The sequence below is a fragment of the Salvelinus fontinalis genome, chromosome 1 (genome assembly GCF_029448725.1).
Source record: "Salvelinus fontinalis isolate EN_2023a chromosome 1, ASM2944872v1, whole genome shotgun sequence".
In the NCBI taxonomy this organism is placed as follows: Eukaryota; Metazoa; Chordata; class Actinopteri; order Salmoniformes; family Salmonidae; genus Salvelinus; species Salvelinus fontinalis.
In genome coordinates this window covers 50,586,070-50,658,158 of record NC_074665.1, presented here as the reverse complement: position 1 = coordinate 50,658,158, position 72,089 = coordinate 50,586,070, and the positions used below count along the sequence as shown (strand labels likewise).

The 72,089-nt window shown below is 42.6% G+C and overlaps 1 protein-coding gene and 1 pseudogene across 10 annotated transcripts; both read left to right on the top strand.

Annotated features, from left to right (window-relative positions):
* Nucleotides 1-43,702: 43,702 nt before the first annotated feature.
* LOC129857274 (zinc finger protein 32-like) lies at nucleotides 43,703-61,778 on the top strand. 10 transcript variants are annotated; one of them, XM_055925346.1, is made up of 6 exons: nucleotides 43,703-44,433; nucleotides 52,830-52,956; nucleotides 53,971-56,383; nucleotides 56,467-56,614; nucleotides 56,759-58,048; nucleotides 58,176-61,778. In XM_055925346.1, exon 6 carries the CDS (start codon nucleotides 59,642-59,644, stop codon nucleotides 61,331-61,333), a length of 1,692 nt encoding a protein of 563 aa, XP_055781321.1. In that variant the 5' UTR covers nucleotides 43,703-44,433; nucleotides 52,830-52,956; nucleotides 53,971-56,383; nucleotides 56,467-56,614; nucleotides 56,759-58,048; nucleotides 58,176-59,641; the 3' UTR covers nucleotides 61,334-61,778. The 10 variants fall into 10 exon arrangements, with proteins under 10 accessions (XP_055781321.1, XP_055781350.1, XP_055781332.1 ...); XM_055925375.1 differs by having other exon boundaries at nucleotides 52,830-52,849; nucleotides 53,971-56,614; XM_055925357.1 differs by having other exon boundaries at nucleotides 53,971-56,614; nucleotides 58,179-61,778.
* Nucleotides 61,779-65,313: 3,535 nt separating this feature from the next.
* Nucleotides 65,314-69,115, top strand: LOC129857312 (zinc finger protein 239-like; annotated as a pseudogene).
* Nucleotides 69,116-72,089: the final 2,974 nt, after the last annotated feature.

The following is a 72,089-nucleotide window of genomic DNA, read 5'->3' as shown; positions in this document are numbered from 1 at the left end:
TTGGATCACACAGACTAATAATCCAAAGCTGTTTATGGTCCAATAACATATTTAAAATACTGTTCCTGGATGGTTGGGAGAAGTTGCTCTCGGAGGATGTGTTGGTACCATTCTTTATTCATGGCTGTGTTCTTAGGCAAAATTGTGAGTGAGCCCACTCCCTTGGCTGAGAAGCAATCCCACACATGAATGTTCTCAGGATGCTTTACTGTTGGCATGACACAGGACTGATGGTTGCGCTCACCTTGTCTTCTCCGGACAAGCTTTTTTCCGGATATCCCAAACAATCGGAAAGGGGATTCATCAGAGGAAATGACTTTACCCCAGTCCTCAGCAGTCTAATCCCTGTACCTTTTGCAGAATATCAGTCTGTCCCTGATGTTTTTCCTGGAGAGAAGTGGCTTCTTTGTTGCCCTTCTTGACACCAGGCCATCCTCCAAAAGTGTTCTCCTCACTGTGCGTGCAGATGCACTCACACCTGCCTGCTGCCATTCCTGAGCAATGTGATGCGAGTACTAGGTAGTCATTTAGGCAGGTTACCTTAGTGTTCTTGGGCACAGGCACTATGGTGGTCTGCTTAAAACATGTTGGTACAGTATTACAGGCTCGGACAGGGAGATGTTGAAAATGTCAGTGAAGACACTTGCTAGTTGGTCAGTGCATGCTCGCAGTACACATCCTGGTAATCCGTCTGGCCCTGCGGCCTTGTGAATGTGACCTGTTTAAAGGTCTCACCCACATCGGCTGCGGAGAGCGTGATCGCACAGTCTTCCAGAAGAGCTGGTGCTCTCATGCATGTTTCAGTGTTATTTGCCTCGAAGAGAGCGTAGAAGTAGTTTAACTGGTCTGGTAGGCTCGTGTAAATTGGCAGCTCTCGGCTGTGCTTCCCTTTGCAGTCTGTAATGGTTTGCAAGCCTTGCCACATCCCACAAGAATCAGAGCCGGTGTAGTACGATTCAGTCTTAGTCCAGTATTGACGCTTTGCCTGTTTGATGGTTCGTCGGAGGGCATAGCGTGATTTCTTACAAGCTTCTGGGTTAGAGTCCCGCTCCTTGAAAGTGGCAGCTCTACCCTTTAGCTCAGTGCGGATGTTGCCTGTAATCCATGGCTTCTGCTTTGGGTATGTACGTACGGTCACTTTGGGAACGACGTCATCAATGCACTTATTGATGAAGTCATTGACTGATATGGTGTACTTCTCAATGACATCCGAGGAATCCCGGAACATATTCCAGTCTGTGCTAGCCAAACCGTCCTGTAGCTTAGCATCTGCTTCATCTGACCACTTTTTTATTGATCTAGTCGCTGGTGCTTCCTACTCATTACAAGCTTTGAGAAAGTCCTTGTATATTATGCTCACCCACCCGGGGGCTTTGGTTTTGTTGTACCAACCCTGTCAGGCGGGCTCAGACTCTTGAGGGGGCGGTGCTGCTTTAGTGGGTCTCTGACTGCATTTATCTTTCTGTTTTGGCTGCGTATAGGCCACTTGCAGTGGGCCTATAAAGCAAATAAGGACTTCTCCTTAGTGAGTGAGTCGCTCCGGTGGGTGTCTATGGTATAGGGATAGGGACCGTTCCATCATGATAGAGCAATAAATATACTATATATGCAATCTATTTTGCAATGTGTATCCCATATCTGCACAAAATTGAAAACTCTCTCTGTCACAACTCCTGCTTGCAGACAACACATGGGCTTTAGCATTTGCAACCATTTTCCTTTTTCACTCTCTTAAAACCTCTCTGGGATATGTGGGACGCTAGCGTCCCAACTGGCCAACATCCAGTGAAAATGCAGAGCGCCAAATTCAAATAAATTACTATAAAAATTGAACTTTGATGAAATCACACATTCAACATACCAAATTAAAGCTACACTTGTTGTGAATCCAGCCAACGTGTCAGATTTAAAAAATGCTTTACGGCGAAAGCAAACAATGCTATTATCTGAGGATAGCACCAAAGCAAACAAAAACAGATCATCATATTTCGACGCTCCAGGCGCGACACAAAACGCCGAAATAAAGATATAATTCATGCCTTACCTTTGACTTCTGTTGGCACTCCAATATGTCCGATAAACATCACAACTGGTCCTTTTGTTCGATTAATTCCGTCGATATATATCCAAAATGTCCATTTATTTGGCGCGTTTGATCCAGAAAAACACCGGTTCCAACTTGCGCAACGTGACTACATAATATCTACAAAGTTACCTGTAAGCTTTGTCCAAATATTTCAAACTACTTTTGTAATACAACTTTAGGTATTTTTTTACGTAAATAATCGATAAAATTGAAGACGGGATATACTGTGTACAATACCGGAGGAAAACAAAGTGTAGCTAGCTTTCAGGTCACGCGCCTCTAACAAAGAGTACACTTCCCTCTCCCCTCATTCTGAACTGTGTTACTTCTTCATTTCTCAAAGGAAAAACCTCAACCAATTTCTAAAGACTGTTGACATCCAGTGGAAGAGATAGGAACTGCAAGGTCCCTTAGAAATTTGGATTCCCAATGAAAACCCATTGAAAAGAGAGTGACCTCAAAAAAAAAAAATCTGAATGGTTTGTCCTCGGGATTTCGCCTGTCAAATAAGTTATGTTATACTCAGACATGATTCAAACAGTTTTAGAAACTTCAGATTGGTTTCTATCCAAATCTACTAATAGGTTCTGGGCCTGAGTAGCAGGTAGTTTACTTTGGACACGCTTTTCATCCGGACGTGAAAATACTGCCACCTATCCCAGAGAAGTTAACTCACCACACTTTTCCAATCACAAAAACACAAACCCCATCTTCCATCACAACCAGACTCTCCCCATATATGCACCCGCACAGACGCACATCTGCCTTCTATGCAGTCTGTTTGCTGTTTTTATCTCTACCATGTTGATTCATACCTAATTTCGGGCTTTTGAGTACTTTTGTGTTCCAGTTTCTTACATTTGAAGATGTATTATTTCAATAATTGCCCTTTCTTCTAATGCTGTCTTTAATCATCAAATCAAGTTTATTTTATATAGCCCTTCGTACATCAGCTAATATCTCTAAGTGCTGTACAGAAACCCAGCCTAAAACCCCAAACAGCAAGCAATGCAGGTGTAGAAGCACGGTGGCTAGGAAAAACTCTCTAGAAAGGCCAAAACCTAGGAAGAAACCTCGAGAGGAACCAGGCTATGAGGGGTGGCCAGTCCTCTTCTGGCTGTGCAGGGTGGAGATTATAACAGAACATGGCCAAGATGTTCAAAATGTTCATAAATGACAAGCATGGTCAAACAATAATCAGGAATAAATGTCAGTTGGCTTTTCATAGCCGATCATTAAGAGTTGAAAACAGCAGGTCTGGGACAGGTAGGGGTTCCATAACCACAGGCAGAACAGTTGAAACTGGAACAGCAGCAAGGCCAGGTGGACTGGGGACAGCAAGGAGTTTAATCTAATTATAAATACTATAAATAGAAAGTGAATAAAAATTATTTTACAACATTCCCTATCTTGAATGGTATTGTGTATTTGTAGTTAATTACTTTATCACTTGTTGTATTTTATTATTTTCCTTTTTTTATTACAATCCCTACAATAGATAGTGTTAGGTGTTCCATTATTCGACTTCTCTATGTGAACTTTGTATTATTTAGAATAGCCATAGAGTAGTCTTGGTGTCTCGGAACAGTTGGTTATCAATGTACAGTTTATCGATTATGAGAGCAACATGTTTTCCTTTTAGTCTATTCACTTTGCGGGGTGGGTACAGAACTTTGCACTGTTCTGCAATTTCCTTCGAGAACTGATCATTCATGCCTATTTTCGTGCCAGCAAGTCTTTTGCCCAGGCTTTTAACCTTTAGTTTATCCTTAAAGAATGCAAACGTGGCAATGATTGGGTGCTCGTATCGCTGTCCTCTCTGTCCGAAACGATGTACACGTTTGAGTTTGATTTTGTCAACAGTATCATCTGGGATTTGTAGCGCGTTACCCAGGAAATCTTTCACCACACTCTCTGGATCTTCACCTTCATTCTCTTTAATAGCGGGAAGTAACAGATTTTCTCGCATAGTCTGTATTTCAAGTAAGGCTTCTCTCAGAAACATGTTCTCTTTTTCAAGTTCTTTAACGTCCGTTTCAATGGTTTCAATGGTATTGACTACCTTTTCAGCTTGTTTGTTTCTTTCTCCATTGTCATGGCTGGAGCTGTCACCACTTTCTTTTCACACACGCCTTGAAAGCTCTTGCGTTATTTAAAAAATAATAATTTAACTAGGCACGTCAGGTTAGGAACAAATTCTTATTTACAATGACGGCCTACGCCGGCCAAACGCAGACGATGCTGGGCCAATCGTGCGTCACCCTATGGGACTCACAATCACGGCTAGATGTGATGCAGCCTGGATTCGAACCAGGGACTGCAGTGACACCTCTTGCACTGAGATGCAGTTTCTTAGACCGCTGCGCCACTCGGGAGCCCAAAAAAGCTACCAAGGCGGCAAAGCTCAAAGCCGCCAAGCCCAAGACAGCCAAGGTCTATAAGGCAGCCCCCAAGAAAGAGTAAACATATTACAAACAGTGTTCTACTCGACACGTTACTGTAGGTTTGTGTGTGTGTGCACCTGTGTTTTTTTTCAATGGCAAGATGTCCCCTGGCTTTCTCAGATTCTACATGGACTCATTGTGGGTTTACCCTTCAGACACCACCCTCTGTCCATCGGTCTGTGGGTGTGATGGAAATGAGAGACAGAAGGTGCACTAACAGAAGAGGCTCTTAGCCTCCACTGGTCACTGTCTCTCTGTGACTCGGGGCCTACCTGACCAGGTCACGGGCTAGCACTGGATGGTAGCAAACACTATAACTATAAGCTCTCCAATGTACACTGAGTGTGCAAAACATTAGGAACTCCAACCTAATATTGAGTTGCATTTTGGCCTTAGAACATATTTAATTTGTCGGGGCATGGACTGTCGAAAGCGTTCCACAGGGATGCTGGCCCCTGTTGATTCTAATGCTTTCCACAGGTATGTCAAGTTGGCTGGATGTACTTTGGGTGGTGGACCATTCTTGATACAAAGGGAAATGTTGAGCATGAAAAACCCAGCAGCATTGCAGTTCTTGACACGCTGAAACCGGTGCGCCTGGCACCTACTACCATACCCCTTTCAAAAGGCAGATAAACATTTTGTCTTGCCCATTCACGCTCTGAATGGCACACATACACAATCCATGTCTCAGTTGTCTCAAGACTTAAACATCCTTATTTAACCTGTCTCCTCCCTTTCATCTGCACTGAATGAAATGGATTGAACAAGTGACATCAATAAGAGATCATAGCTTTCACCTGGATTCACCTGGTCAGTCTGGTCATGTCATAGAAAGAGGATGTTTTGTACACTCAGTGTATATAGTGGCTTTATAAAAAACATTAGGAATATTTGCTCTTTCTATGACAGACTCACCAGGTGAATACAGGTGAAAGCTATGATCCCTTATTGATTTCAACAAATTGTAAAGCATACCCCGACGAATTGAGGCTGTTCTGAGGGCAAAACAGAGTGCAACTCAATATTACAAAAGTGATCCTAATGTTTTGTACACTCAGTGTATATTACTTTGCACTTTTTGCTCTTCTTCCTATTGAACACCACTGTAAATGTTTTACCTATCAAACAAAGGTATTTTGGCTATGGTTTTCAAATTACTTATATTGTTACATTTCAGTCTGTGTAGAGGATTCTTACCAATCTCCCAGTCTGCAAATGTTAGGCCTTTCATATTGTCTCCTCGATTTACATTTTTAAGTGTCTATTGACGCACCCGTGTGTCAATCTAAATAACATAATAGCTATCTGTTTTTCATTTTGCATGGGCTGCGTCTCAATCCACCACATCCGCCTAAGTCAGACTTCCGCGCTGTTTGTCCGAACAGGAGACATCCCGAAAAGCCAATGGTTTGGCCTACTAACTAATATGACCCCACTATGGAAATATGAGACTGAATGGAAGTATGGAGGTAGTTTTGTGCCAACAAAAAAAGGGGTTAAATATGTGTCCAAAAAACAAAAATATTTTTTTGAGCTTTCTTTTTTCTCTTAAATATAGGACAGACAATTCAAAAACTTATTCCATATTATTTATTTTTTTTACACATTTTTTTAACCATTTATGAATGTGTTATTCACTGCTTTTCTATGGTCTATAGTAGTAAAGGCCAAATTTAATATTTTATCAAATAATAATAGCTAAATGATCCATGGTATGACCATCTTAAGAAATGCCATATGTTAAGGTAGTAGAACCCCGCCCCCTAAAGGCTTAGACTTTTGGAGTTAATTTAATAGACCCTGCATTGTCCAGAAATACAAGCAAAAAGAAAAGAAACCGACAATGAACTGTATTGGGTACATTCAGTCAAATTTTTGTTTGTGCAGACACAGTATAATCTATCCAATATTCCATTTAAAGATGCATCCTCCCCTTGTGGACACAAACACAGAGGGATATAATGTCACTTCAAATAAACCATACATTATCCATTAGGAGGCCAATAAACTAAGGGCTGGGTTGTGTCTGGAGATGTTGAATAAGGATCCCATTGCTCACTCCCTGGCTGAGATGGGGAAGGATACACAAGCCAATCAATACAAGGACCATTAGGCTTAACAAACCCAGCTCCCACAAACCGCCATGCAAAAGACTCTGTAAATGAACATCAGATTACCCAGGGACACAAGGTTTACTCATACAGCTGGAACATGAAGAGCTTGGTGCTGTAACATTGTAACATAGGATTCTATAGGGCACTTTAACACCTAGATTGTTGGAGGTGTTTTAGCATAGTTTGCAGGTATTATTCAGTTCATTTGGAAGCCTACGTGAAAGATGTAGTGATGACGTAACATGCGTTATGGGGCAGATCAAAACACACTAATCATTGTCTAGACGTTCCGTGTGCGCTGTCTTGTATTGTATTTGTTGTGCCTGTTTGTCAGTGCAAGCCTAGCTTTCACCCAGGATGTGACATTAGACAACTTAGTGAGATGAGGGCAAGTTTCTCCTAATGAGTAGCTGTACTGGACCTCAGTATTATCAGCAGCAGCCTGGCAACAAGCTCTCTGTATGACAGAGACATGAGGCTAATGGAACATATTAATTGATTTTGATGAAAAATGCACTTAAAATAAACCACCCTGGCTTCTGTTTAGGACTCCTATACTGTACATCACGTTCCATGGTTCAGAGGAGTAGTAATTGTGTACCAGCTAATGTAATTATGGATTCTATAGAAAGAACACATGCAGGGTGCAACCATGTTTAAATAAGAATGTAGTCAGTTCAGACTTTTTACAATTAAAATATCCATTGGAAGAACCACAGCATTGGATTTGAATGTTAATTGAATTTAGTATTTATTTAGCCCTTATTTTAACAGGTAAGTTGACTGAGAACACATTTTAATTTACAGCCACACCATGGTGGGTAGGTACAGGGGAGAGGAGGGGGATGAATGAGCCAATTGGAAGCTGGGGAGGATTAGGTGCCATGTTGGTATGCCAGATTGGGAATTTAGACAGAGCATTGGGCTTAACTACATATTATATAATGAGCCTAAGTTATGGTGCACTATACTGACCATACAGGCTACACTAACTCTACAAGTAGGCTGGGAAATGAAATATAAGTCACAGCTACATAAGCACACACATTGGCACACACACGAGCACCTACACACACCACACTCAATCTTTCTTTCCCTCACAGACAGAGGCATAGTCACATGCACAATTTTGTTTCACCTCATAATTGCCTTAATTAGCATCACTGCTTTTGCAATGGATAAATGGTTGTCATGACAAACACTAGGCCTACACTGAGCCGAGACACAGAGCGCTGCAAAACCACAGTGGCCATAAAGGAACCAAAATACCACTGGAGTGACAGGGCCAATTTCTGATGGAAACATGCCATGTCCCCACAGCTAAGTGGATGGAAATAATGAACTATTTCTTTGTGCTCTCCCGTCTCCCCGGTAATCTGTAAATCCATTCAAGGGGAGGCATGGCGAAAATGAAGGGTAAAACCAAAGCACTACCATAGCCTTTCCGCTCTGCACGCAATGAAACAATCCTTGACTAACAGCCATATCTCTTGACATTAAGACTCGATTAAGACTAGATTCAGCGGGAGAGGAGAATCCTCACACTAGAGAAACTTCCACCTGATGTTTAGGGAAATGTCAATGCTGTCATGCATATTGATGGGAAATTATGCCACTTGAGATATAACTCCTAAATTGAACTCCATTTTGGGTTCAGTGAGATGTCAGGGTATTGGTGTGAAAAGAAATGCCTGGTGGATCATTAAACTTCTTAGTGCATTGTATCTTGAATTGAACCGTATATCTCAAACCTGCCCATGAAAATGACATGTTGTGACATCAATTTGCTTAGATACTGTACATCAGCTCTATTTATCTCAGGGCTCCCGAGTGGGGCAGCTGTCTAAGGAACTGCATTTCAGTGCTGGAGGCGTCACTACAGACCCTGGTTCCATTCCAGGCTGTATCACAACCGGCCGTGATTGGGAGTCCCATAAGTCGGCGCACAATTGGCCCAGCGTTGTCCGGGTTAGGGTTTGGCCAGGATAGGCCGTCATTGTAAATAAGAATTTGTTCTTAACTAACTTGACTTGTTAAATAAAAGTTAAATAAATTAAATAAAACTTTCTCACATTCCTATCAAGGATCTGGAAGGATTCTTTATGGAGAAATGTTCTAAGATCCCTCCCAACATGTTTTCCAATTCATAAAAGATTTTTTTAAAGGCTCAGTGCTGTTTTCCTCGCAAGGTAAGGTATTAAAGGGTATTGAAAACAGGGGTGTCAATAATTTTGACCTCTACCTTTTTGAGAAACAAAAATATTACTTGTATTAGTATAAAATAATATAATTTTTTTTTGTACTACTTTTTTTGAGCATACAATATAGCTCAGTATTTGAATTATTAATGTTATACAGTCACATCAAATCAAAGTTTATTTGTCACGTGCACTGAATACAACAGTGAAATGCTTACTTACTGGCTCTAACCAATAGTGCAAAAAAAGGTATTAGGTGAACAATAGGTAGGTAAAGAAATAAAACAACAGTAAAAAGACAGGCTATATACAGTAGTGAGACTATAAAAGTAGTGAGGCTACATAGAGACACCGGTTAGTCAGGCTGATTGAGGTAGTATGTACATGTGGATATGGTTAAAGTGACTATGCATATATGATAAACAGAGAGTAGCAGCAGCACAAAAAGAGGGGGTGGTGGGTGGGACACAATTCAGATAGCCATTTGATTACCTGTTCAGGAGTCTTATGGCTTGGGGGTAAAAACTGTTGAGAAGCCTTTTTGTCCTAGACTTGGCACTCCGGTACCGCTTGCCATGCGGTAGTAGAGAGAACAGTCTATGACTGGGGTGGCTGGGGTCTTTGACAATTTTAGGGCCTTCCACTGACACCGCCTGTTGTGAAGGTCCTGGATGGCAGGCAGCTTAGCCCCAGTGATATACTGGGCCTTATGCATTACCCTCTGTAGTGCCTTACGGTCAGAGGCCGAGCAATTGCCGTACCAGGCAATGAAGGGTACTTTTGCTCATCTTTATCAACCAATATTCAATATTCTGAGTGGACTGTCCCACTGGGCACAATCTGGTTGAATCAACTTTGAATTGACATCTGTGCCCAGTGGGTGTGTCACATGCTGACCAAACCGCTCGTGCGCTTAAGACTGTGTGCGCCATCACATACATGTTGATTTTGTAACTCCACACCAGACACGATCAGGACACGCAGGTTGAAATATCAAAACAAACTCTGAACCAATAATATTAATTTGGGGAAAGGTCTAAAAGCATTAAACATTTATGGCAATTTAGCAAGCTAACTTGCTGTTGGTAGCTAATTTGTCCTGGGATATAAAATTTGGGTTGTTATTTTACCTGAAAAGCACAAGGTCCTCTGACAATTAATCCACAGATAAAATGGTAAACCAAATTAGTTTCTCGTCATCTCTCCTCCTTCCTTCAGGCTTCTTTATCTTCTTTGGACTTTATATGGTGGTTGGCAACCAACTTTAAGGTGCATTACTACAACCGACTGGAGTGTGGACGTCAGTTCATCTTTCAATCACTCTATGCGTAGCTATATGCTCCTAAAAACCAATGAGGAGATTTGAGAGGCAGGACTTGCAGCGCGTTAAGCGTAATAAAGAGAATCAAGTTCTATTTTAGCGCCTGGCCACACAGACGCTCGCTGTTGATCGCAAGTAGAGTGGGTGCAATGATTGAATAACATATATGTGTACATTTATTTTGCAACACTCGCGTACATGACGTGTCCAGTCTGGTCAAGGTTGTGAGATGGTACCTGTTGTGCTGTCGGCTTCGGTGCGTGATGTGTGTGTTACCTTGAGAGGACAGCACCACGCTCCTTCGCTCCTGGAACACACTCCTTATTGACAGACAGGTGCAGTAATTTGCAGTAATTTGCAGTAATTTGCAGTAATCCTCACCTGTCTCACACACACACTGTCCTTCAGGAGAGAGAAGACCGATTACAACAGATCATGATTACCTCAAACAGCCAAAGCGCTGAGACTGATGCCAGTTCTATTTACCTCTTTATACAGTGCCTTGCAGTATTCATCCCTCTTGACGATTTTCCTATTTTGTTGCATTACAACTTGTAATTTAAATTGATTTTTATTTGGATTTAATGTAATCGACATACACAAAAGTTTAAATTGGTGAAGTGAAATGGAAAAAAATAACTTACTTCAAAAAATAATAAAATGTAAAAATAAAAAGTGATATGTATTCACCCGGTTTGCTATGAAGCCCCTAAATAAGATATGGTGCAACCAATTACCTTCAGAAGTCACATAATTCATTAAATAAATTCCACCTGTGTGAAATCTAAGTGTCACATGATCTGCCACATGATCTCAGTGTATATATACACCTGTTCTGAAAGGCCCCAGTCTGCAACACCACTAAGCAAGGGGCACCAACGAGCTCTCCAAACAGGTCAGGGACAAAGTTGTGGAGAAGTACAGATCAGGATTGGGTTATTTAAAAAGAATCCTGAAACTTTGAACAACCCACAGAGCACCATTAAATCCATTATTTAAAAAATGAACGAGTATTGTGCCACAAAAAACCTGCCAAGAGAGGGCCACCCACCAAAACTCACAGACCAGGCAAGGAGGGCATTAATCAGAGAGGCAACAAAGAGACCAAAGATAACCCTGAAGGAGCTGCAAAGCTCCACAGCGAAGATTGGAGTAACTGTCCATAGGACCACGTTAAACCATACACTCAACAGATCTAGGCTTTACAGAAGAGTGGCCTGAAAAAAGCCATTGCTTAAAGAAAAAAATAAGTAAACATGTTTGGTGTTCATGTGGGAGACTCCATAAACATATGGAAGAAGGTACTCTGGTCAGATGAGACTAAAATGTAAGCTTTTTGGCCATCAAGGAAAACGTTACTTTTGGTATAAACCCAACACCTCTCATCACCCCGAGAACACCATCTCCACAATGAAGTATGGTGGTGGCAGCATCATGCCTTGGGGATGTTTTTCATTGGCAAGGACTGGGAAACTGGTCAGAATTGAAGGAATGATGGATGGCGCTAAATACAGGGAGCTTCTTAAGGGGAAACCTGTTTCAGTCTTCCAGAGATTTGAGACTGGGATGGAGGTTCACCTTCCAGCAGGACAATGACCCTAAGTATACTGCTAAAGCAACACTTGAATGGTTTAAGGGTAAACATTTAAACGTCTTGCAATGGCCTTGTCAAAGCCCAGGCCTAAATCCAATTGAGAATCTGTGGTATGACTTAAAGATTGCTGTACGTCAGTGGAACCCATCCAACTTGAAGGAGCTGAAGCAGTTTGCCTTGAAGAATGGGCAAAAATCCCAGTGGCAAGATGTGCCAAGCTTATAGAGACATACCCCAAGAGACTTGCAGCTGTAATTGCTGCAAAAGGTGGCTCTACAAAGTATTGACTTTGGGGTTTGCTGAATAGTTATGCACGCTCAAGTTTTCAGTTTTTTTGTCTTATTTCTTGTTTTTTTCACAATTAAAAATATTTAGCATCTTCAAAGTGGTAGGCATGTTGTGTAAATGAAATTATACAAACCCCCCCAAAATTTGAATTCCAGGTTATAAGGCAACAAAATAGGAAAATTCCAAGGGGGTGAATACTTTCGCAAGTCACTGTAGCTTTTCTGATTGATGTGCTGTTATACAGCAGAACTTTACATGATTTTATGAAATGCTTTTTCATGTCTTATCTCTATAAAATGTATTTATTCTCTATGGTTTCCCATTGAATGCGCTATTCCATTGCTCCAGGCAAAGGTGTGGCCCAATAGCCTCTCGTTTTCATTACATTGTCCTTAACATCTTATATTTCCAGCACGTGACTTTTAACCTTTGACTCTTGGTGACCTCATTACCACAGGCAAAGAGGACTGTTTCTGCGTCTCTGAGTTAAAGACTGAATGGTCAGCATTGTTAATGGCTGTAAATGGAAAGCAAAAGAGCCTTCCATTATTGGTCTCTGACCCATTTCCTTTCCACAAAGCACTCACCTTAAACCCCACCCCCTGCTGCCAATGCCTTGAAACATTATGGTAACCATGGGGATGATTCATAACAGAAAGACGTGGTTGGGAGCCAGGGTTCATGTATGATGCAGTTTCATCAGGTGTGATATAGTTTACTGTTCATCATGGAAACCCATTTGATGGATAAGTAAGACAAATGGCCACTACAAATTTAAACCCGTACACTGACATATGGTCACACACTCACGCAATCACCTCATAGATGCACTCTAAGCTCTTAGAGTTTGTGGTAACTCGAGGAACACCGGAGTTCCTCAAGGAACCATTGCTAGTCATACAGTTGAAGTCGGAAGTTTACATACACTTAGGTTGGAGTCATTAAAACTTGTTTTTCAACCACTCCACAAATTTCTTGTAAACAAAGTATAGTTTTGGCAAGTCGGTTAGGACATCTACTTTGTGCATGAAAAAAGTAATTTTTCCAACAATTGTTTACAGACAGATTATTTCACTTATAATTCACTGTATCACAATACCAGTGGATCAGAAGTTTACATACACTAAGTTGACTGTGCCTCTAAACAGCTTGGAAAATTCCAGAAAATGATGTCATGGCTTTAGAAGCTTCTGATAGGCTAATTGACATCATTTGAGTCAATCCGAGGTGTACTTGTGGATGTACACTGCTCAAAAAAATAAAGGGAACACTTAAACAACACAATGTGACTCCAAGTCAATCACACTTCTGTGAAATCAAACTGTCCACTTAGGAAGCAACACTGATTGACAATACATTTCACATGCTGTTGTGCAAATGGAATAGACAAAAGGTGGAAATTATAGGCAATTAGCAAGACACCCCCAATAAAGGAGTGATTCTGCAGGTGGTGACCACAGACCACTTCTCAGTTCCTATGCTTCCTGGCTGATGTTTTGGTCACTTTTGAATGCTGGCGGTGCTCTCCCTCTAGTGGTAGCATGAGACGGAGTCTACAACCCACACAAGTGGCTCAGGTAGTGCAGCTCATCCAGGATGGCACATCAATGCGAGCTGTGGCAAGAAGGTTTGCTGTGTCTGTCAGCGTAGTGTCCAGAGCATGGAGGCGCTACCAGGAGACAGGCCAGTACATCAGGAGACGTGGAGGAGGCCGTAGGAGGTCAACAACCCAGCAGCAGGACCGCTACCTCCGCCTTTGAGCAGGAGGAGCACTGCCAGAGCCCTGCAAAATGACCTCCAGCAGGCCACAAATGTGCATGTGTCAGCATATGGTCTCACAAGGGCTCTGAGGATCTCATCTCGGTACCTAGCTATTAACTGTTGAGCTAGCTGTGCACATTTTCTTACGTCAGCTAGCGCGACGAATACGCCTGCCGGGTGATGGAAGGGAGTGACGCCACATGCAGGAAGACAATGAGCTGCACCATGGAAGAAGAGGCGACGAAAGAGGCTTGACTCCGCCCCAAAATCTGTTGCACGAACATACAGCGTTGAAGATGCGTTAAGGTTTTGTATAATTTGGCCAGTAGTTTGGAAATTAGCGCTCACGAGTCAAAACTGGTCCCCCAAAATTGTGCACAATTGTGTACAACGTCATCCATTTCATATAACATGTTACATCCTGCTCCCCAAAATTAATAATAATAAACTGGAATTCGTATAATATGTTACGAATTCCAATTTGTACAATATGTTGTGAATTTGTAAGTAAATGCTGCATATGTCGGCTCAAACGGAAACTACCTTTACATTTCGATAGCGCAATAGCTATGAACTTTCATGGTACGGATTGAATCGAAACCCTTGGCTATTTCCCAGCAAACTGGGAACATTCCCAGGACATTAGCTAACATTCCCATTAAGTCAGGGTTTGAGCTAACATGAAGATGAGAACATCCCACTGTAATAATGGAGCTGGGGTTCAGGAAGCAGGTGCAGGTGAAACGTTTAATAAAACAACAAAACCAGTAACGAGACATTTACATAAGGCTACACGCCGGTACAAAAGAACACTACTAACTGGTGAGAAAACATAAGGGAGTGACATATGAAGGGGAGGAAATGATGAAGGTAATGAAGTCCAGGTGTGAATCATAATGATTAACAGGTGCCAGAATACTAACCACCGATCATGGGATTTATCATTATGCACACCTGTCACTCATCATAATGATAAATCCCATGATCGGTGGTTAGTATTCTGGCGACGTCGTACACCGGAGGGGAGGAGCAGGAGAAGACGTGACAGTACCCCCCCCTCTGACGCGCGGCACCAGCCGCAGGATGAAACCGACCAGAGGGACGACCCCGAGGACCACGAGCGGGTCGGCCCGGGTGGCGAAGTTGGAAATCACAGATGATGTTGGGGTCCAGAATGTCTTCCACTGCAACCCAACACCGCTCCTCTGGGCCATACCCCTACCAGTCCACCAGATACTAGAGCCGGCCCCCACAACATCGGGAGTCTAGTAGGGATCTGACAGCGTACGCCGGACCCCCTCGATGTCCAGGGGGGTGGGGGTGTGTCGTGGGGGACAGTATCAGCTAGGGGACCAGGAACCACCAGCCTGAGAAGGGAGACATGAAAAGAGGGTGAGATGCGATAGTGACTGGGTAGTTGTAACCTATATGGCACCTCGTTGACCCTCCGGAGAACCATGAACGGTCCCATAAACCGGGGGCTGAGTTTCTTGCAGGGCAGGCGGATTGGGAGATTCCTGGTAGAGAGCCAGACGCGGTCCCCAGGATGGAACACAGGGGTCTCTGGTTCCTTCTGACAATGGACAGCGCGCTAGAGTCTCACGTGCACGTCTCTCCACAGCTCCTCCTCGCGCCGGAACCGCTCATCTACCGCAGGTGCCACGGTCTGGCCCGGGGTCTACGGGCCAGGGCCCCTCCCACATTCTCTGACATTTCACATTCTTAAAATAAAGTGGTGATCCTAACTGACCTAAGACAGGGAATTTTAACAAGGATTAAATGTCAGGAATTGTGAAAAACTGAGTTTAAATGTATTTGGTTAAGGTTTATGTAAACTTCTGACTTCAACTGTATATATATGTTTATAGATATGTTTTGTGTATTTGTTGTATTGAAGCATTGCTCACGCCCTTCTAAAATAAAGGTTAAATAAGTTTAATAGTAAACTTGAGTTTTAACCATTTAAAAAAAAAATCCTCAATAATGTTAGAGAGTAAGATGACCTGTGGGTGCCGACTTCAAAGACACCACATTTTAGTCCTCCGTCTCCCACTCATTCAAATGTAGGAACTGGCTTCTCCAGTCTGTTGCTGTTTCTGGCTCCACACCTACCCCCGCCAGGCTATTTAGAGGTGTGAAGGTTAGCACCTTTTATGTAGGGAAGAAATGATCCATCATGTATGACATTCCTGGGAGTGTGTAAACTTACATTTTTTATTATCATAGCATTTTTGTAGGTTCTCTGTAGTTATGTACTTTGGCCACTTGGGTACATTTAGGCAAACTCGTGAGGGACACCTGGGAAACATGATACAACATTTTATGTAGAGCTTTGGACACACACTGCTGTCCTCTTGTGGACATCTAAATTACGCCCAGCTTCCTAAGTCAATGTATGGCCTTTCCTTTGGATTTCAAAGACAATGCAAAAAAAAAAAAAAATAATACACGTTTTTTTGTTTGTTTTATCTTTTACCAGATCTAATGTGTTATATTCTCCTACATGAATTTCACATTTACACAAACTTCAAATTGTTTCCTTTTAAATAGTGTCACGAATATGCTTCAGGTCCTGATCTACAGGCAGTTAGATTTGGGTATGGCATTTTACGCGGAAATTGAGATGAAGGTTCCGATCCTGAAGAGGTTGATATATACCCACAGATTTTTGAAGAATACAACTTGTGAATGCCTCATGAGCTTAATGCAGCTGTCGTACCCCATCAGAACCCAAAAGCTTTTTTTTCTCCATTGTTTTTAAACAATGTAATTGTAATTATAGAATAGGTGGATCTAATCCTGATTGCTGATTGGTTAAAACCGCATTCCAGCTGGTGTCTATTTCACAAGTTTCCACTGACTAAATCTATGACGTTGAAATGCCTATTTACTCTGCTCCATCACACTGTCTCATCAACCCTGCCAGGAAATGTATAAACTTGATCTCCACTATAAAAATAATCTAGACATTATCTCCTATTTCTCTTAGACTAGCATTTGGTTTTCAACAGCAGAGATTAGTATAAAACCAGCTGTCTGTCTCTCCGACCTTTTCAATATTGTTTCAGTATTGAATTGCGATCTCCACCGTCCCACATAAAGTATAAATTATAAAATATAAAGTGAATGTGTTGGTTGTCATAGCAACATACTAAACTTATTTTCAGTTGACTGGATAAATCGCTACTTTGTTGCGAAAACTCAAATGGATGAGTGGAACATTTCTTTTGATATTTTTGGCGGCATGACTATGAATAAATTGACAATTTAGATGACAATAATACACATGCGTGCAGATTTGGGGGATACGGCATTGAATGACCTAGAGAAAAACAGCAACAACAAAAAGCACAGTTAATAATACAAACTGGGCTATGCGTTGCATCGGGGGCTGGCTAGTAGAGAAGAAAAAAGTTGTTGACTTCAAAACTGTCCCTTAAGAAGAGTTTGACATCTTTCTCTGACTGTTTTATGGAAATGTACGAAATGGGAAAAGGGAGCAGTACAGTATAAGTAGCTACCTGGCATTCCGCTCAACCGGTTTCTAAATGACCCACCCATCGGTCGCAGCTGGTGCCTTATGAAGGACACTAACTTTACCAACTCAAATCATGTATTTCTAGGCAACATCAAACAGCTAAGAAGGCAAGGAAAAGATATCACAAACAGCCACCCTCCCATCAACGATAAGGACATGGTTCAGCTCCAAAAACTCCCAGGTTCTGAATCCTGGTACACCAAGTGGTCTGGTCCAGAAAGTGTTCTTCAACCTGCAGTTATATCTGGGTCAAAGAGGAAAAGAGGGGAATAGGCAACTAAAGCCCAACTCATTCCTCGTAAAAACAAATGAGAACAGTCTAAGGTATGATGTTCATAGCTTGTTTGTGTTATTTCTAAGTTACACTCGTAATTAGGCTACTGGAAAACAATATTATAACATCGCATTCTCTCTCAGATACGCCACTCTCGCACTTCTACCCAAGATCTGCAGGGAAGCGGGAACAACTACATACAGAAATCACAGCATCAGGACCACGACAGTCCAGAAACTGGCCAATGCTGGTTTAGAAGCGAGGCAGATTATGTCAGTGAGTGGGCATCGGTGTGAAGGTTCGCTCCATAGCTACTGGCGTCACTCACTGACAGACAGAAAACGCTGGAGCAACATCCTGGCTGAAAACAAAGAGAACACTGCAGCACCATCAACACCCACAAGGCTGAAGCAAGGCAGCAGAAGTAGTAACCCAGACACTAAATGTGACATACAGTAAGTAGTTACCGCTATGTCAGTTGTGGTGGATAACAAGGATAATGTTTCATTATTAAAATCAGCTCAAGTGAATGTATTGGATTGTCATTCTTTTGTCTGAACAGTGTCCTGACGAGAGAGCACATTTTCTCTACCAGGCAAAGTTGCACATCATAAGATCACTCTTATGGATGTATCCAAATAAATTTAACATCGAAAACAACTTTAACAAATGCAGCTCCTTTTCTGTTATTCTGGCTGCAATTTTTGAGGTGACCGTAAGTTAGCCGTAGTTGGCTAGCTAGCAAGCAAGGGATGGGAACGTTGCCAGCCAGAATGGCACTGGAACATTTAGAATGAACGACTGGGTTGCGTCTATAGATACAGAACAAAATGACTGAACGACTGGGTGGCGCCCATAGATACAGAACAAAAAGACTGAACGACAGGGTCGCTTCTCTAGCAACCCTAGATTTGTGTCAGGACTATGTCTTGTGGAAGGATGAAATAGTATGAATAAATTCATAAAAATAAAGTTTTTAAGGAATATATTTCAATCATTATTTGAATAAGTTGGTAACTGTTGCATAAAAGTGATAATGCCCTCGAAGCCGGTGTTTGAAAGATTCCTGTGCCAATGTATCCTACAAACACTGGCTTCTCGGGCATTATCACCTAACAAACACTGCATAGCCTCAAAACATGGTTAAAACTATAATTTCTATCATATGGGTGGTCATTCCTAGCATCCATAGCTCTGCCTATGAATTTGAGAGTGGTTACATTTTTCAAGCCCCATCCATCAGCTGAGCTGTTTACCAAATTAGTGTCGGGGTGGCCATTTTGTTACTGTTTGATTCGCAGATTGGCCTTTTAAATGTATGAATGATTTATTGCAGGTTAGGGAAGCTCCTTTAAGGATGCCCGTGCTCATTCTTGGAGAGCTGCTTGTCTTGATAACAGGATGTTACTATAGCTCTGCCATATACTCAGATGTGTGTTTATGGGCATTTTGCCTTAGTCCTTTGCCTTAGACATTTTGTTATTGGCCAAGTTACTTTATTGGTTTTCATGTACATTTTTTGCACATATATTTAGTAAATAATACAAATTCTTGCTAAATCCAGTCTTCTCATCACCTGCACGGTAAAATAAATATCACCTATTTTTGCACCTGATCCTCTGACTCTGTTTCTGCTCCACACCAACTAAAAACAACAACACATCTGCCACGCTGATCCCCAACACTGGGGCCCCTCAGTGGTGTGTTCTTAGTCTCCTCCTGTACTCCCTGTTCTCCCACGACTGCGTGGCCAAGCTCGACTCGAACACCATCATTAAGTTTGCTGACAACAGAACAGCGGTAGGCCTGATCCCCGACAATGACTAGACAGCCGATAGGGAGGTCAGAGACCTGGCAGTGTGGTGCCAGGACAACAAACTCTCCCTCAATATGAACAGGACAAAATTGCTGATTGTGGACTATAGGAAAAGTAGGGCCAAACAGGCCCCTATTGACATCGACAGGGCTGAAGTGGAGCGGATCGAGAGTTTCAAGTTCCTTGGTGTGCACATCACCAACGAACAATCATGGTCCAAACAAACCAAGACAGTTGTGAAGGGAGCACGACAACACCTTTTCCCCCTTCAGGACACTGAAAAGATTTGGCCTGGGTCCCCAGATCCTCAAAAGGTTCTACAGCTGCACCATCGAGAGCATCCTGACTGGTTGCATCATCGCCTGGTATGGCAACTGCTCGGCATCTGGCATCTGTTCTCTCTGCTACCAAACGGCAAGCGGTACCGGAGCACCAAGTCTAGGACCAAAAGGCTCCTTAACAGCTTCTACCCCCAAGCCATAAGACTGCTGAACATCTAATCAAATGGCCACCAGGACTATTTACATTGACCCCCCGCTTTGTTTTTACACTGCTGCTACTCGCTGTTTATTATCACTTTACAAATGACCTCGACTAACCTGTACTAACCTGTCAATATAATGGGATTTGATTTGGGCTCATGGTAGTGGCCGGAGCAAAAGAGAGAGAGAGAGAGAGAGAGAGAGAGAGAGAGAGAGAGAGAGAGAGAGAGAGAGAGAGAGAGAGAGAGAGAGAGAGAGAGAGAGAGAGAGAGAGAGAGAGAGAGAGAGAGAGAGAGAGAGAGAGAGAGAGAGAGAGAGAGAGAGAGAGAGAGAGAGAGAGAGAGAGAGAGAGAGAGAGAGAGAGAGAGAGAGAGAGAGAGAGAGAGAGAGAGAGAGAGAGAGGAGTAAGAAACAAAACACACACTTACAGTACTTAGCAATCAATCTATCAGCAGTGTACCAACTGTGAACCAACAAAAGGAGTCTCTCCCTGCCATTGTCCTAAGTAAATATCTGCACTCCTGGGACTCCCGCTCATGCAAACAGGATTATTAGAAGGCCCTGTGTAGATTGTATTTTCAACCAGAAACTATTAGGAAATAACGCTGATCAAATGTTTTCCTACTTTTGCAGTGTTAGTTTCAAGTGACGAATTCACAAGTGACTCCAAAATGACACAATACATTATTTACCATTCATTTATATTGGATATAAAATCATCTGAAACACAACCAAAACAAACAGGAAATGCATTCAACAAAATTGTAGAATCACATGCTTGATGTAGTCATTGTGTGCTATGAAAATGGGACCAAATACTTTACTTTTTAAAAACACATAAGTGAATTTGTCCCAAAACTTTTTGGTCCACTGAAATGGGTGGATTATGTACAAAAGGTGCTGTAATTTCTAAACAGTTCACCCGATATGGATGAAAATACCCTCAAATTAAAGCTGACAGTCTGCACTTTAACCTCATAGTGCTGGAGTACAAAGCCAAAACAACCAAAAATGTGTCACTCTCCCAATATTTGCAGTTATCAAAAGCTATTGTTTAAATTGAAAACCAAGAGTTCAACTAAACATAGACAATATGCCCACCAGGGGTCACAACAGACTGGTTTCTGGTCCACAGTGAGGTCAGTGAGGGTTTAGTTGCTCTGATGTGACAAACAGAGGACACGTTTATTCAACTATTCTCTAAATAATTATAAAAAAAAGTAAACTTTTGGATATTTGAAGATTAATATTCCTGTCGTCACTTCCTGTTGAACACGGAATGAGGTAGAGCTCGGTTTGTTGTTTTGGAAAGTCTATTGAAAAAGTTTGGTTACTAGCTAGCTACCTTCTGAGTTTGGATCTTGCAACACGGTTGGCATCAGTTGCTGGGACTGCTACTATCTGTTCAGTGATCCTGCTGACCAAGGCTGTGTCTGAGGAGCTGTTTGGCATAGCAGCTAGCCTCGCTGCTATCTAGCTTCCTATCAAGCTAGTGGGGTTTCCTTCAGGGCTTGAACACAGCCCGCAATGCGGTTATCCATTGTGGCTTGGACCGCGGATTGCGGCTGTCTATACCCCTGCTGTTTGCTGTTGTTGTTTTTAAACCTGCCCTGTCTAGAACTGCGAGGAGTATTAGCATTGTTACCATGACAATGATCAAAGCTGGCGGGAATACTGTTAAGGACAGTTGTGTCTCTCTATCACAGTTGAAGGATCATTTAAACAAACAAGTGTTTTGAAGTGTTTTGCCCAAATACTGGTGGAGTCAACTAATAAAGGTATGGACAACCTGACCAGAGAAGTCGAGGACCTGAAAAACAGTTTGCAGTTCTCCCAGGGTCAGCTCGATGAGATTAAACAGGAAGACACAGCAATCTGTAAGTCATTGAGAGAGGACATCAGTTCTGTATGTGAATCCACAATAACAATGACAGACAAATCAGATTATCTTTAGGGACAACATGGTTGTGATTGGAATTTCACAATCTCCACGAGACCTGGACGGAGTCCGAGGACAAAGTGAGGGATATGATCTCGGAGACACTGAAGATGGTCCCACAGGTTACGGGCCCAGGCCGATAGTGGTCAAGTTCCTGAGGTTCAAGGACAAGGTAGTTGTTCTGGAAAGAGCCAAGAACTTGAGAACGTGTATCTTCCTCAATGAGGACTATCCTGAAATTGTGTGCCAGAAGAGGAAAGAAATTATCCCAACCATGAAAGCTGTAAATAAAATTTGATGAAAGCCCATGGGAACATTGCTTACATCTGCTATGACATGCTCATTGTCCACCCTCCGTCCCAAAAGCCTGGAAGGGATGATAGAGCCAAGCCTGTGGGTTTGTAGCTTCAACCCCGCAGCACACACACACGCTTAAACACCAACTGATTAATGGACTGCTGAATGTATATATTTTTTTATCTTGCTTTGTTCGCTCTTCCATATTATGTCCATCTCTGATAAACTACCCAGGAAATGGCTGAAAATGGCCCATATTAATATATGTAGCCTTAGTAAAAAGGTAAATGAAATCAATAACTTGCTAACAACAGATAACATTCATATATTTGCCAATTCTGAGACTCACTTAGATAATTCATTTGATGATACAACAGTAGTAATACAAGGATGTAACATCTATAGAAGAGACAGGAATGCTTATGGGGGAGGTGTTGCTGTATCTATTCAGAGCCATATCCTTGCAATGCTTAGAGAATATCTTATATCAAGTGTTCTTGAAGTGTTGTGGTTGCAGGTCCACCTGGCACATCTAAAGCCTTTTCTTTTGGGGTGTTGCTATAGGCCATTAAGTGCTAACAGTCAGTATCTAAATAATATGTGTGACATGCTTGATAGTGTGATATGTGATGTAAACAGATAGGTCTACTTTCTTGGGGACCTGAATATTGACTGGTTTTCATCAAGTTATCCACTCAAGACAAAGTTTCTCACTGTACCCAGTGCCTGTAATCTGGTTCAGGTTATTAATAAACCTACCATGGTGTTTACAAACACTACAGGAACAAGATCATCTACATGGATAACTAAGTTAACCATTTTCACTGTATTGTCCAAAACATCTTTCAAGCTGCAGTGTACCGAAGTGGCGTCAGGAGCAACTGCTTGCACACGCGTTACCACTCCAGTATGTCTCCCTGCCATGGCTTTTGCGCTATCAGTACAGATACCAACATGAGCAGCAGCTACGTTTGGCTACATACGGACCGTTAGTGGAATTCCCGCGAGAGTAATGGTTAATGTGATTAGATGTCCATTATTTGACTAAGCTACCAGTTTTTGACATTGTGTTGAAATTTCACTGAACACTAGATGGATGAATTTTATTTTTGGCAGTGAAGCGAGGCTACTCAGGTGAGAAAAAAACAAAACCCAAATTTATAGCCCGGTTGGAAAATATAAATGGACTGTTTGAAAATGTGAAGATCCTTTTTTTTTATTTTATGTGAATCACATTTTTATTTGGCGTACCCCTGACGGCATTGCGGGTACACCAGTTTGAGAACACCTGATATACAGTATATTCATTTATTTTTCTAGCAATAACCACCACCCACCACCAATAACCACCACCCTTCACGGCACTCATCCTTCCTTTCCTGGTGTTTCTTTATGTTCTTCTTCAGATAGTGTTTTCAGTTCTTATTCCCAATGGTTCAAAGTGGATAGCCCTTGATAATGTTGCTCACTGTCCTTTACAGTTGTCTATTTTCCTACCAGTACACCAGCAAGTTTTCTCTCCATGCTCACTCCGCGTGGACTCATGCCGCACTCCTGAGAGAAAAGGAATGAGAGAAACGGCAGTTGATAGCTTTGACTGGATGATGTGTACAGGTTGCTGGCTCGGACTCAGGTCTCACGCAAGTGGTGAAGGACCATACTGAACGCCATAGTCACCCTTACTTCAGCCGGTTAGAGGGGGCGTTGAGGTTCACACTGTTCTTGGTCAAATGATCCCTTCCATGCATCTAGACACCATCTGTGGTCACCTTCAACATAACCTCAAGAGAGGACAGACCAGAACAACAGTTTAGTTTAGGGCATTTCTGATTCAGGAAATCCAAACAATTGATTAACTGTATGACAAATTATTACTACCAATATTCTTAATACAGATTTCTAAAACAAAGAGAATAACAACACACAGTTGAAACCATTTTTTTTCTCCGAATTGGCTTATACTCCCCTATCATTGTGGGTTACAGGTCAGGGAGTAAGAGTAAGAGAGCTGTTACTTAGAGAGAAATCCAGGCTATTCAGCATATCCAATCTGGTAAGATTTGTTGTTGAAGCAAGACAAAAATAAAGAAAAGAAAACAACAACAGCAATACACATATATCACTCGATGTCACGTTTGTGTGGAGAGACGGACCAAGGCGCAGCATGATTAAAGTTCCACATATTTATTTACGCGAAACTTCCAAACAAAAAGAAACAAACAACGAACGGTGACATCAGAGGTGCCAAATGCACTAACTCAAAACAATATTCCACAAAATACAGGTGGGAAAAAGGCTACCTAAATATGATCCCAATTAGAGGCAACGATGCCAGCTGCCTCTAATTGGGAACCATACCAAGCACACCAACATAGAAATAAATATACTAGATCACCCCCTAGTCACGCCCTGACCCACTACACCATAGAGAACCAACGGCTCTCTATGGGCAGGGCATGACACTCGAGGTGGGGAAAACTTTTGGAGTAATTGTCAACCATAATCAACATACAGAACCAGTGAAAATTTGGACAGTTACAGTGGTTCCTCTTTTAAAAGTTGTGAGCTTGTACCGCGGGACTCAGATGTACCCAGTGTCACGGCTTCATTGCTCCAGACCCCCACAAGGGGGAGGTAGAGCACTCATTGTGCATTTGGGTCCTAAGGTTTTTATATGACCAATCATATTGAGTGGTTCCAATGATGAATTTTGATGCAAGCCACCCTTGCCTTGTGGTATTCTTCAACACAGATGGCTGACAAAACATTACTGTGGAACCAGATGTAAGTTATAACGTAATAACGAGTCAAGCAAAACATTTACAGTTGTGAGGAATATGTTAGTTAATGTAGAGACAAATGTTTGTGCATATTGTTTGTCAAAGTCAATTTACGAAAAACGCTATTTAGCAAGTTATCTGACTAGCTAACATTAGGCAGCTAGCTCGTGTTAGGAGAATGAATGTGTAATTCATGTTGTTTCATGTTTTAGGGACTCCTGAGAAAACCAGCAAACCAGGCTGTCGTCTTGTGAAACAGTGGATGTAAAGAATCTAGCTAGCTAAAGCATTTACTGCAAATTGTATGTACAATTGTGTAAGCTTGCCTTGCAGTACAGTTGAAGTAACATAGCTAGCTAACTATTTACTTGCTTATTGTGTAGTGGAGGATAAAAATAACTGTATGCTTATGGATGTGTAGCAAGCTATAGTATGTAGCCAATATGTGTATGGACCCTAAAACGTTAGATTCTGAACTAATATTCATACCAATCTATGAACCTCAGCTATCATAGTTGTATCAACTTCAAGTCTGAATGGCATTAATGAAGCCTATGGATAGAGTACAATATAATAACTTTATTGTGCCAAGGATGCAAGTCCTGTATACACATATACTGTAGTTATTACCACACATGATATTCCCACATTGTAGCCTGTACATTGCATATATTCACTGATCATGTACTCTTCCTTGGCAAATAAAGGTGTGGTTCAGGTATGAATCTCTGAGACATTCTTTTTCAGTCATATCAAACTCCATTATTTGAATGATGCTGTGTCTGCATGTATGTTTTACAATTATACACTTCAACAGTGTTTACCACTCCTGCTCCTGGGACATCAATGATTACACATTGTAACTATGCAATAGACTAGAAACATGATTGATTTGTAATTCATATATACAGAAAAAATAACTATGCATATCGAACTCCCTTTCATCCAGTGGAGAATGTGAAATGCTTTATTGAAAGAAGTTCATTATCCAGGTGTTATAGATACATAAACGCATTATAATTATGATAATTGTAATATTATAAATACAAGTTCAATCTATACTTCAATGCACATATGGTGTGCATTATAAAACGAGGAAGAAAGACGAGGTGGGGAGAGAGGTGTAGAAGACAGAAAGGGAAAGAGGTAAGAACAGCGGCAGACAGCATATGATTCATTACAGTGCTACCCTAATATTCTCTCAGTTCATCACAATTGCGATGTCTTCTAACCAGCCTTGGGTCCCCAGTTGGCCCGAAGGTTATCTTCAGAGCGGGTGAGGTGGCGATGACGGGACTGGCTTCGTCTCTCAAATCAAAACATTCCTGCAGACGAGAGAGCATGATTAAGCCTTGTTTTTTAAAATTCTAATACAGTCATCTTAAATCAGGAGGTGAAATGCAAAACTGACCTTGGATCATTAACTCTGGGACTACTACATCTCTGTCTGTATTTCAATGTAAAGTATCTCTTTAATAATACTTCCTGTTGACCCGACCAAGTGACATCTCACCTATGATCATGCTGTGCCCTCTGTGTCAGCCAGGTCAGATGCGGGAGGGGTTCACCAAAACAGCTGATATAACCTAGAGGATTTAGGGAGAAGGAGGAGAGGGATGAAGTAAAGAAGAGAGTGTGGGTGTGTGGTCTTTATGCTGTAAAACAGACACATGAGGACAAACAATAGAAGATAATGTCAATAGAAGATACTGTATGTGACGCAGACACCTATCAGAGTGTACCTGACGCATTTAAATATAGAAGGCTATGTGTCTCACCACTTGGTTATTGCAAGGCTAACCACCAGGGAAATTATGACTTGGCAGCAAAAGATAGTCTAGTGAAAATGGCTGTGTTTATGTGGTGTAAATCTGAAAATTAGCAGCTGACATTTTAAGGATTTGTTTATTAATGCATGTGAGACAGGTTCCATGTAAAACAAGACAGGCAGAGAGGAGGATAGAAAAATAACACAGAACAGTTTAATTACTTCTGGTTATGGACACTTGCCAGCAATAAAGCTTCCACGGCCTGTTCCTCGGACAGTGAACATCTGGCAATATCTACATTTGACCCCTTGGTCAGCTCGCTCTCTGAAAGTAAAAAAAAACAATAACTGAGATATGACCGTTCAAGCTAAAGCAGCAGATGTCATTTTTTGGGGATACGTCAACACAGCCCAGTGCTGCTTACCTGAGATGCCATCTTCGTAGGTGTCCACTTTGACTTCATTTGTGTCGGAAAAAAGTTGCTTTCAGAACAATTATTTTTGATTGAAAATAAAAAAGGCTTTGCTCTCAACAAAAAGACACAAATGTACCTCCATGCCATATAACAATTTGCCTGTGAATAATCACACATTCATACAAACGTGATACTGTATGCAGAATTCTTGACGCACAACCGAAAGGGCTGCCATATCCTGCCAGCACGCCCACAAGCAGGCCACTCAGGAGCAGAATGATGACGCGTGGAAAAGGGAAAGGAATGAGATGGGAACAGCAATAGACTATTCAACCATCACTAAAGAATAGTCTAATAGCCGAGTTAGGTGTGATCCCCCCCCCCCCCCCCCCCCCCCCCGTCACAGACCAAGGTATAGCTTGCTACTCAATGTAATAAATAATTTAACGATTACTTCGGAACGGCGGCTAGCAGCTGGGAGATATGTTCATATTATGAAACTGGCCTCCACGGCGGATGCAATTAACTAGTTTTTGTCAGAAAATAATGTTGTTAAACATTTCGTGTCCAGCCTACTATCTACACGGATTTCAGAGCACTCTCGTCTGAATAATTGCTTTACTAGCGCTCATCACCCGTTGAATATGGCCGGTGTCAGTAAACGTTGGGAAAAAAGCACAATTAAATTGTTTCCAGCCGCACATTTACAGTCACCAACGCTCTGGATAACACACAAAACTGCCTTACTAGCTCTGCTAGGGTGAGTAAAATGGTCAGAGGGGTCTCATTTGTGTCTGGAAGTAGCTAACGTTGGGTGCCTGACTGCCCTTGTAAGGCCAGAAAGCTCAAACCAACCCGACTCCTTGGCCCGAACGTCCAGTGTGCGCTCCGAGAGCGAAACAGTCTGAATTTACAAACTGACAATTTTTCTCTGAATGGAAACACCATAATACTAATTAATATTAATTAATTAAGCCATTTAAAAATAAAAATAAATCCCATATACTATGTTATTCCAAAAAAGGTTTTAAATTCTCTGGTACTGCCAATACGGAATAATATCAAATACCAAGATGCCCTCTGGTGGTCAAACTAGCAATAACTTGCAGTAACAAGAAATGGCTGAGAATTAAATGATGTGCCACAGAATGCTGCAGCAGCACACAGGGTGTGCCGCAGTATGACAACTTTTAAAGGAGGAACCACTGAACTCATTCAAGGGTTTTTCTTTATTTTTACTATCTTCTACATTGTAGAATAATAGTGAAGATATCAAAACTATGAAATAACACATATGGAATCATGTAGTAACCAAAAAAGTGTTAAATAAATCAAAATATCTTTTATGTTTGAGATTCTTCAAAGTAGCCACATTTCCCTTGATGACAGCTTTGCACAATCTTGGCATTCTCTCAACCAGCTTCACCTGGAATGCTTTTCCAACAGTCTTGAAGGAGTTCCCACATATGCTGAGCACTTGTTGGCTCACGTGGCCTCTCTTCTCACGTGCCCTCTCTTCTCACATGGCCTCTCTTCTCACGTGGCCTCTTTCTTCTCACGTGTCCTCTTTCTTCTCACGTGTCCTCTCTCTCTTTTCTTCAGTTCACCTCTCATTGGATCCGGAGACTAAGTGAGTTTTTTAAGAGCATTTGTTTATAAACAAAAAGTAGTATTTAAAACCTGTGTCAGAGTATTTTCCTTTAGGCTCAATCCTTATTTGATTTGTCATACATTTTGAATGAGCAACCCCCCCCCCCCCCCCTGGAACGGACCTGTGCCATTTTACGTACGGTGTGGAGCCGAGTGGACCAGGACAACTGCCGCATCGCCAACATGATGAATGTCCACAAGGGCAAAGTCCTAAACAGTAGCTTGCATGCGTTTCTACGCAAAACCTTTAATGCAGGGGCTAAGATGGACATTGCCTTTGTGGACATTAAGTTCAAGTTGGAGGGGGGCAGTTGACCAAGGGGCCCCTCCAGGGAGTATTACAGGCTCCTCATGAAGGCCATCAGGGACTCTGCCTTCTTCGATGGTCCGGAAGGAGCAAAACGTCTGTCCCTTGATTTTGATTTATTTTCATTTAACATTCATTTAAATGAATGTTAAATGAACATTCATTTATCTTAACTAGTTAAGAACAAATTCTTATTTACAATGACGGCCTACCCCGGCCAAACCCTAACCCGGACGATGCTGGGCCAATTGTGTGCCACCCTACAGCACCCAATCACGGCCGGTTGTGATACAGCCTGGAATCAAACCAGGGCCTGTAGTGACGCCTCTAGCACTGAGATGCAGTGCCTTTGACTGCTGCGCCACTCTGGAGCCCAGTCCATGATCTTTAATCAGTAAATACCCTTCAATAAGTCTATGTTAAATCACAAGATAGATTCAAGGAATTTGAAATTATTTATACTTTTACTTTTGATATTTAAGTGTATTTAAAACAAAATACTTTTACTCAAGTAGTATTTTACTGGGTGACTTTAGCTTCTAAATTTTTCGTCATTTTCTATTGAGGTATCTTTACTTTTCCTCAAGTATGACAATTTAGTACTTTTTCCACCACTGCTAAAGATACTGGGATATGGAAACATTATTTAAATCTAATAAAATGACCCTAATATACACAAGGAAACAGTCCATGATCTTTAATCAGTAAAATAACCTTCAATAAGTCTGTTTAATCACAAGATAGATGCACACCTAGCGTACTTCACATCAAATCAAAGTTTATTTGTCACGTGCGCCGAATACAACAGGTGTAGTAGACCTTACAGTGAAATGCTTACTTACAGGCTCAAACCAATAGTGCAAAAAAGGTGTTAGGTGAACAATAGGTAAGTAAAGAAATAAAACAACAGTAAAAAGACAGGCTACATACAGACACTGGTTAGTCAGGCTGATTGAGGTAGTATGTAGATATGGTTAAAGTGACTATGCATATATGATGAACAGAGAGTAGCAGTAGCGTAAAAGAGGGGTTGGCGGGTGGTGGGACACAATGCAGATAGTCCGGTTAGCCAATGTGCGGGAGCACTGGTTGGTTGGCCCAATTGAGGAAGTATGTACATGAATGTATAGTTAAATTGACTATGCATACAGTATATGATAAACAGAGTAACAGCAGTGTAAAAAGAGGGTTTGGGGGCACACAATGCAAATAGTCTGGGTAGCCATTTGATTACCTGTTCAGGAGTCTTATGGCTTGGGGGTAAAAACTGTTGAGAAGCCTTTTTTGTCTTAGACTTGGCATTCCGGTATTGCTTGCCATGCAGTAGTAGGGAGAACAGTCTATGACTGGGGTGGCTGGGGTCTTTAACAATTTTTAAGGCCTTCCTCTGACACCGCCTGGTGTAGATGTCCTGGATGGAGGCAGCTTAGCCTCAGTGATGTACTGGAACGTACGCACTACCCTCTGTAGTGCCTTGCGGTCAGAGGCCGAGCAATTACCGTACCAGGCAGTGATGCAACCAGTCAGGATGCTCTCGATGTTGCAGCTGTAGAACCTTTTCAGGATCTCAGGACCCATGCCAAATCTTTTTAGTTTCCTGAGGGGGAATAGGCTTTGTCGTGCCCTCTTCACGACTGTCTTGGTGTATTTGGACCATTCTAGTTTGTTGTTGATGTGGACACCAAGGAATTTGAAGCTCTCAACCTGCTCCACTACAGCCCCGTCGATGAGAATGGGGGCGTGCTCAGTCCTACTTTTACCTGTGGTCCACAATCATCTCCTTAGTCTTGGCTACATTGAGGGATAGGTTGTTATTTTGGCACCACACGGCCAGGTCTCTGACCTCCTCCCTATAGGCTGTCTCGTCGTTGTCTGTGATCAGGCCTACCACTGTTGTGTCGTCTGTAAACCTAATGATGGTGTTGGAGTCGTGCCTGGCCATGCAGTCGTGGGTGAACAGGGAGTACAGGAGGGGACTGAGCACGCACCCCTGTGAAGCTCCAGTGTTGAGGATCAGCGTGGCAGATGTGTTGCTACCTACCCTCACCACCTGGGGGCGGCCCGTCATTAAGTCCAGGATCCAGTTGCAGGAGGTGTTTAATCCCTGAGTCCTTAGCTTAGTGATGCGCTTTGAGGGTACTATGGTGTTGAACGCTGAGCTGTAGTCAACGAATAGCATTCTCACATAGGTGTTCCTTTTGTCCAGGTGGGAAAGGGCAGCGTGGAGTTCACTAGTGTGGATCTATTTGGGCGGTATACAAATTGGAGTGGGTCTAGGGTTTCTGGGATAATGGTGTTGATGTGAGCCATTACAAAACTTTCAAAGCACTTCATGGCTACGGACATTTAGGCAGGTTGCCTTGGTGTTCTTGGACACAGGGACTATGGTGGTCTTCTTGAAACATGTTGGTATTACAGAATCAATCAGGGACATGTTGAAAATGTCAGTGAAGACACCTGCAAGTTGGTCAGCACATGCCCGGAGCACATGTCCTGGTAATCCGTCTGGCCACGCAGCCTTGTGTATGTTGACCTGTTTAAAGGTCTTACTCACGTCGGCTACGGAGAGCGTGATCACACAGTCGTCCGGGAACAGCTGATGCTCTCAAGCAAGAACTGTGCACTGCACTGTGTGCGTCCTCATGTTCTGCATGGATATGGGGCAAATGTACCTATCCTGTTCAGCAGCTGGATGGAATTGTCAGCGATCAGGCAAACCCTCATATTTATCATATTTATCAGCCGGCTTCTCCCTGTTTGCTGCCTTTGGACTCCAGCGTTATTCCGTCTCCTGATGATTGAAATCTGACAGGTGAAAACGTTATAAAAGTTACAATAATTACACTTAGCATAATCGACGCTGCACATTCTCACATACCCCACGGTAGCTGCTGCTATCGTTAGATAGCTAGTTAGTTCAGTCCAGTCCAATGACGCTTCATGCTCAAGTGATATTTGAAGAAAAGTCAACAAAATCAAACGCAACATAACAGAAAAAGAAAGACCTAGTTTACTCGAACAAACATACTGTTAAATAACAAACGATAATCTAGCTAGATAGGCTAATAATGGAACGGGGGGAGCATTAACGTTTTAACGCATTAACGTTAACGTTCGCTGTGACGATCAATGTTGACTTTTGCCTGGTATTACCTACAAGTATTAATCCTACCTTTGATTTTGAACCACCCAATACTCCTGGGGTGGTTGTGAAGGTGGTTGTATTTGGCTGGCAAAACACTAAAAGCGATCTCATGTTTTCAAGGTTCGACATGACTTACTTGTTTCTTGGTGATGATGAATGAGATGTTTTTCATATAGCTGGCTTCCCATGCGCCTTATTTGTTATTGGCCAACTTTTGCAAAAAGTTTGCATATTGTTATTTGACTCGTCCTTTGACGTGCATCTTTTGTGACATGCAAAGACCCAAACGACGTTCCATACCTGTAACTCTTTTCTCTGTATATATCAACGATGTTGCTCTTGCTGCGGGTGATTCTCTCATCCACCTCTACGCAGACAACACCATTCTGTATACATCTGGCCCTTCTTTGGACACTGTTAACAAACCACCAAATGAGCTTCAATGCCGTACAACGGCTGCAACACAGTCTCACATTCAATTCGCGCATATATGTACAAAATGTATTTCAGCAGATTTCGTGCGTTTTTGTGCATTTTTGGGGTGTTTTGGGGTGGTTCAATTCGTTTGAAAATACACGAATTTCTGTGCTACTTAATTCGTGCGAAAAGACACAAATTTAACCAGTAGGTGACACACAAGCCGTTGCAACAACCATGTAGACGCGATCATTTGTATTTCATTTTTGTTCTTCTTAATGGCTAATTCAACGTCATGAATATACAGAAATTTTGTCTTTGTTTAACCATGTTTTAAAATGTGTCGTTGTATGCCTATATGTACTGTTTTAGACTTGCTGAACAGAATTTTTGAGAAAAGACGCACATTTACCTGCGACTTAATTCGTGGGAAATATTGTTTTATTAATGCCAATGCTGTTTTCTGTGCTTGATTTCGCTTAATACTTTGGATACTGGTGCACTTGTCATCAGAACGCCTTTTTGTCATGTAGGCAACCATACACGATTTTCTTCATAACCCATTTCATATTTCGTGGAGCCTAAATTACACCATTTTCTTCATAATGCATGTATTACATGTTAATGTAAAATAATGAATTGTGTTGGCTTACACTTATGGCCTTTCCAAGGCCTTTCCATACCTTAAGGGAACATTTTAGCACTCGCCATATGGTTAGTGAGAAACGCCACATTGCAAATGTAAGGTCCCTTACTAGACGTCCTGCAACGTTTCTAAAATTCGCGGACGTCGTCGGGCCGTGCGCGGGGGAGAGATCTTTCAGGAAGTCATCAAACTAAATCTCTCAGACGTTCGGTTTCCGTTTTATAAAAATAACACATTTTGGTCATTTTTCCGCAGTCTAGGAAATTCCCACCAGAGGGAAAATAAATAATATTGCAAATGCACAAGCACATTGCAAATGCATGTGGCCTTTTCTCCTAAACGGAAAATATTTCGAAGACGTAATGGACAGTTGGCCCCGAACAAGATGGCGTCGAGGCCTCAACGCTGTTTGAGTTATGGCCATTTTTCTGGGATTAAAGGGCAAAAACGTAAAGTAGGGTGCTAATTTGACCGCTTCACGTCAAAGTACATAAGCATACGGTGTCAGGAAAAAAAGAACCAGGCATTTAACGATCGTAATTTAAGAGAAATCGTACATTGACAAATTGGTCATGTTCACAAAAAGGAGTAAAAAAAAAAAAAGTTACAGATCCAGTTGCAGTGTGTTCAGACGAACATTTTTTAAGTGGGTCTCGAAGCTCTGCCACTGCATCGCAGTGCTAGCTGCGCCACCAGAGTCTCTTGGTTCGCGCCCAGGCTCTGCCGCAGCCGGCCGCGACCGGGAGGTCCATTGGCCTAGCGTCGTCCGGGTTAGGGAGGGTTTGGCCGGTAGGGATATCCTTGTCTCATCGCGCTCCAGCAACTCATGTGGCGGGCCGGGGGCAGTGCGCGCTAGCCAAGGGGGCCATGTGCACGGTGTTTCCTCCGACACATTGGTGCGGCTGGCTTCCGGGTTGGAGGCGCGCTGTGTTAAGAAGCAGTGCGGCTTGGTTGGGTTGTGCTTCGGAGGACGCGTGGCTTTCGACCTTCGTCTCTCCTGAGCCCATACGGGAGTTGTAGCGATGAGACAAGATAGTAATTACTAGCGATTGGATACCACGAAGAAAAGGGGATAAAAGGATGGAGTGAAAAAGTACGGTGCTTAAAGACACACAAAGCCTGCAATGGCATTGCCATTATCTCCAGGCCGTGCCGAGTTCAACGAGATGCCCCGCTTGACCGTAGCTAGCTCGGTCTGAGTGCAGCGACAGGGACAATAAGAAGGACCCAAATTACCCTTTGACCTCAATTTCATATTTTTTTGCTTTTGGGAGACAGAGAGAGAACCGTTAAGGTTAGAAGCACAATTTGACCTCAGGAACATTCCTAAGGTCCTCCCGATCTGTGCAAGCCTAACATTGACCGTGTGGCATTAACCCTTAATAGTTAAAAGAAGGTGTTTACATCAAACAGTTTACAATGACATGTCTCCCCATAGGAATACATTGCCTGCTCCCCTAAATTCAACCTGAAGCCTATGTGGGTTAATAATGCCTTATGAACCTGTCTTCGATGACAATCCATCAGGCCACTATGAGGTCTACCTGTGTCGATTCTAAGCTTCCTGGAGCAACCGGAAGTGGTTAAATCACCCTAAAAGTGTTTGCCATACCCAACCTGCAGTTTGAGAGAAATAGTGCATTCAACCCTATGTAAATCAGTGAGTTCTTAACGTATAGACTTAAAACTCAGGATTCTGTAAAAGCCTACTCCAATGAGGATATGTGTTTACTTTCAGCTTCCTGTGCCAACCGGAAGTGCCATAATTGGTGTCAAAAGGGCTGTTTCGAAGGGTTAAAAAAGTCAAATCTTTCCAAAACTTAATATATGTGAATAGGCAACCCTCATGAACTGTAAATCAGTCATTCATCCCATCAGATTTCAAGGAAAAATTTACACACCCACACAGAAAGGATGGAGTGACACACTGAGGGGCTTAGAGGCAGACAGTGCCTGCAATAGTTACTTTTGTTTGAACTTTTAAAGAACCGTCAGACCTAGAGTTCTGAAACTTTACAAACCTGTTCTAGAGCTCAGGTCGGTTAAGCACGGTGAGTTATGTGGCTCTAGAAGGTTCTCGGACCGATAAAAAGCCTCGGTGCATTTGCATTGACTTCAATTCATTTTGAGCATTACAAAATGGTGACATTTAGAAAAGTCCCAGAGTTGCAAGACTAGGTGCATTGAAACCGGCTCGGCCCATAGAGACGGACCCCGACATTTCTGTCCGATAGCTCATTCAAGGACCCCGTAGCAAGGCATGGAAAAAAGTGGAATTTCAGCACCAATTAAGGTTTTGCTCGGGCACCGAATGACCTATCGAGGCGAAACTTGGGATTCGAGGTCGCCTCACATAGGGCTAAACATAATGTGAAAACTGGACCCGTAGCTAGAACATAACTACGTATTATTTGTTTTATTATGATTTAAATGGAAGGCGCTGTGAATTTTGGGCCTGCTCTGAAATATGTGATAGTTGGCTTCTAAACGAGTTGGAAAAAGTGAGTTTGGAGTCAGATGGTATCAGTTTGGTGTCTGAAAATATCTAATTGGCTGATGGACACTGACTTGCTAGTTGACTTTTGTGCATTTGCAATATGTTTCAACAGTGAAAAACCACCAAAATAGCATTCTGAAATCACCACTAAAAATTACATCACCATAGCCGTGCCGAGTTCAACGAGATGCCCCGCTTGACCGTAGCTTGCTCGGTCTGAGCGCAGCGACAGTGACAAGAAGATGACCCTTGACCTACATTTCAAGTCTTTTGCTTTTGGGAGACAGAGAGAGAACTGTTAAGGTTTAGAAGCACAATTTGACCTCAGGAACGTTCCTAAGGTCTCTGTGCAAGCCTAACATTGACCGTGTGGCATTAACCCTTAACAGTTAAAAGAAGGTGTTTACATCAAACAGTTTACAATGACATGGTTCCGGGTTGGAGCGAGCGGTCGCATTCGCGCTTTGGTCCGCAGGTAGTATAACTTTTCATTACATTTCATTATAGTACAACGGTTTGATTTGTCTAATCTTAGCAATTTCTTCTTAGCTAGCTACATAGCCGTCTTTGTATCAAAGATAATTGCGTAATTATCGTATTTCGTCGTCCTAACGCAGTCTACACTGCTATCTGCCCAGCAGCTAGCCAGCTAGCAAACGTCCACCGTCTACCGAATAGCAGCACTGTAGCAACTATTACACTCAACTGAACGACTTGATTAGTGTAGTGTTAGCTAGCTACATAGCTGTCTTTGCTGTCTTCGTATCCAAGATAATTGTGTAGTTTAGAGTGTGTAGTTTTAGAGTGATTATCTTAATTTACCGAGGTTAGCTAGCCAGCTACTTGTCGTCCTTAACGTAGGAGACACTGCTAGCTAGCCAACAGCTAGCCAACGTCTACCGAATAGAACTTCCGCACTCAACAACCCGGTCGCATTCCGCTTCGCTCCACAGGTAGTATCACATTTTCATTTCATTTCATTACAGTACAACGGTTTGATTTGTTTGATCGTAGCTAGCTACACAGCTAGCTACATAGCCGTCTTTGTATCAAAGATAATTGTGTAGTCTAGAGCGATTTTCTAGGTTAGCTAGCCAGCTACTGTCGTTCTTTTAACGCAACGTAACGTAATCAACACTGCTAGCTATCCAGCTAGCCCCCGAATAGCAGCACTGTAGAAACTATTACACTCAACGGAACGACTTGATTAGTGTAGTGTCAACAACGCAGCCACTGCCAGCTAGCCTACAAAGTCAACAACGCAGCCACTGCCAGCTAGCCTACTTCAGCAGTACTGTATCATCTTAATCATTTTAGTCAATAAGATTCTTGCTACGTAAGCTTAACTTTCTGAACATTCGAGACGCGTAGTCCACTTGTCATTCCAATCTCCTTTGCATTAGCGTAGTCTCTTCTGTAGCCTGTCAACTATGTGTCTGTCTATCCCTGTTCTCTCCTCTCTGCACAGACCATACAAACGCTCCACACCGCGTGGCCGCGGCCACCCTAATCTGGTGGTCCCAGCGCGCACGACCCACGTGGAGTTCCAGGTCTCCGGTAGCCTCTGGAACTGCCGATCTGCGGCCAACAAGGCAGAGTTCATCTCAGCCTATGCCTCCCTCTAGTCCCTCGACTTCTTGGCACTGACGGAAACATGGATCACCACAGATAACACTGCTACTCCTACTGCTCTCTCTTCGTCCGCCCACGTGTTCTCGCACACCCCGAGAGCTACTGGTCAGCGGGGTGGTGGCACCGGGATCCTCATCTCTCCCAAGTGGTCATTCTCTCTTTCTCCCCTTACCCATCTGTCTATCGCCTCCTTTGAATTCCATGCTGTCACAGTTACCAGCCCTTTCAAGCTTAACATCCTTATCATTTATCGCCCTCCAGGTTCCCTCGGAGAGTTCATCAATGAGCTTGATGCCTTGATAAGCTCCTTTCCTGAGGACGGCTCACCTCTCACAGTTCTGGGCGACTTTAACCTCCCCACGTCTACCTTTGACTCATTCCTCTCTGCCTCCTTCTTTCCACTCCTCTCCTCTTTTGACCTCAACCTCTCACCTTCCCCCCCTACTCACAAGGCAAGCAATACGCTCGACCTCATCTTTACTAGATGCTGTTCTTCCACTAACCTCATTGCAACTCCCCTCCAAGTCTCCGACCACTACCTTGTATCCTTTTCCCTCTCGCTCTCATCCAACACTTCCCACACTGCCCCTACTCGGATGGTATCGCGCCGTCCCAACCTTCGCTCTCTCTCCCCCGCTACCCTCTCCTCTTCTATCCTATCATCTCTTCCCTCTGCTCAAACCTTCTCCAACCTATCTCCTGATTCTGCCTCCTCAACCCTCCTCTCCTCCCTTTCTGCATCCTTTGACTCTCTATGTCCCCTATCCTCCAGGCCGGCTCGGTCCTCCCCTCCCGCTCCGTGGCTCGACGACTCATTGCGAGCTCACAGAACAGGGCTCCGGGCAGCCGAGCGGAAATGGAGGAAAACTCGCCTCCCTGCGGACCTGGCATCCTTTTACCCCCTCCTCTCTACATTTTCCTCTTCTGTCTCTGCTGCTAATGCCACTTTCTACCACTCTAAATTCCAAGCATCTGCCTCTAACCCTAGGAAGCTCTTTGCCACCTTCTCCTCCCTCCTGAATCCTCCTCCCCCTCCCCCCCCCCTCCTCCCTCTCTGCAGATGACTTCGTCAACCATTTTGAAAAGAAGGTCGACAACATCCGATCCTCGTTTGCTAAGTCAAACGACACCGCTGGTTCTGCTCACACTGCCCTACCCTGTGCTCTGACCTCCTTCTCCCCTCTCTCTCCAGATGAAATCTCGCGTCTTGTGACGGCCGGCCGCCCAACAACCTGCCCGCTTGACCCTATCCCCTCCTCTCTTCTCCAGACCATTTCCGGAGACCTTCTCCCTTACCTCACCTCGCTCATCAACTCATCCCTGACCGCTGGCTACGTCCCTTCCGTCTTCAAGAGAGCGAGAGTTGCACCCCTTCTGAAAAAACCTACACTCGATCCCTCCGATGTCAACAACTACAGACCAGTATCCCTTCTTTCTTTTCTCTCCAAAACTCTTGAACGTGCCGTCCTTGGCCAGCTCTCCCGCTATCTCTTTCAGAATGACCTTCTTGATCCAAATCAGTCAGGTTTCAAGACTAGTCATTCAACTGAGACTGCTCTTCTCTGTATCACGGAGGCGCTCCGCACTGCTAAAGCTAACTCTCTCTCCTCTGCTCTCATCCTTCTAGACCTATCGGCTGCCTTCGATACTGTGAACCATCAGATCCTCCTCTCCACCCTCTCCGAGTTGGGCATCTCCGGCGCGGCCCACGCTTGGATTGCGTCCTACCTGACAGGTCGCTCCTACCAGGTGGCGTGGCGAGAATCTGTCTCCTCACCACGTGCTCTCACCACTGGTGTGCCCCTGGGCTCTGTTCTAGGCCCTCTCGTATTCTCGCTATACACCAAGTCACTTGGCTCTGTCATAACCTCACATGGTCTCTCCTATCATTGCTATGCAGACGACACACAACTAATCTTCTCCTTTCCCCCTTCTGATGACCAGGTGGCGAATCGCATCTCTGCATGTCTGGCAGACATATCAGTGTGGATGACGGATCACCACCTCAAGCTGAACCTCGGCAAGACGGAGCTGCTCTTCCTCCCGGGGAAGGACTGCCCGTTCCATGATCTCGCCATCACGGTTGACAACTCCATTGTGTCCTCCTCCCAGAGCGCTAAGAACCTTGGCGTGATCCTGGACAACACCCTGTCATTCTCAACTAACATCAAGGCGGTGGCCCGTTCCTGTAGGTTCATGCTCTACAACATCCGCAGAGTACGACCCTGCCTCACACAGGAAGCGGCGCAGGTCCTAATCCAGGCACTTGTCATCTCCCGTCTGGATTACTGCAACTCGCTAATGGCTGGGCTCCCTGCCTGTGCCATTAAACCCCTACAACTCATCCAGAACGCCGCAGCCCATCTGGTGTTCAACCTTCCCAAGTTCTCTCACGTCACCCCGCTCCTCCGCTCTCTCCACTGGCTTCCAGTTGAAGCTCGCATCCGCTACAAGACCATGGTGCTTGCCTACGGAGCTGTGAGGGGAACGGCACCTCAGTACCTCCAGGCTCTGATCAGGCCCTACACCCAAACAAGGGCACTGCGTTCATCCACCTCTGGCCTGCTCGCCTCCCTACCACTGAGGAAGTACAGTTCCCGCTCAGCCCAGTCAAATCTGTTCGCTGCTCTGGCCCCCCAATGGTGGAACAAACTCCCTCACGACGCCAGGACAGCGGAGTCAATCACCACCTTCCGGAGACACCTGAAACCCCACCTCTTTAAGGAATACCTAGGATAGGATAAAGTAATCCTTCTCACCCCCCCCCCCCCCCCTTAAAAGATTTAGATGCACTATTGTAAAGTGGCTGTTCCACTGGATGTCATAAGGTGAATGCACCAATTTGTAAGTCGCTCTGGATAAGAGCGTCTGCTAAATGACTTAAATGTATGTAAATGTAATGACATCTCACCCCATAGGAACACATTGCCTGCACCCCTAAATTCAACCTGAAGCCTATGTGGGTTATGAATGTCTTATGAACCTGTCTTCAATGACAATCCATCAAGCCACTATGAGGTCTACCTGTGTTGATTCTAAGCTTCCTGGATTAACCGGAAGTGATAAAATCACCCTAAAAGTGTTTTGCCATACCCAACCAGCAGTTTGTGATATATAGTGCATTCAACCCTGTGTAAATCAGTCAGTTCTTAACGTATAGACTTAAAACTCAGGATTCTGTAAAAGCATACCCCGATCAGGATATGTATTTACTTATAGCTTCCTGTGCCAACCGGAAGTGCCTTAAAATGGGGTCATAGGTGCTGTTTCGAAGGTTTAAAAAAGTCAGATCTTTCCAAAACTTTAAATGTGTGAATCGGTCAACCCTCATGAACTGTAAATCAGTAATTTCGCTAAACAGATGTCAAAGAAAAGCTCTCTCTCACACACACACACACACACACACACACACACACACACACACACACACACACACACACACACACACACACACACACACACACACACACACACACACACACACACACACACACACACACACACACACACAGCAAGGATGGAGTGAAAAAGTATGGTGCTTAAAGACACACAGAGCCTTAAATGCTTTTAGGGGGGATCCAGACTTCCATACCCGCTCTGGGAGCACTATACTACCGCCCCAAATCAACGGGTGCTGGCCTGAGTGATTTATGGAGGTTTTCAAAAAATATTCTAAGTCCAAACTTTTCATGCACCTGGTATTTTTTTGGGGTTACCAGGCGTCATTTTTCAAAACGGTTGAAATTACTTTTAGGGGGCATCCAGAGTGTCACATGACCGGATGAGGTAACTATTCTTGTTCTTCTTGTAACTTTCCGGTAGGCTAGAAGCTTTCCGGTGTTTTGCTGCTCGACACAGGTCGACGCAGGTATTGCACTTGATTTATCGTTATCGTAACCGTAGGTGCAGCCAAGTGGAAATACGAAGGCTTTCTAGCTATTTCGCACTGACGGTAATTTGAACACAAGAACGTTTCTAGTGAAAAGGTGCTTACACTCAGAGCCATGTATTTACACTCAGCCACCCTAGCCTTATTACGGGTTAACGTTTTGGTAATTTTGGTTGGCCAACAAAATGTAAGACTACAATGACTGCATACGTTTCCCCAAATGTTATACGAAAAAAAAACGTTTTGTTATTGATGGACAATGGCAAGGCTGCCATTGTATTTTCAGTTACATTCTGTTCAATAAAAATGGTTTACACGTTTATTTTTTAAGAAATACATGGAACTACAACCGAATAAAACAACATTAACCATCATGCATTGCTTACATTCATTCTATCCTGAAAAGTCTGTTCAGAAAAATCGAAAACAGTACATATAGGCATAAAACCACAATGTTTTAATAGGGATTAAATAAAGATAATATACATATAACCTCTTATGGTTAAATGGTTAAAAAAATACAAAATATCTATATATTCATAACGTAAAATAAATAAATACAGGCGATCGCGTCTATGGTTGTTGCAACGGCTTGTGTGTCGCCTACTGGTTAAATTCGTGTCTTTTCGCACGAATTAAGTAGCACAGAAATTCGTGTATTTTCGCACGAATTAAGTAGCACAGAAATTCGTGTATTTTCAAACGAATTGAACCACCCCAAAAATGCACAAAAACGCACGAAATCTGCTGAAATACATTTTGTACATATATGCGCGAATTGAATGCGAGGCTGGGCTGGTACAACACTCCTTCCATGGCCTCCAACTGCTCTTAAACGCGAGTAAAACTAATGCATGATTTTCAACCGTTCGCTGCCCGCACCTGCCCGCTCCGCACCTCTTATTCTGCCGCTGTACAACTTTGTATGCGTTGTTTGTTGGCAACCTTGTTATACTGTATATGAAGTTTTTGGAACAGATTTCTGTTGGAATATTCAACAGATTATACCCACCCAGTTTTTTTGGTTACCACTGCAACTACTGTAGCTATCTAGTAAACTTGCTAGCTAATTCCGTGGATGTTGAAAACATTTCTTGCGACAAATGTGTTTAAATTACAGCCAGGTATAAAGGGATAATCAACTCTGGGCTCTATGCCTTCTCTGGGAACACACCTTCCATGTTGTTCATTATTTTCCTAGAGAACGCACAGCCCTTCGTTGATTATCCCTTACATATTGTTACACATATTGTTACGAGCATTATAGACCTAGTGGCTTATTTTGATATTGTCTGTTTGAGTGAATTAATAAGAAATTGGCTTCAATGCGGATGTGTAGTAGATGTAAAGTTTGATTAGTGCAGTGAGAATTATAAACAATCAACACATGCTTCTCTTTGTACATCTAAATGTAATATTATTATTTAATGAAATAGATTAAAAATGCTTTTTGTAAAAAAAAAGTTCCCCTTACTGTTGTGGCTGCTTTGTGTGAAGTATTGTTGTCTCTACGTTCTTGACAATTGTGCTGTTGACTGTGTCCAATGTTTGTACCATGTTTTGTGCTGCTACCATGTTGTTGTGTTGCTACCATCCTGTGTCATGTGTTGCTGCCTTGCTATGTTGTTGTCTGGTGGAGGGAGAAAAGAAATCCAATTCATCCATGCTAATGTTCTTTGAAAAGTATCTTCCTTCTCACATAAAGTTAGGAATTATTAGATGCCCTGTAAGCGCTTTTGTGAACAAGCCCCTTCAGTTTCATAAATGTAAAATATTTGGTCATGTGTTAAGTGTGTACAGAAGGGAATAATATTGTATGCCAGATGAAAGGAAATGCTGCAAGGTGCAGGTGAACATGCACCTGAATTATTGGAGTGCCCTGTTAGGATGAAGGCGAATGAGGTGGTAAGGAGTGTCCAGCGTGTCTCCTATCTAGAGCCGGTGAGACAATTGGAAGAAAATGAGGGATAGTGAAATGCTACATGTTAAAGGTGGATTTTGTATTATGTATTGCAATGGTCATAAATTGTACAGCACAAGCGGCGAAGAAGTCTAATAAAATTCGAATCATTGTAAAAGCCGCTGAACGTTTTTGTGGTCTTCGTGATTTCAAAGCTGAGACGGTGAAAGAAATCCAGTCAGTAAGGATTTATTTTTTTCATCACAGGCCTCTGAGCCTGTGTAAGGGTGTATTTTGGAGTGGACTGTGATTTGAAGAAGTGTGATGGGTTTTCTTATTTGACGTGTTTTATATTCTGTATTATGTCGTATGCTGTTTGTTTCTTATTCAATATCCCGTCCAGCTGGTGGCGGTAATGCACCATTAATATTGGATGCCAACCGCTGTTAAACCCCTTCGAAGAAGTCAGCCGACTGCGGTGTTTGTCTTTCAGACGACGCTGTTATTGTGACGTGTTTTCTAGTGGACGGGACGCTTCTTCAACAACATTATTCATCAAGTCAGCCACCGAGATGTAGCATCTTCGGTCGCTTGCTAGCTAACAGCCAAAACATTGGAGCTCTTTAGACGCCTTTGGTTTATATTTGTCTCTCTGTTTTAAACATACTTTCGTTTATAGTAGCTACATGCCCAATTTTATTTAATATGTACATTGTTAATCAGGTAGCTAGCTGGTTTGCTAAGTTAGCTTAGCACCAGGCTACTCGTCAATGCTAAATAGCTAGCTACTAAAATCCCCAACCATGAGTTCACTAAGATACTCCCCCTGCTAAAGAAGATGAGGTCTGCCGGACGGAGAAAGAATCTCGGGGGCTGAACGTTGTCGTAAAATAAGAAGATGAGGATGATATTACAGTAAAAGCAGAGGAAGAAGCTTTCAGAATGGAAGAGGAGGCTATCAGTATCAAATTAAAAGAAGAGGAGGTGGCTGTTACAGTGAAAGAAGAGAAGGAACCTTTTGAAGTGAAAGAGGAAGAGGGGGTAGAAGTTTTCCCAATTAAAAAGGAGAAAGCATGGGCTATCACATTGAAAGAAAAAGAGGATGTTACAGTCAAAGAAGCGAAAGAACCTTTTGTGGAAGCAGAAGAGGGGGCTATCTTAAGAAAAGAGGAGGAAGAAGACGTTTTGGGAGTGGATGGAGAGGAGGAGACTGAAGTTCTGATTAACACCAGTGAGTCGTCTATCTGCAGTTGTTGTACTAATGTGTCGTTTTAATGAGGCGTTCTAAAGGTATACACTTGAATATGCTCTGTACTGTAGGAATTGTTAAAGGGGCACTCCGCGATTGGTACTTTTTTACATTTTTATGCATGATATATAGCCCTGGCCAAATGGTTACTTCAACTGTCATACCCTAACAGAACCCACAATATACGCTTGTTTTACTCCATTGTTTGTAAAGAATGTAATTGTAAATGAACACCAGGCTATATCCTCAACATGGAGGTAGTTCCATCAGCTGAAGTCACGATGCAGGGCTATATATCATGAATTTAAAAATAAAACAATGTGTGTACCAATCACAGATCGCACCTTTAACAATTCCTACAGTATAGAACATATTCAAGTGTAGAAGCTCAAGCTTATTTCTATTGTGGTCCTTTTGGGGGCAAGGGGGTACAGCAAGTTTAAGCTTACTACAAGCTCTACGCAGACGCAAGATTCGGAGTGTTGCAATGGTTTTTGTCACAAATCCACTCTGGCATTCAACATACTTTTTTACTAGAGGTTATGATTTTTCAACTCCAATACCGATTATTGGAGGACCAAAAAATCTGATACCGATTAATCGGCTGATTTTTTTATATTTTTTATTTGTAATAATGAAAATTACAACAATACTGAATGAACACTTATTTTAACTTAATACACTGCTCAAAAAAATAAAGGGAACACTTAAACAACACAATGTAACTCCAAGTCAATCACACTTCTGTGAAATCAAACTGTCCACTTAGGAAGCAACACTGATTGACAATAAATTTCACATGCTGTTGTGCAAATGGAATAGACAAAAGGTGGAAATTAAAGGCAATTAGCAAGACACCCTCAATAAAGGAGTGATTCTGCAGGTGGTGACCACAGACCACTTCTCAGTTCCTATGCTTCCTGGCTGATGCTTTGGTCACTTTTGAATGCTGGCGGTGCTCTCACTCTAGTGGTAGCATGAGACGGAGTCTACAACCCACACAAGTGGCTCAGGTAGTGCAGCTCATCCAGGATGGCACATCAATGCGAGCTGTGGCAAGAAGGTTTGCTGTGTCTGTCAGCGTAGTGTCCAGAGCATGGAGGCGCTACCAGGAGACAGGCCAGTACATCAGGAGACGTGGAGGAGGCCGTAGGAGGGAAACAACCCAGCAGCAGGACCGCTACCTCCGCCTTTGAGCAGGAGGAGCACTGCCAGAGCCTTGCAAAATGACCTCCAGCAGGCCACAAATGTGCATGTGTCTGCGCAAACGGTCAGAAACAGACTCCATGAGGGTGGTATGAGGGCCCGATGTCCACAGGTGGGGGTTGTGCTTACAGCCCAACAGCGTGCAGGACGTTTGGCATTTGCCAGAGAACACCAAGATTGGCAAATTCGCCACTGGCGCCCTGTGCTCTTCACAGATGAAAGCAGGTTCACACTGAGCACATGTGACAGACGTGACAGAGTCTGGAGACGCCGTGGAGAATGTTCTGCTGCCTGCAACATCCTCCAGCATGACCGGTTTGGCGGTGGGTCAGTCATGGTGTGGGGTGGCATTTCTTTGTGGGGCCGCACAACCCTCCATGTGCTCGCCAGAGGTAGCCTGACTGCCATTAGGTACCGAGATGAGATCCTCAGAGCCCTTGTGAGACCATATGCTGACACATGCACATTTGTGGCCTGCTGGAGGTCATTTTGCAGGGCTCTGGCAGTGCTCCTCCTGCTCAAAGGCGGAGGTAGCGGTCCTGCTGTTGGGTTGTTGCCCTCCTACGGCCTCCTCCACGTCTCCTGATGTACTGGCCTGTCTCCTGGTAGCGCCTCCATGCTCTGGACACTACGCTGACAGACACAGCAAACCTTCTTGCCACAGCTCGCATTGATGTGCCATCCTGGATGAGCTGCACTACCTGAGCCACTTGTGTGGGTTGTAGACTCCGTCTCATGCTACCACTAGAGTGAGAGCACCGCCAGCATTCAAAAGTGACCAAAACATCAGCCAGGAAGCATAGGAACTGAGAAGTGGTCTGTGGTCACCACCTGCAGAATCACTCCTTTATTGGGGGTGTCTTGCTAATTGCCTATAATTTCCACCTTTTGTCTATTCCATTTGCACAACAGCATGTGAAATTTATTGTCAATCAGTGTTGCCTTCTAAGTGGACAGTTTGATTTCACAGAAGTGTGATTGACTTGGAGTTACATTGTGTTGTTTAAGTGTTCCCTTTATTTTTTGGAGCAGTGTATATTACATCAATACAATTAATTTAGCCTCAAATAAATAATGAAACATGTTCAATTTGGTTTAAAAATTGCAAAAACAAAGTGTTGTATAAGAAAGTAAAAGTGCAATATGTGCCATGTAAGAAAGCTAACGTTTAAGTTCCTTGCTCAGAACATGAGAACATATGAAAGCTGGTGGTTCCTTTTAACATGAGTCTTCAATATTCCCAGGTAAGAAGTTTTAGGTTGTAGTTATTATAGGAATTATAGGACTATTTCTCTCTCTACCATTTGTATTTCATTAACCTTTGACTATTGGATGTTCTTATAGGCACTTTAGTATTGTCAGTGTAACAGTATAGCTTCCATCCCTCTCGCTCCTACCTGGGCTCGAACCAGGAACACAACGACAACAGTCACCCTCGAAGCAGCGTTACCCATGCAGAGCAAGGGGAATAACTACTCCAAGTCTCAGAGCGAGTGACATTTGAAACGCTATTAGCGTGCACCCCGCTAACTAGCTAGCCATTTCACATCGGTTACACCAGCCTAATCTCGGGAGTTGATGGGCTTGAAGCACAGCGAAGAGCTTCTAGCAAAACGCAGGAAAGTGCTGTTTGAATGAATGCTTACGAGCCTGCTGCTGCCTACCACCGCTCAGTCAGACTGCTCTATCAAATCATAGACTTAGTTATAACATAATAACACACAGAAATACGAGCCTTAGGTCATTAATATGGTCGAATCCGGAAACTATCATCTCGGAACCGTTACGTATTTTATCTAACGGGTGGCATCCATAAGTCTAAATATTCCTGTTACATTGCACAACCTTCAATGTTATGTCATAATTACGTAAAATTCTGTCAAATTAGGCGCCCCAAACTGTTGCATATACACTGACTCTGCATGCAATGAACGCAAGAGAAGTGACACAGTTTCACCTGGTTAATATTGCCTGCTAACCTGAATTTCTTTTGGCTAAATATGCAGGTTTAAAAATATATACTTCTGTGTATTGATTTTAAGAAAGGCATTGATGTTTATGGTTAGGTACATATTGGAGCAACAATACGCACCGCATCGATTATATGCAACGCAGGACACGCTAGATAAACTAGTAATATCATCAACCATGTGTAGTTAACTAGTGATTATGATTGATTGATTGATTGTTTTTTATTAGATAAGTTTAATCCTAGCTAGCAACTTACCTTGGCTTCTACTGCATTTGCGTAACAGGCAGGCTCCTCGTGGAGTGCAATGTAATCACGTGGTTAGAACGTTGGACTAGTTAACTGTAAGGTTGCAAGATTGAATCCCCCGAGCTGACAAGGTAAAAATCTGTCGTTCTGCCCCTGAACGAGGCAGTTAACCCACCGTTCCTAGGCCGTCATTGAAAATAAGAATGTGTTCTTAACTGACTTGCCTAGTTAAATAAGGATTAAATTAAGGTAAAAAAAAAAAAAAAAAAAAAGAATTAGCCAAATCGGTGTCCAAAAATACAGATTTCCGATTGTTCTGAAAACTTGAAAACGGCCCTAATTAATCGGCCATTCCGATTAGTCGGTCGACCTCTATTTTTTACTACCTGTAAATTGAGACTCTCATGCAATGCAGTTATCTGTTACTAACTGTAACATTAGTTAATAACAGTCAGTACACAAATTCACATACAGTGCCTTCAGAAAGTAGTCATCTCGCTTGACTTATTCCACATTTTGTGTTTTTTATTTTTTATTTTTTTATTTTACCATTATTTTACCAGGTAAGTTGACTGAGAACACGTTCTCATTTGCAGCAACGACCTGGGGAATAGTTACAGGAGAGAGGAGGGGGATGAATGCGCCAATTGTAAACTGGGGATTATTAGGTGACCATGATGGTTTGAGGGCCAGATTGGGAATTTAGCCAGGACACCGGGGTTAACACCCCTACTCTTACGATAAGTGCCACGGGATCTTTAATGACCTCAGAGAGTCAGGACACCCGTTTAACGTCCCATCCGAAAGACAGCACCCTACAAGCCTGAATTCAAGATTTATTACATTGATTTGTAATCTCATTTCTTCAAGCTCTGTCAAATTGGTTGTTGATCATTGCTAGACAACCATTTTCACGTCTTGCCATAGATTTACATGCAGATGTGTAACTTTAACTCAAAATTGTAACTCGGCCACTCAGAAACATTCACTGTCATCTTGGTAAGCATCTCCAGTGTGGATTTGTCCTTGTGTTTCAGGTTATTGTCCTACTGAAAGGTGAATTAATCTCCCAGTGTCTGGTGGAAAGCAGACAAAGAGATTTTCCTCTAGAATTTTGCCTGTGCTTAGCTCCATTCCATAATTTTTTTATCCTGAAAAACTCCCTAGTCCTTAATGATTATAGGCATACCCATAACATGACGCAGCCACCACTATGCTTGAAGGAGAGTGGTACTCATTAATGTGTTTTATTGGATTTGCCCTAAACATAACACTTTTCATTCAGGACAAAAAGTAAATTGCTTTGCCACATTTTTTGCAGTATTACTTTAGTGTCTTTTTGCAAACAGGATGCATGTTTTGGAATATTTTTTATTCTGTACAGGTTTTCTTTTCACTCTGTCAATTCGGATAGTATTGTGAATCAATTTGATCTGTGGGTACACGATGACAATTAGTGGTCGTATGGTTGATTTCTTCCTAACCGTCATATCTCCCTCGCTGTTCACTGTTTGTTGTGATCTGGGTGGTCCCCGAAAACGGAATCCACTTCTTTCCTGTGCAAGAACTACAAGCCAAATGTCAGAAATTGTGGACTAATATGCAATGTATTGAGATAGATTTCATTGTATACATTTTTTATGCGATAGTCAGATCTATAGGTAATGGAGATGACACATCTACTTAGCTACTTTACAGTTTACAACATGCTCGCTCATAGCTACAGTGCCTTCAGAATGTATTCACACCCCTCAACCTTTTTCACATTTTGTAGTGTCACAGCCTGAATTTAAAATGGATTAAATGTAGATTATTTTGGGGGCCTACACACAATACCCCATAATGTCAAAGTGGAATTATGTGTTTAGAAAGGTTTACAAATTAATTACAAATAAAAGCTGAAATGTCTTGAGTCAGTAAGTATTCAACCGTTTTGTTATGGCAAGGCTTTCCAAGAAGGCGTAGCAGTCGGACGTCTGTTTTTGTCTTGTCCTGTCCTGTGTATGTATCGTTGTTCTTTGTATATATTTCGTATATATTTTTTATCTCAATTTCCATCTACGGACTGAACATACTCTCCTGCAACCCGCCTCACCCAATGTGGTACGGATCTGCTATTTTTTATACTTTAGAACCGGAACCCCGATCAGAAGCTAGCCAGTTAACTAGCTAGTAGTCATTTAGTCACTGCTAGCGGTCATCACCGTTAACTTGGACATCAGCCAGCCTCAGCCCGGTCAATTCCTGCCAGTCTGCACAGCGCGATATCAACCCAGATCATATCGGACTGCTTTTTCTCTACCACATCTTCGGATTCCTACCGCAAGCTCTGAACCTTTAATCCGGATCATCGCAGCTAGCTAGCTGCTATCCGAGTGGCTACTCCTGGCTAACGTCTCTGTCCCGAAGCAAGCACCAGTTAGCCTGGAGCTAGCCTAGAGCTAGGCCCATCTCCCGGCTAGCCGAAGAGATCCATCAGCCAATTCCTGGGCTACAATACCTCTTTTTCCAATTGGTCTGGACCCCTTTACTGCCGACACGGAACCCTACCAATCCATCACGACTGGTCTGCTGATGTAACCGTCCGATGGGTTTTCTTCAGGTTCTTCCGTTGCAACGTCCCCGTAGGCCCATCTGCTAGCCCCAGCCTGCTAGCTGTCTGAGTCGCCGTGTCTCACATGCCTCTCCCTAATGTCAATATGCCTTGTCTACTGCTGTTTTGGTTAGTGATTATTGTCTTATTTCACTGTAGAGCCTCCAGCCCTGCTCAATATGCCTTAGCTAGCCCTTTTGTTCCACCCCCCACACATGCCAGGTGGTGACCTCACCTGGCTTAAATGGTGCCTCTAGAGACAACCTCTCTCATCATCACTCAATGCCTAGGTTTACCTCCACTGTACTCACATCCTACCATACCCTTGTCTGTACATTATGCCTTGAATCTATTCTTCCACGCCCAGAAATCTGCTCCTTTTACTCTCTGTTCCGAATGCACTAGACGACCAGTTCTTATAGCCTTTAGCCTTAACCTTATCCTCCTCCTCCTCTGTTCCTCTGGTGATGAAGAAGTTAACCCAGGCCCTGTAGCCCCCAGCATCACTCGCATTCCCCAGGCGCTCTCATTTGTTGACTTCTGTAACCGTAAATGCATTGGTTTCATGCATGTTAACATTAGAAGCCTCCTCCCTGAGTTTGTTTTATTCACTGCTTTAGCACACTCCGCCAATCCTGATGTCCTAGCTGTGTCTGAATCCTGGCTTAGGAAGGCCACCAAAAATCCTGAAATTACCATCTCTAACTATAACATTTTCCAACAAAATAGAACTGCCAAAGGGGGCGAAGTTAGCCTGCAGAGTTCTGTCATACTATCCAGGTCTGTGCCCAAACAATTCGAGCTTCTACTTTTAAAAATCCACCTTTCCAGAAACAAGTCTCTCACCGTTGCCGCTTGTTATAGATCCCCTTCAGCCCCCAGCTGTGCCCTGGACACCATATATGAATTGATCGCCCCCCATCTATCTTCAGAGTTCCTACTGTTAGGTGACCTGAACTGGGACATGCTTAACTTCTTTGGGGTAGGGGGCAGTATTTTCACGTCCGAATGAAAAGCGTGCCCAGAGTAAACTGCCTGCTACTCAGGCCCAGATCCTAGGATATGCATATTATTAGTATATTTGGATAGAAAACATTCTGAAAACTGTTTGAATGATGTCTGTGAGTATAACAGAAGTCATATGGCAGGCAAAAACCAGAACGTGGGAAATTTGAGGTTTGTTGATTTTCAACTCTTTGGTTATCCAAGATAGTGGAAATGGGGTCATGTTGCACTTCCTAAGGCTTCCACTAGAAGTCAACAGTCTTTAGAACCTTTGTTGATGCTTCTACTGTGAAGTGGGTGCGAATGAGAAGAGATTGAGTAAGGTCTCTCCCTGAGTGCCACGAGCTGACCATGCGCTGTCCATGCGCGTTTATGTGAGAGTTAGCTGCGTTCCATCGCATTTCTGAAGACAAAGGAATTCTCCGGTTGGAACATTTATTGAAGATGTATGTTAAAAATATCCTAAAGATTGATTCTATACATCGTTTGACATGTTTCTACGTACTGTAACGGAACTTTTTGGACTATTCGTCCATACTTTCCGCTGGACTTGCACGCGCATCGTGTGTTTAGATTGTGTACTGAACGCACGAACAACAAGGAGGAATTTGGACATAAATGATGGATATTATAGAACAAAACAAACATTTATTGTGAAACTGGGATTCCTGGGAGTGCATTCTGATGAAGATCATCAAAGGTAAGTGAATATTTATAATGCTATTTCTGACTTATGTTGACTCCAACATGGTGGATATCTCTTTGGGTTGATTTGTCGTCTGATTCGCCGTACTCAGATTATTGCATGGTTTGCTTTTTCCGTAATTTTTGGGGGAATTCTGACACAGCGGTTGCATTAAGGAGAAGTGGATCTAAAATTCAATGTGTAACACTTGTATTTTCATCAACATTTATGATGACTATTTCTGTAAATTGATGTGGCTCTCTGCAAAATCACTGGATGTTTTGGAACTACTGAACATAACATGCCAATGTAAACTGAGATTTTTGGATATAAATATGAACTTTACCGAACAAAACATACATGTATTGTGTAACATGAAGTCCTATGAGTGTCATCTGATGATCATTAAAGGTTAGTGATTAATTTTATCTATATTTCTTCTTTTTGTGACTACTCTCTTTGGCTGGAAAAATGGCTGTGTTTTTCTGTGAATAGGCACTCACCTAACATAATCGTTTGGTTTGCTTTCGTCGTAAAGCCTATTTGAAATCGGACACTGTGGCTGGATTTACAGCAAGTGTATCTTTAAGATTCTTTAAAATGGTGTAAAAGACATGTTTGAGGAATTTTAATTATGGGATTTCTGTTGTTTTGAATTTGGCACCCTGCAGGTTCACTGGCTGTTGATGAGGTGAGACGCTACCGTCCCACATATCCTAGAGAGGTCAACACCCCAGCCATCCTACAATCTAAGCTAGATGCCCTCAATCTCACACAAATTATCAAGGAACCTACCAGGTACAACCCTAAATCCGTAACCATGGGCACCCTCTTAGATATCATCCTGACCAACTTGCCCTGTAAATACACCTCTGCTGTCTTCAACCGGGATCTCACTGCCTCATTGCCTGCGTGCGTAATGGGTCCGCAGTCAAACGACCACCCCTCGTCACTGTCAAACGCTCCCTAAAACACTTCAGCGAGCAGGTCTTTCTAATCGACCTGGCCCGGGTATCCTGGAAGGATATTGACCTTATCCCGTCAGTAGAGGATGCCTGGTTGCTCTTCAAAAGTGCTTTCCTCGACATCTTAAATATGCATGCCCCATTCAAAAAATGTAGAACTAAGAACAGATATAGCCCTTGGTTCACCCCAGATTTGACTGCCCTTGACCAGCACAAAAACATCCTTTGGCGTTCTGAATTAGCTTTGAATAGCCCCCGCGATATGCAACTTTTCAGGGAAGTCAGGAACCAATATAGTCAGTCAGTTAGGAAAGCTGAGGCTAGCTTTTTCAAACAGAAATCTGCATCCTGTCGCACTAATTCAAAAAGGTTTTTGGGACACTAAAGTCCATGGAGAATAAGAGCACCTCCTCCCAGCTGCCCACTGCACTGAGGATAGGAAACAATCTGGACCCTCTCTTTCTAAAATTATCCGCCGAAATTGTTGCAACCCCTATTACTAGCCTATTCAACCTCTCGTATCGTCTGAGATCCCCAAAGATTGGAAAGCAGCCGCAGTCATCCCCCTCTTCAAAGGGGGAGACACTCTAGACCCAAACTGTTATAGACCTATATCCATCCTGCCCTGCCTTTCTAAAATCTTCGAAAGCAATAAATGCATAGCAACAGTCAAGTTCAACCAAGAGTTTTTATTGGCCTACAAAGCTCTATATGCCACTTTGTGATTACACATTCTGCTCTTTTATTGAGTGATCTAGTCTAGATTAAACCTCATAGGAAGACAGTTTTATCATGTGGCGGTTTCCTTCAGATCTTTCTGCTTAACTAAATACTCTGTCTTTGGCAGGAGAGAGACCAGACTCTCACTCTGACAGCAGGAAGAATCCTTCAGGGGAACCAGACCCAGAGACGCCCAAACCAGCGAGACAACATCACTTTTCCCAGGGCAGAAAGAGTTTGACCAAGTTAGGGAACCTAAAAGAGCATGAGAGAACACACACAAGAGATAAGCATTTTCAATGTTCACAGTGTGGAAAGAGTTTTATCTGGATAGGAAGCCTGAAAAGGCATGAAGGAATACACATAGCAGGGAGTAAGACCTACCACTGCTCTCATTGTGGAAAGAGTTTTACTCAGTTAGGGAGCCTGACAATACATAAGAGAATACATACAGGAGAGAAGCCTTTCCAATGTTCTCACTGTGGAAAGAGTTTTACCAGAATAGGGAGTCTGAAAAGGCATGAAGGAATACATACATCAGGGAGGAAGACCTACCACTGCTCTCAGTGTGGAAAGAGTTTTACTGAGTTATGGAGCCTGAAAAAACATGAGAGAATACATACAGGAGAGAAGCCTTTCAAATGTTCCCAGTATGGAAAGAGTTTTACCCAGATAGGGAGCCTAAAAGTGCACGAGAGGACACACACAGGAGAACAGCCTTTCCACTGTTCCCACTGTGAAAAGAGTTATACCAGTTTAGGGAGCCTGAAAAGGCATGAAGGAATACACACAGGAGAAAAGGCCTACCACTGCTACCAGTGTGGAAAGTGATTTTTACGATCACAGGACCTAAAATCACACGAGAGGACACACCGAGGAGAAAAGCCTTACCACTGCTGTCAATGTGGAAGGACTTTTACCAGTTTAGGGAACCTGAAAAGGCATGAAGGAATACACACAGGAGAAAAGCCCTACCTATGCTCCCAGTGTGGAAAGAGATTTTTACAATCACAGGACTTAAAATTGCATGCAAGGACACACACAGGAGAAAAAGCCCTACCACTGCTCCCACTGTGGAAAGAGGTTTACTCAGGTAGGGAGCCTGAAAATACATAAGAGAATACACTCTGGCGAGAAGCTTTACCACTGCTCTCATTGCGAAAATACATTTTCCCGGTCAGAGGACCTGAAATCACATGAGAGAATAGAGAGGCTGTGTTCTGACTTATGTTTTTGACTGAGAATTTGTGTTTTTGTTTAGGCCACAATAAATAATAATGTTTATATAAAATCATACAAAAAAATAGGCCTGTTTTTGTTTTTTTCATCTCTAGACATGATCATGTCTATAATTAGATAAAATATTTTTATATGTGTATTTTGTTTTAACTCTTTGTGTTGTCATTATATTATTTGGATATTGCAAAATGTAAATGGTTGTATACAGTAGATGGAGTTTTGCATTTATTGATTCTAACTTTGAAAAGGAATTTGATTATGATTTGGATATTGTTTCATTGAGTTAATTTGTGTACTAGTCGTCAAGCTAAAGGTGTATGAAAATATTTCAAAAGGAATAGTTTCACCATATTAAGTTCACGTAACAGGGTTGACCTTAAAATGAGGGACAGATGTCAATGAATTACTAATAACATTAAATAAATCATCTTCAGAAATGACTGTGAAAGCAATGGAGACATTTGGGGATTAAGTGGGCTAAAATCTTCTTAAAGGTGTCAGGGTTGATGGAGGGACATGTCAAAATGCTGAATGTTGGCACTTTAGCAAGCCTTTATTCATACAAATATGTGGTCTATATTAAAGGGCACATCATTTAGTTTAACAAGCTTTTAAAATAAATATTTGTACACAATTTCTACTTACAATATCAAAGGCATTCTTCGTGGAACGAACCAGGTGCTGATTGTAAAAAAGGATTTGATTAATGCAACATATTTTTTCTGAATATATATATTAAAAGTGTAACACCAATATTAGACATTTATTATATACAGTACACCAGTAAAACATTTGGACACACCTACTCATTCAAGGGTTTTTCTTTTCTTTTTACTATTTTCTACATTGTAGAATAATAGTGAAGATATAAACTATGAAATAACACACATGGAATCGTGTAATAACCAAAAAGGTGTTAAACAAATCTAAATATATTCTTCAAAGTAGCCACCCTTTTCCTTGATGACAGCTTTGCACACTGCATTCTCTCAACCAGCTCAGTGGTAGTCACCTGGAATGCATTTTAATTAACAGGTGTGCCTTGTTAAAAGTTAACTTGTGGATTTTTTTTTTTTTTTAAACACAAAAAACACTCAGTTATTGTGAAAACTTTCATCACCTTTCAATGCTTTAGCATAAATGTTTATACATATTCAGATTGAGCTATCTTTCTAAAATGTGTATAGTGTGCCAAGTTATTTAGCCACATTTATTTACCACCACAGCATAGACAAAGCATTCGAGTGTTCCATGCCATGGAGGACTGCGGGACAGGGATGGCTATCCGCCAGGCTGCCAAGGTTAAGCATATTTTGTTTTTAGGAGATTACCACATGTGTGTGAATTTTATCTGCTAGTAAGTTTTCTTTTCTTATCTACCAAGGTGCATGGTACCTCGGCAGACCCTGGCGGACAGCCTGAGCGGCCGGGTGACCCATGGTTGTCGCAGTGGACCGCCCACATTGCTTGCACCAGAGGATAAAAAATTATCTGGTGCAGTACTGTATCTACTGCGCCGACCAAATACGCAGGTATTTGGTGTTCTATGTGTTTATGCATGTAGACTGCTGGACTGAATGTTCTCAATGTGTGTGATGTTAATGTGGATGTGTATGGTGATGCCAAAACAAACATTTTAATCCTGATGGACAATTTTATATTTTAATCTATTGTAGGTTTTGGCACCCAGGGGAAACAATCTCACCACTGGGGAAGAGGTGGGGGAAAATGTTCAAGAGGAGGCACAAGATCCTGAGCATTAGGAGGACGGACACCCTAGACGGGGAGAGCTGAGTGTGCCACACGTCGGACGATGGACACCTTCTTAACTTCTTATGAGAAGCACTTGGAGGAGAGTGGGTTGAGGGAGAAACCCAGACAAATCTATAACTGCGATGAGTGGGTTTCGTAGCGACCAGAGCAGGCACAAAGTGCCGGTTCCCCGGGGTACAAAACACATGTATCAGCAGGCTCCGGGGACCAAGGAGCACATCACAGTGCTGTCCTGCTACAACGCAGCTGGGGAGGATGTCCCCCCGTTTATCATCTACTCCAAGTGTTTCCCGGTGGCCACTACACACTGGGATGCCTCCCAAGCTTTTTCTGGATGGTCAAACAGTGACTAGATTGACGGGGACCTGTTCAGGAAGTGGTTTCAGCACTTCATTCAGCACGCAGTGAAGGAGCGCCCTCTCCTTCTCCTCTTCCGTGGACACAAGAGCCACATGGACCCAGAGGTGCTCGCGGCGGCACTAAGGGAAGGGGTTATACTTCTTTGTCTTCCACCACACTGCACCCTTGTCCTGCAGCCGCTGGACGTGGCATACTTTGGCCCTTTAAAGGCTGAGTTTTCCAAGGTAGCTGGAGACCTCAGCCATTTTTACCACTCCTACATTGTAAACAAATCAGAATTTGCCAGAGTATTCCGTTACACGTACCAGCGCTGCAAGGCTATGTGGTGGAAGCGTTTAAGAAGTGTGGCCTCTTCCCCTTTGACCTTTCAGCCATTGAAGGCTCCCGTTTAATACCGTCTTGGTCCCTACCGGGTCCCACTACCGCCTCTCCTGGAACCAGCAGCACTGTGCCGTCCATCAGCACCTCCTCCCCAGCAACCACAGCCCCTGCTCCAGTCCCAGTCCCTGCTCCAGCCCCAGCCCTAGCTCTAGAAGAACACCCCCTAATAGATGAGGGGCTGATAGTGAAGGACATGGGTTACATCCTTACTGTCCTGAAGTATCGGCTAGACCGATATAGAAGACTCCCTGTGGTCACCACATGCCTCACCGGGGAGGAATACACGTGCCAGTGGCAGGAGAGGGGTGAGCAGGAGAGGGCCGAGGCAGGGGAGAAAGCGTTGGGCAGCCCTCAGAACACAGAGGGCACAGGAGAGGGCTGCCATGGATGAGACCATTGGCGCCATCGCCTCTGCTGTACCTCTGTCACGCCACCCATGGCAACACTCTAAGGTACTTCATAATCTTTATTTTTCTCTTTGTTGTATCAATTACTATTGTTGCTGTGGTACTTCTACATTTTGCAAAACCATGTTAATCAATTTGATGTGTTTTTTATTATTATTTTTTTAAATAAAAGAAGACGACACCATTTTCTGTGCTCACTGCGGGGAGTGTGATCCACCTGCAAGCTCCCTGCAGGTGTGTAGGTCCGAGGTGCCATGGGGGTGCTGTGACTTCTGCCAGCACTGGTTCTACTGCAGGTGTGTGCTGTGACTTCTGCCAGCAGTGGTTCTACTGCAGGTGTGTGCTGTGACTTCTGCCAGCACTGGTTCTACTGCAGGTGTGTGCTGTGACTTCTGCCAGCAGTGGTTCTACTGCAGGTGTGTGCTGTGGGATCTAGAAGTGGCATTGGAGCTGGATTTTTATTGTGATTTTTGTGACAATATAGGGATGGAGGTCCAGATTTAATTGTTTGTTTTCCTATTAAATTATTTATGTTTAAAAAAAGAAGACATGTCTAAAATAATATTTATTCAACCCATCTTGTGTATTTCTCCCTTTAATTTCCAAGTGCATCTCTGCAACACAAACTGCAACAGTGTTGTAAATGTTTATGTCTATGCACATGACTGAAATTAGTTGTATTTAAGTTTAATACTAAAACATGAGTTCATCTACTTTCTCAAAACTTAAGATTAATCTGTAAAACAAATTACGAGACATTATTACGAGACAAGCAGCCATCCCCAGCTACGGAGTACCGGGTGAGATGTGACCAGGTGGTGAAAGGAAACGTATCTGTGCCTTCATGGAGAAGTTCAGGGGTGGTGAGAGGGGAAGTGCCCTCAGAGGAAGGAGCACTCACAACCAGAGGATAGAGCGGCTGTGGGGGGGATGTCTGGCATGGAGTCTCCAATGTTTACCATGACCTGTTCACCTTGGAGACGGAGCAGATCATCGACATTACAATGAGGTGCACCTGTGGGCACTGCACTTTGTATTCCTGCCACGGGTGAACAGAGATCTAGGTAGATCCCTTTGCCTTACAAAGAACCCTTCTCTTCCAAAAAGGGATCTTATTTTCAAAACGGTTCTGTAACGTAATAAAATGTGGAAAAGGTCAAGGGGTCTGAATACGTTCCGAATGCACCGTACAAACAATACAGATGTAAGTAGATAAGTTCTTAAATGTTGATGTGCCGTTACATTTTCAAGCACTCAATTGCTACTGTAGTTTAGTGCTACTAGATACAATTATGTATTGCAGAAATGTTTTTATGCAACACAGAAATGTGGGGAATTCACAATACCAGAGGTCATGAATTTCCTAAAGGCATTGTAGGTGCTATGAAGAGGGAGCCTTAGTGTCACAGCACACGTGTTTGCCTCTGGGTACTTTTTCTTCTGCTGCCCAGCGAGACGCCCTCGCACTGTGTGGAGGAATTCGATGGTCGGGGTGTCCTCAAACCCAAGGGGTGGCACCACCGTTGCCCCAGTAGCAAACTCCAACACCATCGCCACTGTTAGAGGAGGACATTCTCCATCTGAGGAGTACACAGTAAAACATGTAAAATACACATTGAAATCACAAAATGGAATAATATGCAGTTACCGATAAACTTAAACAACTATTACTATTTTACCTTGCACCTCAGCCAGCCAGTTGAACCAGTGGCAGATGGTGTCGTTCCCCAAACACCGCCGGTTACCGCCAGGTATGGAATAGGTTACTTTAAACAGGTCCCGTATATTGATTACTTTATTAAGCCTTTTCTGATGTCCCTTCCAGCCTATCTTCAAGATACCACAGATGTGTTGAACAAAATTAAGGAATTGAAGAATATAGGCACAGCTTCCTTTTTAGTCACCATGGATGTGGAGTCTCTATACACCACCATTGAGCATCAACAAGGTTTGGCAGCGATGCACCATTTCTTGAGTACCCGGCCTGAAACTGAGATGCCTCCTACAGAATTCATTGTATCACTGACTGAATGGACTCTTAATCATAACATCTTTATCTTCCAGGACCGTATTTTTAAACAGGTCAAAGGATGTGCCATGGGAGCTTGCTACAGCCCTTCCTACGCTGGTTTGTACTTGGGTAAATGGGAAAATGACTTCATTTTGGATCCTTCTAATAACCATTTCTTTGACCGGATTATATGGTGGGGACGCTATATTGATGATGTTTGCCTGTTTTGGTCCGGCTCAGAAGATGAACTTATTTCCTTCCACCAATACCTTAACAGCATTAACCCTAACATCAAACTAACTATGGAATACAGCAAGGATAACATTCATTTTTTGGACCTTGACATTTCTAAAAATGACAAAGGTTGTTTGAACACATCAATCTTTAGGAAACCTACAGATGGGAATACCATTCTGAGGGCAGACAGCTTTCACCCCAAAAGGCTAAAAGAGAATATTCCATATGGCCAATTCCAAAGAGTCCGCAGAATTTGCGATCAAGAAACAGACTACAGTGTCAAATCTGCTGAATTGGAGAATCGCTTTTTGGATCGGGGCTACAGCGTTCAGGTCCTGAAAGATGCAGGTATAAGGGCTGGATTACTTGACAGAGAGAACTTGTTACGAAGAAGAGTCCCTCGTGATACATCAGAGAGAGTGTATTTTGTTACAAAATACAGCACTGAAGCAGAGAACATTAAAAGAATCATTAAAAACAATTGGGGAATCATCCAAAGTGATACGCTACTACGCCAAGTCTTTCCTGAACCACCAGTCATAAGCTTTAAGAGATGTCCTACCCTAAATGACAAATTAGTCCACAGTTATCTTCCGGGTGACTCTCAAAAAACTTGGCTTTACCACAAACCGAAGGGCTCTTTTAAATGTAACCAGTGCAACCATTGCAGTAATATTGCACAGAAAAAGTATTTTGTTGACACAGCTTCTAAAATGGAATATTACCTCAAGCATTTTATTAACTGCAAAACCACTCATGTCATCTATAGATTAGAATGTCCACAGTGCAAGGTGTTCTACATTGGACGGACAAAGAGACGCCTTCAAAATCGCTTGGCGGAACACAAGTACGCCATACGGGTAGGCAATGAAGACTACCCCATGGCAAGGCACTACAAGTCCTTACACCATGGCAACCCTGCCTCCCTACAAGCTATGGGTATTGATCATATTCCGGCCTCTATTAGAAAAGGGGACCGTCTTAAACAGTTAAACCAAAGGGAAAGTTTTTGGATTTACAAACTACAGGCCACTAAGTACCCTGGTTTAAATGAAGATATGGATTTCTCACCCTTCCTGTAGGGTCATGATGGGTCCATTTGCTGTCATCTAGTGGACATTTTGCTCTATTGCCCTCAGCTATGTTTGGACTGTTGTTCATGTTTTGCTGTGGTCTAGTGTACCGTGGAATATATTGCTTTCTTGTTCTGGACACTTCTCCCAGTCATGGTTAGGGTTGGGACTGCCTCTCTGGGTGTTCTGATGCTTCTAACTTGGAGTTGTATACTCATGATAACATAGCTACAGTATTTCACCTTTTCATTTGTATATTATTGCTTACTAGTTGTGTCCAATTTGGTAACCACTCCCTATTCTAATTAGGGCTAATTGGAAAAGCCTTTCAAAAGAGGACATTGTATTCTCCCTTTTCTGTACTCCCTGACGAAGGCCATGCAGCCGAAACGCGTCGGTTTTTAACAACTTTGTTTCTATTGAACATGCCATACTAATAAAGGCATTTTAATTTATTATATGAAGAGTGCCTTGGTCCTCCTTTTTGATTACCTATTTACACCTTTTACCAAAGAGCACCTTCTATCTACCAAAATATACTATAGTGTACCTCAGTAGCGCTTCCCTTCCTCCTCTTTCTACTAGGTCCCGCAGGTCCCTGGCAGTGGGAGGCTTTATGGAGTCCACAAAAAGTGCTCAGAAGCTGTCCGGGTGGTTCCCCAATGCTTCAAGCAGCCCAAAGAGTTGAGACCATATTTGATCCTGTTATGGTTTAGAGACAGTATGTATATTTAAAATAAGTGTTAAGGACAATATAGTTATGTGTATTCATTTAGGGGAGTGGACTGATTAAAAATACTTATGTTAGAGGAGGTAATGACAAGTACTTCACAGATTTATGACAGAGTTGACTTACTGCTCCAAGGCCACCTGCATGCTCCCTTGGACAAATTGTTGAGCCACCAATTCAACCACACCATCTCTGTCCTCCATTGTCTTGACAACAATCCTTTTTTGAAGGGGAACAAGCCTCCTCCTCCTGTCTGTCTTAAAGGCCTCTACATTTGGATTCATCTGGGGGAATGTTTCCCCCAAAACCTTCAAGAAGCTGCTCTCCTCCTGACCATTGGGCACTTTGATCTGCCTCAAAGGATACTCTAAAGATACTGAGATATGGAAACATTAGTTAAATCTAACAAAAAGTATCCTAATATAAAACAGGGAAATAGTCCATGATCTTTAAATCAGTAAAATAACCTACAATAAGTCTTATGTTTAATCACAAAATAGATTCACACCTAGCTTACTTACAAAGCAAGCACTGTGCATCGCACTGTGTCCTCATTTACTACATGGATATAGGGAAAATGTACCTATCCTGTTCAGCTGCCGGATGGTCGGGTCAGCGATCAGGCAAACCCTCATAGTTATCAACCTGCTTCTCCCGGTTTGCCACTTTTGGACTCCAGCATTATTCTGTCTCCTGAACGATTGAAATCTGACTATGCAAACGGTATAAAAGTTACAATAATGATACTCAGCATAATCGACGCCGCCATACTCACGCACCCCACCGTAGCTGTTGCAATCATTAGCTAGCTAACGTTACTAGGTAGTTTTGCCGGTTAATGTTGACTTTTGCCAGGTATTACCTAACCTACCAGAATTAATCCTACCTTTGAACCACCCGATCCTCCTGGGGTGGTTGTAAAAGTGGTTGCACTTGCCAGGCAAAACTTAAAAAGCAGTCTCTCATGTTTTCAAGGTTCGACATGACTTAGTAATTTGTTGGTGATGATGAATGAGAAGTTTTTCATATAGTGAATGGCCAACATTTGCATATAGTTTACATATTGTTATTTATTGTGTCAAATAGTGTTATTTGACGTGTATCTTTTTGACACGCAAAGACCCAAATGGCGTTCCAAGGCAGTTAACCCACTGTAGGCCGTCATTGTAATTTGTTCTTAACTGACTTGCTTAGATAAATAAAGGTTAAATAAAAATGTATTTAAACATGATGGTAAGAATGGTAAGAATAACATATACATTATTAAAACTCACCCTTTGAAGTGTGCCAGGTATCAAACTCATGGGGAATGTCGCTGTATTCCTCCACCATCGTGTTCCTGACGAAGGGAATCGGTCAGTGGGGAAGCACTCGTTTTGACACCACAGTCTAACAACTTTTCCATGCCATTCTTGAACCCAAGCAAGAATGGAGACTAAACTAGATGCTTGACTAACCTTTTTAACCTTTATTTAACTAGGCAAGTCAGTTAAGAACAAATTCTTATTTTCAATGATGGCCTAGGAACAGTGGGTGGAACGACAGGTTTTTACCTTGTCAGCTCAGGCATTTGATCTTGCAACCTTTCGGTTTCTGGCCCAACACTCTAACCACTACCCGCGGCTACCTGCCACCCCAAATCCTGTCCCAATCTAAGAGAAAATATATATAATATAAATGTAATGTCCCAACATAATAATGTCATAACAAATGTAAATCCATCTTTAATGGTGAGCTGTAGTGAGCAGATTATATTTAATTCTGTGGAAATTATCAAGGTTGCAGACCTTCCTCCTCTTCGTCATTCGTATCCTCTTCTTCACCCAACATCCTAATATGGGCGAGAGTGGTTTACCAAGAAAATGTTTCTAAAGGACTAATTTGAGGTAAAAGATATGGGCATTTGGTTAACAAGCTTCCTAAATTAATCACTTTTCTGGCAGTGGAGGAACATCCTCAGGGAATTGCATGAAAATGTAAATTGTAAAACATTTACAAAGTTATCCTTATTAGATAAAACTATACTAAATATAATCATGTCACCAAATAATTGATGAAAACACAGTATTTTGCAAAGAAGGTCTACAGTAACATCAACAGCACTCTGAAGAGTAGCACCATGGTGTAGCCGGAGGACAGCTAGCCTCCGTCCTCCTCTGGGTACATTGACATCAATACAAAACCTAGGAGGCTCATGGTTCTTACCCACTTCCAGAATTACACAGTAATTATGACAACTTCCGGAGGATGTCCTCCAGCCAATCAGAGCTCTTGAAGCCTGAACTGACATGTTGTCCACCCAGTCAGAGAATTAATCTGGTACTGAAGGCATAAGCTACAGCTAGCTAGCACTGCAGTGTATAACATGTGGTGAGTAGTTGACTCAAAGAGAGAATGACAATAGTTGAACAATTTTTAACAAAATAATTTATTCCAAAATGAAGGAGAAGCAATAGAGAAATATAGATAGAATGACATTTTTTTTCCACTTTCAGTTTCACTTCTTTAGCTAGCAAATTCAGCTAGCTAGTTTAGCCTACTGAAACACCTTGCTCAAACAGAGGGATGCTATGTTGGAAAGTCATAGCCAGCTAGCGAACACAACACTGGAACTCTTCCAAGGCAAGGTAAGCTTCTGGTATTACTCATTTATTGCCACCGTTGCCCGCAGGTGTAACTGCTAACTGACTGTACACTGTAACTTTACTGCATGATTGTAGAGGGTTTACTAACACTTTAGTTCTATTAGCTATGCTGACTATAACGTTACTTTAGCTAATATGGTGACAACGATGTAGGCTGTGATTACTGTCTGTCACCTCAAACTGTCAGGCTAGGTTTTAGCAACCTCATGATGGCTATAGGAAAAAGTTGGGTATCATGTAGTAGCCTAAATCGCTGTTACATTGGACTGGGTGAATTGAATATAAACGAGAGTCATCCAATATGCTGTAATAGAAATAAGGCCATGCTCAGGAAAAAATAATAATCCTCAATCATTTTAAACAGCACCGACCGCCACTGCTGGCTGGGTATTCATCTCAATAGTCTGAATTGTCTTACTCTTCTCGTCGTTGCATCCATAACTCTGGACTGATTAACACATGCTTCACTTTGTACGTTTCCAAATAATACTATTATTTAATGAAATACTTTTTGTCAGAAAATAAATAAATACAAATTACCAACTGCGTTACCCACTCTAGTCAGCAGATGGCGATGTGCGTTTTTCAGGCGATGCTGCTAGTCTGACGTATAATCTAGTGGACGGGACGATTCTTCAACAACAACAGAATCTGGTCAACCATCTCGGTAGCTTGCTAGCCAACATATCCGAAATATTGGAGCTCTTTAGACGCTTTCGGTGATTATTAGCCACTGTGTTTGAAACATTTCCGTCGTATCTACTAGTTACCCCATTTAATTGTAATTGTTGTTGTTAGTCAGCTAACTTTCTGGTTAAAGTAGCACTAGGCTAGTCGCTAGCTAACTAATATTATCGACCATGAGCTCACTAATGTACTCCCCCTCTGCTAAAGAAGAGGTCTGTTTGACGGAGAAAGAAACTATCGTGAAAGTGGAGAATGAAGAAGAGGCCGTCACCGTAAAAAAAGAGGTAGAGGGTGAGTCTGTTACAGTGAAAGAAGAAGAGAAAGAAGTTACAGTGAAAGAAGAGGACGACGCTTTCCGAGTGAAAGAGGAGGACGTTACAATGAAAGAAGACAAAGAGGAAAAGAAAAATGTGGATGCCGTTTTTGGAGTTAAAGAGGAGGAGAATGATATGACTGTCGCAGTGAAGGAAGAGGAATACGTTTTTGGAGTGAAGGAGGGGGAGATTACTGTCACATTGGAGGAGGGTACTGGCGATCTGATTAGCACCAGTAAGTACTGTCTCTCAAACTGGGGCAAAAACTTTGCAGTTGTTGAATGTGTGATTTAAAAGGGTAATTCTACTGACGTTTACTGTACTATTTTGTTAAAGCTACAAAGAGTGGGGACCACCAACAAAACATAACAATGTATCAAATACATACAAAATAGCACTTAATGCTTTCTATGATAAAGGTACCTATCTTATTTGAATACCTGCACACGGTATGAACATAATAGTTGTTTATTCACACTAGTTTAATTTCTATGTACCAAAACAAGGGTAATGTTCATAGAATATTACACATGCTACGTGTTAGTAAAAAAGCCAATACCAGACTTGGAATTCATCTGTTGCACAGTTTGTCTTTGTCGTAGTGAAAAACTTGGCCTTAGATTATTGAGGAATCTGATTTGGATTACACCTCACAGGAAGACAGGTTTATCATATGGATGTTTCATTCAGGGTCGTATTCATTAGTGCACACCGTAGCAAAACGTTTTGCAACTTAAAAGGAAAAACAAGCATTTCTCATTAGACAAGATCAGGTAGTTGCCCTCCCCCCCCTCCAATTTGGCCTGTTTGCTTCCGTTTATACAACCCTGGTCTCTCTGGAGTCATTCCACCTTAGAAAAGCACAAGAAATAGGATTTTGACCCCCACCATCTCAGATTGTTCTGAAATCGTTTCTGTAGTTAGAAACATACAAGTTTAGCATTCCTGAAACATTTATTTTGTTTAAATATAATATGATCTCTGAGGAATCAAATCAAATTGTATTGGTCACATACACATATTTAGCAGATGTTATTGTGGCTGTAGCGAAATGCTTGTGTTCCTAGCTCCAACAGTGCAGTGGTATCTAACAATTCACAACAATACACAAATCTAAAAGTAAAATAATGGAATTAAGAAATATATATAAATATTAGGACGAGCAATGTTGGAGTGGCATTGACTAAATACAGTAGAATAGAATACAGTATATACATATGAGATGAGTAAAGCAGTATGTAAACATTATTAAAGTGACTATTGTTCCATTCCTTAAAGTGGCAACTGATTTCTAGTCTATGCCTATAGGCAGCAGCCTCTAATGTGCTAGTGATGACTGTTTAACAGTCTGATGGCCTTGAGATAGAAGCTGTTTTTCAGTCTCTCGGTCCCAGCTTTGATGCACCTGTACTGACATCGCCTTCTACATGATAGCGGGGTGAACAGAGTGTGGCTCGGGTTGTTGATGTCCTTGATGATCTTTTTGCCTGTGACATTGGGTGCTGTAGGTGTCCTGGAGGGCAAGCAATGTGCCCTCAGTGATGTGTTGTGCAGATCGTACCACCCTCTGGAGAGCCCTGCGGTTATGGGCGGTGCAGTTGCTGTACCAAGCGGTGATACAGCCCGACAGGATGCTCTCAATTGTGCATCTGTAAAAGTTTCTGAGGGTCTTAGGGTCCAACCCGAATTTCTTCAGCCTCCTGAGTTTGAAGAGGCACTGTTGTGCCTTCTTTACCACAATGTCTGTGTGGGACCATTTCAGATTGTTAGTGATGTGTACGCCGAGGAACTTGAAGCTTTCCACCTTCTCCACTGTGGTTCCGTCGATGTGGATAGGGGCGTGCTCCCTCTGCTGTTTCCTAAAGTCCACGATCAGCTAATTGATTGCACCCAAATTGATTCCACACAAATTGGCCATTTTAATTTATGCGATTCTTATCATCTTAAATAAATATAGTACCTAACATCCGATTTGGACAATGAGTAAGACATGAGGATTCCAATAAAATTATCAATAGCCCTCCCCCAACAACTAGTATACAGTATCAGTTCTCTATCTCTGACAAGTAGTATGTAGCTGCAGCTTGGAGTATTGCTTTTTCAACCTACATAATATATCCCCTGTGAATCTGGTGATGTTTTTTCCCTCTGTTCAGAGAAATTAGCCATTTAAGTTGCTTGCATTCTTTACCAAAAATCTGTTTGAAAGTACCATGTTTTGCACACTAGAGGCCACTGTTCCTTCTACTGCCACCACACCCTTTTATCCATTTTGCTGGTCTCTTGTGTTTATTAAATGGATCACCTCATTTTCTTTGCAACTTTGGGTGAAAAAAACAATAGCTTTGGCTCATTTTTCAGATTATATTTAAAAATATATATGTTTAAAAAATGGTACACTTATCTGTTTCTAACCACAGAAACAATTTCAGAACAATCTGAGATGGTGGGCGACATGGCTTGCTGAAATGACATGGAATGACCCTCTGTTTAACTAAATACTCTGTTTTACTTTGGCAGGGGAGAGACCAGACTCTTACTCTGAAAGTGGGACGAGTCCCTCAGAGGAACCAGACCCAGAGACGTCCAAACCAGCAAGACCACATCACTGCTTTCAATGTGGAAAGAGATTTATCCAGTTAGGGCACCTGAAAGAACATAAGAGAGTGCACACAGGGGAGAAGCCTTACCACTGCTCCCAATGCGAAAAGAGATTTTCCTCATCAGGGTCCCTGAAATCACACGAGAAAACGCACTCAGGAGAGAAGCCTTTCCAATGCTCCCAGTGTGGAAAGAGTTTTACCCGGTTAGGGAGCCTGAAAAAACATGAGAGAATACACACTGGAGAGAAGCCCTATCAATGCGCTGAGTGTGTGAAGAGTTTTAGCTGGTTAGAGCATCTAGAAGAACATAAAAGAATACACTCATGTGAAAAGCCCTACCAATGCTCCCAATGTGGAAATAGTTTTACCCGGTTAGGGCATCTGGAAGAACATAAAAGAATACACTCAGGAGAGAAGCCCTACCAATGCCCCCAGTGTGGCAAGAGTTTTACCCGGTTAGGGAGCCTGAAAAAACACGAGAGAATACACTCAGGAGAGAAGCCCTACCAATGCTCCCAGTGTGGAAAGAATTTTACCCAGTTAGGGAACCTAAAAGATCACAAGAGAATACACACAGGAGAGAAGCCTTTCCATTGCTCTCAGTGTGGAAAGGGTTTTACCCAAGCAGGGTACCTGAAGTCACATAAGAGGACACACACAGGAGAAAAGCCTTACCATTGTTCCCAGTGTGGAAATCACTTCTCCACATCAAGTAACCTGAAAAAACATGAAAGAATACACTCAGTAGAGAAGCCTTTCCACTGTTTTCATTGTGAAAAGACTTTTAAGAAGTTAGGGAAACTGAAACAGCATGAGCAAAGACACACAAGCAAGAAACCTATTTCAACTGCTCCTCCTGTGGATTGAAATGTACCTGTTTAAAGCAACTGCAATTGCATGAAATAATCCACATCAGAGAGAAAATGTATCAATGCTCCCAGTAGCTAGGTTTCCATCCAATTTGTGACAGATTTTCATGCGAATATTCAAAAATATGCATGAAAAATATTCACATTTTCCCAACAGAGGTGCATTTCCATCAAACTGACTTGTTGCAAATAAAAAGCTATGCGTGATGACATAGTGCACATAAAAAGCACTAAGTCGTATAACTTTTCATTTAGGCCTACCAAATAAAATAAAAAGTAAATGTTTCCATCCCATTTTTATCTCTGTCAATGATTTTGGCACAAAAAGTCTGCAATAAATAGCGAATGTGCCCGCTCTGGTCTTGGCACGGTACTCTAGCCAACAGCTAGTAGATGCAGTGCAGAGGGTAGCCTACATGATGAGATTGTGGATAAGAGCAAGATCAATTTTATTTGTCAATTGGCAGCCAAGCACTGTTCATCATGTCGCCAGCATACAAATTAAGACACTCAATATTTATTAGAAAGCATCAAGCTCATCACCGTGCACTTTCACCACCATGGGAAGTTAATCATAACTTATTTCATGTGTAGCCTAATAAACTGCATGCTTTTTGAAGTCGTGATGGGAGGACCACCCAACATATCGTCATGTCACTGCAACTTTGCTTCGACATGATGGTTATTCTATCAATATTTGTGCATAAAAGTGTTTTCACCAGAATTGTTCCGTAGTTCATTTTACAGACACAAAAAATCCCACCAAGTTGAACGAACAAGTTGTCCATCGGCATTTATGAAATTGTACCAACACTCCCTGTTTCTATCACATCTGTTTTGAATTTGTTTTTATACGGCATGACTTTACTCGCATAAAAATATTGGATGAAAACATTGTTAGTGTGGAATTATATTTACCCAGTTAGGGAACCTGAAAGACCATGAGGTAATAAACACAGGGGAGATGCCTTACCACTGCTCCCAGTGTGGGATGGAATATATCACATCAAATGGACTTCAAGTTCATGAGAAAACACAATGCTGCTCCCACACTTATCACATATTTTTGACTGAGAAATTGTGTCACATGAAATCAAATTGTATAAAGCGGACTTAAAAATGCAGCTGTATTTTATTTATTTTTTTAAACATGAACTAAATATGGCGTATGTCAGGTTGAACGGCCTCCTGCGGTCTTATTTGATTGAGATTCACCGGACTGTGTCATTCCAGTGAGTGTGCATAAAGTCGGTGTAAGAGAGTTAGTGCAAAAAAGGGAAAATGCAAATAGTCCGGATAGCCAATTCATTAACTGTTCGGTAGTCTTATGGCTTGGGGTTAGAAGCTGTTCAGGTGACTTTTTGTCCCAGACTTCACGTTCTGGTTCTGCTTGCTGTATGGTAGCAGAGTCTATGGCTTAGGTGGCTGGGATCTTTGATACCGTCTGGTATAGAGGTCCTGGATGGCATGGAGATCGCCCCCAGTGAAATACTGGACCGTCCACACCACCCTCTGTAATGCATTGCGATCGAGGGTCATACCAAGCAGTATAAATATTCATCATCAATCTACACACAAAACCCCATGATGACAAAGCAAATGTTTTATTTTAGCAAATGTTCTAAAAGTCAATAACACTCAATTATCACATTTACAAAAGTATTCAGACCCTTTACTCAGTACTTTGTTGAATCACCTTTGGCAGCGATTACAGCCTCGAGTCTTCTTGGGTATGACGCTACAAGCGTGGCATACATGTATTTAGGGAGTTTCTCACATTACTCTCTGAAAATCCTCTCAAGCTCTGTCAGGTTGGATGGGGAGTGTCATGGCACAGCTATTTGGGCCACTCAAGGACATTCAGAGACTTGTCCCGAAGCCACTCCTGCGTTGTCTTGGCTGTGCGCTTAGGGTTGTTGTCCTGGATTTAGGTGAACCATCGCCCCAGTCTGAGGTCCTGAGCACTCTGGAGCAGGTTTTCATCAATGCTCTCTCTGTACTTTGCTCCGTTCATCTTTCCCTCGATCCTGACTAGTCTCCCAGTCCTTGCCGCTGAAAAACATCTCCACAGCATGATGTTGCCACCATCATGCTTCATCGTAGGGATGGTGCCAGGTTTATTCCAGACGTGATGCTTGGAATTCAGGCCAAATAGTTCAATCTTGGTTTCATTAAACCAGAGAATCTTGTTTCTCATGGTCTGAGAGTCCTTTAGGTGCCTTTTGGCAAACTCCAAGCGGGCAGTCATATTCCTTTTCCTGAGGAGTGGCTACCGTCTGGCCATTCTACCATGAAGGCCTGATTGATTGGTGGAGTGCTGCAGAGATGGTTGTCCTAGAAGGTCCTCCCATCTCCACAGAGGAACTCTGAAGCTCTGTCAGAGCCACCATTGGGTTCTTGTTCACCTCCCTGACCAAGACCCTTCTCCCCCGATCGCTCAGTTTGGCCGGGCGGCCAGTTCTAGGATCAGTCTTGGTGGTTCCAAACTTCTTCAATTTAAGAATGATGGAGGCCACTGTGTTCTTGGGGACCTTCAATGCTGCAGAAATTCTTTAGTACCCTTCCCCAGATCTGTGCCTCTACAGACAATTATTTTGACCTCATGGCTTGGTTTTTGCTCTGACATGTACTGTTAACTGTGGGACCTTATATAGACAGGTGTGTGCTTTTCCTAATCATGTCTAATCAATCGAATGTACCACAGGTTGACTCCAATCAAGTTGTAGAAACACCTCAAGGATGATTAATGGAAACAGAATGCACCTCAGCTCAATTTCATGTCTCATAGCAAAGGGTCTGAATACTTACACTTGAAGTCAGAAGTTTACATACACTTAGGTTGGAGTCATTAAAAATCATTTTTCAACCACTCCACAAATTTATTTTTAGCAAACTATAGTTTTGGCAAGTCGGTTAG

Excerpts from the sequence above, each read along its gene's own strand:
- LOC129857274 (XM_055925392.1), top strand. The coding sequence starts at position 59,642 with ATGCAGTTACCGATAAACTTAAACAACTATTACTATTTTACCTTGCAC.